The sequence below is a fragment of the Mytilus californianus genome, unplaced genomic scaffold (assembly GCF_021869535.1).
Source record: "Mytilus californianus isolate M0D057914Y unplaced genomic scaffold, xbMytCali1.0.p SCAF_15, whole genome shotgun sequence".
NCBI lineage: Eukaryota > Metazoa > Mollusca > Bivalvia > Mytilida > Mytilidae > Mytilus > Mytilus californianus.
In genome coordinates this window covers 17,561,754-17,633,842 of record NW_026262637.1, presented here as the reverse complement: position 1 = coordinate 17,633,842, position 72,089 = coordinate 17,561,754, and the positions used below count along the sequence as shown (strand labels likewise).

Below are 72,089 nucleotides of genomic sequence, written 5' to 3'. Positions count from 1 at the left end.
GTTGATAGTGCTATAGATGATGCTAGGGTGTTTTTTACTGCGTTATACGACTTAAAATACAAGTTCAATAAATCTCACAACAATTTAAATTTGCTTAGACAACAGTTGGCTATATATCTAGATAAAAGTGTAATAAAGCTTCCGCCATGTGAGTAAGTGTTTAAGCAACATGTACTACATTTGTACGTGTACTATGGTAAAGCAAAGTTTGGGTGTAGGCATATATTTCAACCCAAATAATGGCACGACATGTGAGTTTGGTTGGAAAATTTAGCAAAATGACAAGTAAGAGCCAGTTTTCTTTGAAGGATAAATGACATCAGACTCTCTACAAGACCTTGTTTGTTCATGTAAGGAGAAAAACATGTGCAGGCAGCATGCGTTAACAAGGAGCAGTGACTCATTTCTAAAACAATATTACGAGAAAAAATACTCGCAAGTCATGAACATTTCAGTAAAACTTACGATCAATTTTAGTCGTAAGATTTCTTGGTAAAAGAGTCAAAGGTGGCCTGTTGCAAGGCAGAACGTGTGTCCCTTTCTAATATACCCACATATTCCAGTGGCAGTCCAAATTTCCCCGACCTTCATACCAGACGTCCTCTGTTACAGGATCTACCTAATGTATTTATTGTTAATGTGTTCTCGTCCTGAAAGTGCATGAAATAATTGCCACTGGACGTTAAGCAATCAACAATCAATCAATCAATCTTTCTTGCACGAATTTGTGTCAAAATGTAGGTAATTGTAACAATGTCCAGGCCGTATCAGCCGACATAGCTGATGAAACAGATGACATATGATGAACATTATTTATTGGAAATATTTTATAACTAAATTGGGGTGTTCCTCGTTCATGTCGTATGTGAATTATATTAACTTTCTATTTTTCGACGTTTCAATTTGTATATGAAAATGGTCTTACTTTTTGAATTTGTCATAAAACCCGCTTGCATTCATTACAGTACCGTCGAATGAAAGTTAATTGTAGTTGTCAGTTCAATAACTCGTGCTTCTTGTATCATCTGAAAAATTGTCGTGTATTGGGACTAACAGTGGAAATTATTTTCAAGAAAACTCAGTGACATGTTGAATCCTGGAAAACTGACTGAGATGAAATCTAACTTGCAAATGTGGTTGGATATTATCAACAATGTATTTCGGATACTCCTTTAAGACATATTATTCTCTAATGTATGTATATCTTGTCCAGAAATGCTATTTATCGAGGTCGAAGATCAAGGTCATTCTGTTGCAATTATAATTTATTAGACTTTGAAATTTCCATCAAACGTGTTAACTTCGAAAAAGTTAAATAATACGTTATTCTGATGTCATGTGCAAATATGAAACACATCTTAGTCGGAACTTAAGCATTGATACATAATACTACTTGAATAATTTATTGAATGGATTATTGATTTTGAAAAAAATCTGCAGTTTGTTTCTCTAGATGAAAATAGGAATTTTTTAAGTGATGACCTTTGACCTTGATTTAAGGCATGATGGCACCAGCTTTCATATTTACGACACAAATTTTGAAAAAGTACACGATTTAAGCTTTCAAATGAATTATAAATGTAGGTAATTTAAATTTCTAAAATTGTCCTCTCCGCCGCTCCACTATATTGATTTAATGGAGTAGCCTGGGTAATACTTTGATATTTAGTATTGTTTGTCTTAAATTATAACGATATTGTTGTTAATTAATGCTGTACATTCATTATACTACATGTAACCACAGATTTTAATTTTGAAATACGCGTCATTACAAACGTAAGCAATGTTACGTGATCATGACTAAAAACAAATGTGACCACAATCTACTCTTTTTTCAAGTACAAACAAGATTTTCTCTTATAAATCACAATTTTTATATTTTATGTAAATAGCAAACACATGTAATTGGAAAAGAGAACATTATAAAACGCAACCTTTTGAATCCGATTATTTATGTAACGTTAAATTTAATGCTTTTACGAGGGTCTTGATGGGGGTCCTTTATTTCTGTAATCTTTCATGTTTCGGTAATGTTTCTCTATTCGTTGATTCGTTGTACTTTTTTGCCCTTTATTCTCTTTTCTTTATATATTAGAACCCCATTTTGACCCATATTTCTTTTATCTGAGCCCATTAATATTATTCTATAGTCATTGCTTCTGTAAAAATGTATATACATGCTCCCAGCGTACAACAATCAATTTCGAAAAAAACATCGTTCAGGTAGATGGGGGGTCTAAATAAAAACAATATTATAGAACTTTTCAACCTGTAGCTCTAAACTAGAGGCTCTAGAGAGCCTGTGTCACTCACCTAGGTAAATGTGCATCTTCAACAATGGACTTTCTCCAACATTGTGGACTAGAATAGAATTAATGACAAAAAAATCTTTTTTGTTTTTTGTGTATTGCTGATCATTTTTTCTGTTCAGTTTCTCTCTATCTTCTTAACTTTTTGCCCCCCCCCCCCCCAAAAAAAAAAAATCATCTAAGGGCATTCACTCTGATAAAGTGTCTACTAATTATTTCGGCAAAATTTGAGTTACTTGTAGATCTTGTCTTGCTGATCATCTTAAAGTGTCTAATATATATCTTTCAGATTTATCAAGATAATAGGCAAAAACGCAAAATATTGATAAAAATCGTCATTAAAGGTCTAAAACTCAAATAAGGATTTGTTTGACGATTTCAGCAGTGACTTAATTGTAGTTCTTGTCTTGCTGATCATTTTTGCTTATTTAAGTTTCTATCAATCTATTATAATTTTTAAGATATAAAACAAAATGCCAAAAATTGGTACAAATTGTTATGAAAGGGCAAAAACTCTGATAAGGATTCGTCATACGATTTCCTCCATATGACTTAATTGTAGATCCTGTCGTGCTGATTATTTTTTCTATTTTGAAGTTTCTCTCTATCTTTTATATTTGATAAGATATTAGCAAAATTGCCAAAAATCGGTAAAAATCGTCATTTAAGGGCAATAACTCCAGACCTATAAGAAGTCGTCTGACATTTTGATATGAATAGACAATAGGTAGATCTCAACATTTTGAACATTTTTGCTCGTGTCAGATTTTGTCTATCTATATCGGTTTTCAAGATAAAGGTCAAAACTTGTATTTTACCCCTATGTTCTATTTTTAGCCATGGCGGCCATGTTGGTTGGCAAGCGGGGTCATCGGACACATTTTTAAAACTAGATACCCAAATGATGATTGTTACCAGGTTTGGTTACATTTGGCCCAGAATTTTTAGAGGAGAAGATTTTTGTAAAAGTTAACGGACGACGACGACGGACAACAAGTGATGAGAAGAGCTCACTTGGTCCTTTGAGGCAGGTGAGCTAAATTGGGTCCGTGACCCATATTTTTTATTATACTTTTGAAAATAGATGATGATATCAACTACATTTGCAAAGTATGTTCTTAACTTCCCATTACACATTTACTTGTTGTTTTTGTTTACGTACTTCATCATACATACGTAAGCCATTTCTATTCAAATGCAACGAAATGAATTTTTTTTTTGTCAATAATGTATACATTGTGACATTTACAGCTGGAAATCATATTGATATTACTCCTGGTTCTGAGCTATTTGAACTTGTTACGGCCATATCAATTTAAGCAACTGGTGTGATATACCACAGCCTGTCATTTCAAAACCGTTTTAAAACGCTAAATGTATGAGAAACACGTGAAAACAGGAGGATACACATGTGTTAATTTCCTAAATAAAAAACAATAATAAGTTGGAAGATAATCGATGTAAATAAGCACGAAAATCGGCACACAAAAAAAAACCCACTTGTGAGACAGTCATTTCAACAGCCCGAAAAAAAAACTCACTTTAGTGATCGTCATTTCAGTTCCACTATATATCATGGCGTCAATGTCCCAAATGAGACATTCTTATGTTTTCGTAATTCCTAACGGAAGTGACTGTCATATGTGCCACAAGTTAAAAGAAAGGACGTCATATTTCCCTTTTTTTCCCTCTAGTATCACCAGAAGCTCATTTCCCCCCTTGTAGTAACGTCGTCACTTCGGCGACGTCAGTTGCAAAACAAATATCCATTAAAAAAGGATAGTAACCTTCTTAAAATTGGTTTAGCGTTACCACACCATCATATATTTATATATCATATATATATATATATATACAAGTCTAAATTGAAAACAACGTTCAAACCTATAATTGCGTTGGATAAAAACCGCAATTTTTATACGTGTGCATGCAAAACAAATTTCTTGGTATAGGGGTCTAAGTACAGCACAAACAACATTTTCCAAAAGACCAAAAAAGTGAACAAGTATATTTCAACAAAACGCATTTGACTAGCAGGTCGAACAACAGATGTTCTAAAACCCTGCAGACTGCCATTGGCGATTGCCAAATAAACGGATCACCAGATGTAACAAAATGGATCTTAATAATTAATTTAATACCAAACAGAAAACAATAAACTTGCGGAAAAGATGGTCTACCGCAAACAAAAGGTGCAAAAATTAGTACACCATATCCGGATTTCGACAATTAATGTCTCTTCAGTGATGTTAGGAATCGAAACGGTATTTGGAAGGCCATATAATTTACCTCAATTTAGGATAGACTCTTGAGTTTTGAAAAGTCGAAATAGGATGAACGGATTATATAAACCCGAAGGCAAATATAATACAAGCCCAAACGAAAAAATATAAACAAGTCTAAATTGAAAACAACGTTCAAACCTATGATTGCGTTGGATAAAAACCGCAATTTTTATACGTGTGCATGCAAAACAAATTTCTTGGTAGAGGGGTCTAAATACAGCACAAACAACATTTTCCAAAAGACCAAAAAAGTGAAAAAGTATATTTAAACAAAACGCATTTGACTAACAGGTCGAACAACGGATGTTCTTAAACCCTGCAGACTGCCATTGGCGATTGCCAAATAAACGGATCACAAGATGTAACAAAATGGATCTTTATGATTAATTTAATACCAAATAGAAAACAAAACAATAAACTTGCGGAAATTATGGTATTACGCAAACATGAGGTGCAAACATTTGTACACCATATCCGGATTTCGACAATTAATGTCTCTTCAGCGATGTTAGGAATCGAAACGGTATTTTAAAGGCCATATAATTTACCCCAATTTAGGATAGACTCTTGAATTTTGAAGAGTCGAAATAGGATGAACGGATCATATAAACCCGAAGGCAAATATAATACAAGACCAAACGAAAAAATATAAATAAGTCTAAATTGAAAACAACGTTCAAACTTATGATTGCGTTGGATAAAAACCGCAATTTTTATACGTGTGCATGCAAAACAAATTTCTTGGTAGAGGGGTCTAAATACAGCACAAACAACATTTTCCAAAAGACCAAAAAAGTGAAAAAGTATATTTCAACAAAACGCATTTGACTAACAGGTCGAACAACGGATGTTCTCAAACCCTGCTGACTGCCATTGGCGATTGCCAAATAAACGGATCACAAGATGTAACAAAATGGATATTTATTATTAATTTAATACCAAACAGAAAACAATAAACTTGCGGAAAAGATGGTATTACGCAAACATGAGGTGCAAACATTTGTACACCATATCCGGATTTCGACAATTAATGTCTCTTCAGCGATTTTAGGAATCGAAACGGTATTTGGAAGGCCATACAATTTACCTCAATTTAGGATAGACTCTTGAATTTTGAAGAGTCGAAATAGGACGAACGGATCATATAAACCCGAAGGCAAATATAATACAAGCCCAAACGAAAAAATATAAATAAGTCTAAATTGAAAACAACGTTCAAACCTATGATTGCGTTGGATAAAAACCGCAATTTTGTATGTGTTACGTGAAAGTTTTGTAGTAGGTAGGAAGGCCCAATGGTCAAGCCATTGTTCTAGTTGAAGCCAACACGAAGAAGGAATTTGGTCGGATGGTAACAGGTGTTGTAGGAATGTTTAAAACATATGATAGTTAACAACCTCTCTCTTGTTTATCAAATTTGATGACATCTTAGAAATATATTCAGGTCTACATGTTTAACTGTTTTTGCTTTTGAATAAATCATGACACACATTGTCCATTTTCTTATCTTCCAATGATAATCTCAGTATTTGCTCGAATAGTTATGTTTGTCTTCGAGCTCCACATTCCTAAATGGTATACAGCGAAACAACAACCCCTTTCAGGAACAATCGTCGTTAGCCTGGGAGGAAGGACATGAAATTCGACTATCAATGGAAAATGAAAACTTTGATATGAGCAGAAATGTTGCCTTGCAACTGGCCATACGGGTCCCTCAGAGAGTTGCAACGTGCAGATAGCGTGGTTCTTACTAAACACAAAGCATTGGATTTAACGCCTCCATTTTGACTAAACGAAGCTGCGTATGTATACACCCCACACAGCCAAACAAACGTCCTACTTTTGTACGGGTTATACTGCCAAACGAGAAAAGTCCAGGGATGACCATATTTCTATACACCAGTCAACCCTTGTGGTCTTTCTAAAGTCGAAAACATCAAACATTTGGACAAGACTTAAAGATAACAACGAAACAGTATTAAGTTCAGCAGAATAAGTTACACTCTTTGTTTTAATGCATGATTGATTGATGATTAATTCTTGCTGCTTAACGCCACTTTCAACACTATTGGCTGTATCAGTTTGTATTGGGGGAGGAAGCCGGAATACCTGGAGAGAATCACCGACCTTCGGTAGGAAAAACTGACAGTCCTGGTCAACCAAGATTGGACACGAATGCACCTGCCACGTGCGGGGTTCAAACTCACAACCTCAGTGTTGACATGGTAGCGATAAAGTAGATGTTCTACTTGGACAACTCGGCCAACGAAGCCCCTTGTTTAAATATAATAATGTTTTTTAGAGGAAGAGTATACAATTATTGTGCAGTTTTTATCATCACGAAAGAATATTTTTGTTGAAGACCTTTCATCATGAGAAAGTATATCTCAGATATATCTGTCTAATGGAAACACTTTTAATAAACTTCTGATACTAGAATTTCATCTTTTTTACTTACACAAGTAAAATTTATGAATTATCTAACCTTTTGATACATGCATTGCATCCTTAGATGACAGTCTATTTTTTTTCTAGATATTTAAGGTAGTCTATGGTAATTTTAGAATTGAGACTTACATAGTAATCAAAATACTATTATCTGTTTCACGATCAACGTTAATCATTCCACTGATCTATAACAGTAAAGGTAACTTATTTCTAGTCTTCAAAATTGCAAGTGAAATCATATTTTTATCATTTTCCTCATCATCATATCTCTATTTGTATAGCATTATTAATTACATAAGTGAGAATAATAAGCATAACTAGACAATAATTTGACCTCTAAAATAACTGTTTAACACTAACATGAAGTGACATTACCATAAAAGTTCATTGTTCATAAACCCACCTATCAAACGGCTAAATAATTATATACCATTCGAAACCCAATATCTGTACTATCGTTTTTGCCCGGTTGTCAAATATACTTACGTACGGTGACCTATAGTTGTTAATTTCTGTGTCATTTGGTCTCCTGTGGAGAGTTGTCTCATTGGCAATCGTACTACATCTTCTTATTTTTATATTTACGTTGCAATTTACGTCAAATCAAGATCAAAGGTCAAGGAATGAAAATTTCTTATTTTTCAAGTAGTCAGCATTTTTGCATATTATGTCTTCTGAATAATAAAATTATAATGTATGAAAACAAGGCAAACATTAAGAACAGGGATTAACAGTAACTTATTAAACGCACATTAAAATATTGATGACGTATTTTTGATAAAAAGCGTCTTTTTCTCGAAATTCCAGTGAACATGATAACAAAGAGTAAAAACCAGAACATTTCTTTGTGATTCTTTAATTTAATAATATTTAATTGCATTAATCAATCAATATGATTGGACACAAGTTATAACAACTTATATTAAGTCCTCTCCTTACATATACAATACACATATATGATGACAGCAAACACATACATAATATAGCGACAGTTATAGAAAATAAAGGAAGGAATCACACATTGGCATGGCAACAAAAAAGCAAATAGGACAGAAAGAAAAAAGAAAGCTGCTGACTTAGAACGTTAAAATCGTTTTGACTGTTTAATGAAATAACGAACTTTATCAAAAATTTTATGAGTTAGTTTCGTAATTATATTCATCTTTTCCAAACAATAGCGTTTCAATATCAATGTGTATGTTCATATTTGTAAGATCATTAATCAGAGATATTCTTTGGTTATAATATAATTGACATTCTAGAAAGTAATGAATGGTATCTTCAACAGGAGAACCACAGGAGCATTTAGAATCATTCACTACATTTATCTTATTTAAGTCTGCATGTAATGAACTGGACTGGTGCCTTAGTCTTGTATGCAGAATATTAAATTTTCTAGGCCCTTCACCATAATATGTTGGAGGTCTAAATAGTTCACTCTTTATTTTTCGTTTAAATTGTGGGATAGTTGGTGCGTTTCTTATTGTTGGATTTAAATTATTCCATACTCTGACAGTAGATGGAACGAATGACTTTTCAGTTATTCGTAGTCTACATCTAGGGGGTATATAATTATCATTACTTCTTAGGTTGTATCCACTGACATCAGATGTAACTGGAGGTAGACAGTAACTGTAGATTAAATATTGGGGACAAAATTAATTATGCATTTGATAGAAAATTGTTAATTTTCGTTGTCTACGCCTTTCTGCTAAAGTTTCCCAGCCCGTTTCAAAATATAAGGATTCTAAACTTGAAAATTGTGTAAGCCCTGTTACTATCCTTGCAGCTTCCAATTGTATTTTTTCTAGTTTATTAGATTCATATTCAAAACACCCATCCCATACTTCGCATCCATATTCCAATAGTGGTCTTATAAAAGTGACATAGATATTGGATAAGCGTTTTTTGGAAAGTGTAAATTTTAGTTTCCTTAGTACATTTACTTGTTTTAATGCAGACTTTGTAATATTATCTATATGGCTGGTCCAGTTTCCTTCTGATGAAAGTGTGACACCTAAATGCTTGTGACATTTAACAGTTTCAACGTTTTCACCATTAAATAAAATTACTGGTGGTTTAACATTTGCAATCACCAATGCTTTGGTTTTCTTTGGATTAAAATCTACCAACCATTTGTTGGCCCATTCATTTAAACTAAAAAGGTCTTTATTAATATCACTTTCAATTGTTTGAAAGTTGCTACCAGAATATGAGAGAGAGGTGTCGTCTGCAAATAAACTTGCTAGGTTATGGAGATTATCTGTAATGTCATTAATATATAAAAGAATAAATTCTTTAATGCACAACTAAACACCATTAATGTCAAATACTATACTAACTATAGATACAAAATCATACACCATTCTGTTTCTGCTATTATTTTATATTTTTTACAGCTGCCACTAACAGTAAGTGATTTCCGAAATTCTTCATAAGAAAATTGAATTGCATAAATTTTATCATATGAAAAAATGTGAAACATATCAATAAATTCAGAATGAGTCAGAAACAAAACAAAAATATATCTGAGTGAAATAAATGATAGGAAAATTGACCTTGCCTCGTTGAATTTCCGAATTCAAATTTATGAATTTCTTTTCTGTAAAAAATCGGGGCTTTCCTGATTATCCATTTTTGATATATAGAGGTATAAATTGGGACTATCAAGAACAATCACGAATTGGATAAATGATCGAATTACATGCAAGGCTGTGTAAGCAAAAATATGCCCACATGCAAATCAACCTTGATTTTGATTGTTTTGATATTAAAAAAATCAAGTTTTGTGTATGTAAATTCATTTAATCAGAAAGATACAAAATATATGTTTCACAATAATGTTATCAAGATATAATAATATAAAAATATGACAGAATACACAAGCAAAAAATCTAGAAACATAAATAAAGAAATAAATAAAACAGCAATCAATTATTTACAACTCACAATAATACACAACAGTGCACAAACGACAAAATTCAATCCATAATACATCTTAAAAATCTGAATGAAATGTAACAATATGCATATCACACACGACCATTTCAATAATAGTATTATATAGTACAAAAAGCACGTGTACAGTATACAACACACAATTTATTATAGTTCAATACACTTAATAGTTCTGTAATTTCCTTTATCTAGGTTATAAACAGATGTGAAAATTTAAAATATTGTGCTCAACTCTGATTCTTAAGTTTCAATTTTAACTGGTATATTTAAGTTTTACTCGAGCTTACAATCGACTGTTTTGTTTTTACTAATCTACTACCGACGAATTAGATTCATACCTGAATTTGGTATTTTGTCATAACATACATTGTAAGAAGTGCCATATCAAAATTGGGTTTCGTAAGTTGAGCGGTTGCTTGAAAACGTTTTCCGCATTTGTTCTGTAATCTGGTATGTATCGCAAGAAGTTGCAGATAAAGTTTGATTTTCGTTCCGATTTAGTGATTATCACAGAATTTGTGTCCCTCGGAAATAAAATGTTGCTTGAAAATGTTACTTTCTGCATCTTTTCTTTTTTAATGCTCAAATCAGTTGATTTAATATAGTCATATCCACTATTTTCTATAATCGATGTTTGTGGAAGTTGTTGCCTTATACCTTGAAAATTGCTATAAGTTTTCCATTTTTTCTTTAATGACTGAATAAATTGATTAGAAATGTTGTATATAGTCATATCTTGAGAAGTTACGGACCAAGAAAGAGTTTTGTTCCAATATACTGATTTTGGCGGACATAGACAGTTACTTAAACATGATTATTTTCTTAATACAGTACATTGACTGACTATATTTCCTCATCTTTTTCAGTAGATGTATAGTTGGAATGAAGATTTTCGATGAGATTTTCTATCATCCGGTGTGTTATTTGATCTCTTAGATGGTTGTTGTCCTTAGTTGTCCTTAGTTGGTGTCTCGGTCTTGGTTTAACTTTCGTAGCTAACTTATTTAGACCCCCAGAAGGGTAGCTACTGTGGATTGATATCATATATCTGTTGTGTAAGACAGCCATAGGATAAAACAAGTATTAAACCAAAACGGTTTTCATGTGTATTTAATGCCGGAAGAGTTATCACAATGATATAAATAAGTACAGTTTACGATAACTATTAAGATATGGAGAAGGGGTATGATTGGCAATGCGACAACTATCCACCAAAGACCAAAGCCAAGGATATAAATAACTTTAGTTCACCACGCGGCCTTCGACTAAGCAAGTAAGTAAATAGTTTATTCAAGTGTCACATATTGATTGACACAAAAATAAGCAACATTATATAAATATATACACATCAAACAATAATATCCAGCCATACAAACGACTTATGAGACACTATAAAACTTAGAATTCTATAAAAACTTCAAATGTATCACTTAAAAACATACAAGTCTCAAAATTGACCATTAAAAATTACCAATCAATATACCGGTATTCAAATTATTATTATTTATATATATCTAAAATTGTCTAAATCTTATTATATAGTAGGCTAAAAAGGACATTTTGATTACAAAATGTAAACATTTTAAAAGGAAAACCCCAAATCAGGATTGAAGCTAATAGTATTAAACGAAAACTATATTGCAGTTAGCAAGGTAAACCAATGTATAACAGGCACCTGGCTTAGGACACGCGTAAAAATATGATATGACGTGTCGAAACTCACGTGTCTCTGAGTACATTGAAAAAGGTAAGAATATATATTGAGTTCAAATGAGTGCATATTGGTATCTATTTACAACTGTAACCGGTCGTATTAGGCCTGAGTATCTCTTTGTTGTTAGGAACCTTGTAAAATGACGAAAAGTTTGTAAATGAAGCTTAATTGCCGTCTCGCACGCGAATATATGGGAGACCAAAGTCTTTACTCTGTTGTTTTATTTAAAAATTACTAGTAGTTAGAGTCTAATTTTCACAATTTAGTTAGAAATGTTTAGACAAATAGTTGTCTGTCTACATATTTGCGTATCATATGCATTTTTTTCATATTATACTATAATTGTTTTAAAAGGGAAACAAATTGTTTGAGATATTTACATGTATATTATGTTCGTTATTTTAATTTGCGACCTTATATTATTCACGAATAAGTATTCGTTGTCGAACAAGTCTTACATCATTCGTATCAAACATGTACAGAACTAAACGGTTGAAAGGTGCTTTTTTAACCTATGAAATAAATGATACAACTTGTCTTTGTCCTACCTCACTAGCAACATGTTTTCACAGTCTAAGATATTTAGATGACGTCAAAGTCGTACGCGTCTGATTTGTAATTTAACAGATTGCGTCCTAATCCCAATTGTGACATTTTGACGGAGTGTGGATTCGCAAGACGGGTGATGTATGCATAGCAGTAGACACTTACCCTCTTGAAGCATTTCAATAAATTAAAAACCACAACATTTTACCATATGTAGTATAAAAAGTCCAAGGTAAAGAAATAACAACAAAAACATTTAGCAGATGTAGTATATATTTGTATGTATGTCTCCCGCCAAAAAAAAAAAAAAAGGTTTTCCTTGCTTTTCTTTTATTCTACCCAATTTATAATAAGCGAATAAATGTCACAAAACGCTAAAACCTTCTAATTTCTCTTTAGCACGGTAACTTTGGGCGATAAAGTTTTCTGGTTTCGAGGACAACTGTAGAATTTGGCCCGATAGATTAGACTATAAATAGTTTACATTTACATCTAGCGGCAGACATTATTTCAAAGTGGTGTGAACTCTTTCCCAGAGGCGGTGTACGAAATCATACGAAATTCATAAGATCCTCCAAATTGTAACTTCCATCAAAATTATACTAAATAACTAATAGATCTGACAACCTATACATGTTCGTATAAGTCGTTTAATATACATGTATAAACATAAATGAAACAACAAGTGTCAACAGCACAGCCCTGTACCTATACATATAAATACTGATCAACAATATACAAGTTGTCAAACAAGGAAAAATGATTCTTGTACTTACGTTAGGCGTGTTTGTTTTAACTGCTACATCAATAGTTCAAGGTAAGCCTTCTTGAGATTATACGCTTAAAAAAGAATGTCATCCGTAGCTACAAAAACAATGTACCTTAGGAAGGGACACATCCTTCTGTGTAAAAAGCAGATTCATTTAGATCAGTGAAATTTAACATCACCGAAATGCTTGCGATTTTAAATTGCTAACATGTTTATAATATCTATATAAAAAGTTAAATTTCAGCTTGCTTATTAATGCTTTAACTCCTAAAATGACTGTATGTGAAACTTTTTAGGGGTAAATGTAGGTTTAATAAAAAGGGTGAATGACGGGAAACCTTTGTTTTGTAACAAAAGATGGACGGTAAAAATATGATAAATGCATTAATAAAAGAAAACAAATTTTTGTCTTTCAAAAAAGCGGGATTTCCATCTGCATCGCCTCAAAATATATTCTGTAATTGTCCTTAATTTCTTAGACCTTTCCGCTCCATATTCCGGATTTGCTGGCTTAAAAGTAATTAATGGTTGCCTAACCACTGAACACCTCTTTCTCACTTTTCTCTACGCGGATTTTCCCCGATAAATATTCTGACAAAACAAATGAAACAGGGTTAAAAGCGACGATATAGAGTAAAATGATATCCAAAAGATTTTTCCTTATGTTTATCCAACAATTCAAATGTAATTTATCGTCGGTAAAGTTGAAGAAGTCATTTTCACACTTGTTAAGCCATTTAATACGGAATATCTGCGTCACATCACAAACATGTTACGTTTGCAATTCTTTCATCCTCTCCTTCTCTACCAATGATTCATGATAATTTTTAATATCTGACGTTCTTTTATTTAAAAATTATTTCTCATTCAAGACATTGTTAATCTATGTAGTTCAGTGGTTGTCGTTGGTTGACGTCATATTTGTTTTTCGTAAATTGTTTTGTTATAAATTAGACCGTTAGTTTTCTCAATTGAATTATTTCATATTTTTCATGTCGGGTTTTTTTTATAGCCGACTATACGGTATGGATTTTTCTCATCGTTGAAGGCCGTACGGTTGCCTATAATTGCTTACATCCACTTTATTTGAACTTTGGTGGATAGTTGTCTCGTTGGCAATCATACCACATCTCCTTATTTTTATATTGTTAAAATAATCACTTTGAAAATATCTGTTGATACTGAACCCACAGGACGATTTTTTTCACGATTATCTAGCACAGTCTCGTTTCCTAATTTTTTGCGCGAACGATTTTGTATTTATATATTGTGTCCGTGCTATACAGTAAAAGTTGTAAACCCTTTCCATAATCTCTAGATAACATGTTTTAATGAGAGACACTTTTTTCTTCGCAGCCACGAACAAATGAAAACGACAATACCACACACATGTAAAGGTATCAACACCAAACAATTGTTCAGCGATACAGATAAAAATATATAAACAAAATAAAATGGAATCGTATTGACAAATATTTCGGCACGACAAAGAACCGTCATCAGTGTCAAGCGCTTTGTAATGCCGTTTGTTTTGCCGAAATAAATTAATTTCATTTTGCTCGTATATCTTATCTGTTATTGATATCGTTGCACAAATTGTAAATAATTAAAATTATATAAGTTGGACTCAGATCGACGTCCGGTCTGTAATCTGCATTTATTCCTCAAATCGACGTCTTATCTGACTACATCATTAAGTGAAATTCTAAAATCGACGGCCGATTCTATGCTCCTGTAATCGAAGTCTATTTTTAGTTCCAAATCGACGTCCAATTCTTGGCTGGGACCTTCCGACTTTAAAAAAAATGAATGTTTCTTTCGTTATTTCGAGAATTGACTGTTAATTGTAGATCTTGATTATTTTTGTTAAAGAGGAAGGGATCATTTGTCCTTTGTCCATGTATGTTTCAATCACGAAATAAAAATCGGAAAGTTGTTAAAAAAAACCGTACCAAATTTTTGATATTGCAGAGTCCGAATTATATAATTAAAATATTTACATTCGTAAAAGCAAAATAACACTAAACATTACTGTTGAAAGTCTTTTTAAAACAAAATTATTAATTTAACATTTTCTTTCTACATAATTAATCGTTAACCAACTTGCACGAATTTATTGTTTTTTTTTATTATTTTATAAAAACAGAATGCAATGCAGGTTAAGTTACGATAGAATTTGTTTCTTCTTCTTTTCTTTTTTGTTTTTGAAAAAAAATACTATATAATACATTTGTTAAAATCTATCTAAATTGCAGTTTCGAGTTATCTGTAGATGCTCATTTTGTGGGTAAAAGATCAGAAATATGCAGTTATGTTCTTACACATTTACATATAACGACTTTGAAAATGACCCTTATGTAAAATAAATTCGGTCCTCTTTCTTTTTTCACAGTAATTTCGATTTAGAGCTCGACATATTGTATAGACAGTTGTCTATTGTTGACCACACATAATGGGGAGAATCTACAGGAATATGCTAATACATATTTGAAATTTTCTGTTTTACTCTTTATGTTTGTTATGCATTGTCTGTAAAATTAACATCAATTTGTAGTATCTTTTTCAAATAAGAACAACCTCCTTGTTGTTGTTTTTTTTTTTTGACTTTTTTTTCTTTCTTACTAGAACTAGTGAAATACCAAGATCGAACATGAACATTCAAACAATATTAAAAAATATTCTTTTTCTGTCAACAGGACAAAGAGATACCAGAGCATACTGCCATTTGTATGACCCAACAAATCGAAACAGAGTCCATGGACGGCTAACCCTGCTTCAAAACGTATGAGAAAGATTAAGTAATATCTTGTGTTATTTAGACCAAGAGTAGTAAATGTTCTGACAACACGTGTTTTTAAAGCCACAAATGCTTTGCAAGTTAGTATTTCAAACGATCATTCCTCACATGCTGTCAATCAACCCAGTTTTATGAGATTTATATAAGCAAGAACTTCTACTGTACACTATTAACTTGTTTGTAACTACCGCGTACATAGACAAGATTATTGATAGTTAAATTATCAAAGTGTAAGGTCAACACTGACAAATAGTATGAATGATTATTACAAATAGGTTGGTTTGAGTTGGTTAAACAGAAAAATAAACAAATAAAAAAAAAAAAAAAACAAATTGTTACGCAAACGTACCTTAACTTAATAGTCATGTATATATATTATCTATACGTGTCTTTTTTTTTATAAACAACAGAAATTACTGCTGATTTATAATAAACAGTGTTATTATCATTGCTTATGTGATATGTCTAGTTGGCAATGACTTAATTATTTGAACAGGCAGGTAAGAAAACAAAGATGTAGTATGATTGACAATGAGACAACTATCCACCAGAGACCAAATGACGTAGAGGTAAACAAATATAGGTCACTGTACGATCTTAAACAAAGAGCAAAACACATATCTAATTGTAAGCTATAAAAATCTAAGAATTAACAACTCAAACGACAATAACCAACGGCCTAATTAATTTATAAAACAATAATCTTTAAAAAAATTATAGACAGCGACCTCCGACAACCATTGAATCAAAAATCGTGAATTGGGACGTACATATGCAGAATGTGGCGGGGTTAAACATAGAAACGAGCACTTAACCCTACCTCTTTACTGGGACATTGATGTAACAGCACTTAAGCCTACCTCTTTACTAGGACATTGATGTAACAGCACCTGAGAACGAACTATACAAACATCACTTGAAAAAGGCTTGACTTATCAGGTCACCAAAAACCACTAAAACAACTAACAAAAAGGCTAGACTTATCAGGTCAACAAAAACCACTAAAACAACTAACAAAAAGGCTGGACTTATCAGGTCAACAAAAACCACTATAACAACTAATAAAAAGATTAAAGATACAAAGATTCGATTTCCGTTACTGAAAGTTAGTTTAAAGCCAATTACAACAAACAAATAAATCATGTTTCCCAGACTTAATTCAAGAAATGTAAGAATTGACGCGTCTGCTTACCTTAGGTTAAGTGCATAATCGCACTGATGCTCTTGGATGGCTCTTTGCTGGCTATTAGCGTCTGCTTTAAGTATCCATTATTCCAAAGAGGGGGATTCTGGGTACTTCCGGTAGATCGTCTAAAGATGGTGTGACTAAATACCTACCGGGGTAATACACAGTACACATCCAATGAATTTAGTATTAAGACCTCATAAACAGTATTGAAAAAACCTGACCTTGCGAAATGTCAAATATAAAGTATCGACTGGATGTAGGACCGTAAATGCTTATAACTGTATAGGAAAAGATATTAAGTTATGTTAAGTAATTCAGCATCTTTTCCATTTTCACTTCAGAAGAAGGCTTTTTATAGGTTGCACCAGATAAATTTGCAAGTATCTAAAGTTTGTTTCTTATTATAGAAATGGCCGTATTAGTAACCCTTTGATTATGTCTAAATTACTTTTAAAATGTGATATTCGAACATCCACAATATTCCGTTGGTTGATATAGAGAAGCGTTTGATTTCGCCTGGTTTTATTGACTCCTCCTTTTTAAAATGACTAACTTCTTATCAATGTATTTTCCCATTTTTTAGTTAGTGAAATCAAGCTCGTAGTATTTGGTGGCTGTAAAAATATGCATTCTCACACTCCAATATCGACCTTTTTAAGAACATGTACTAATCAAAAGAAAGAAAAAACATCTATATGACCATTTGTAAATCTCTCATTACAAAAAAGAGTAAAATAACAAAAATACCGAACTCCAAGGAAAAGTCAAAACGGAAAGTCCCTTATCATCTGGCAAAATAAAAACCTCAAACACATCAAACGAATGGAAAACAACTGTCATATTCCTGACTTGGTACAGATATTTCCTTATGTAGAAAATGGTGGATTGAACCTGGTTTTAGAGCTAGCTAAACCTCTCACTTGTATGACAGTCGCATAGAATTCCAATATATTGACAACAATGTGTGAGCAAAACCAACAGACATAATAGGTAAAAATGTTAAAACTTGGGGTACAGCAGTCAACATTGGGTTATAATCTTACTCACTATAGAAACAAATAACTATTTCAACAAATAAAAACTAAATGGCATATACTAAGTAGACACTCTATAGACAAAGTACATTAATCAAAAATGAAAGACAAGAATACAAAAATCACCATAGCACAATAACACCATGGCGAGATGTATAAATAACAAGTATATACACCAAAAGTTTGTTACAAAAATTGGACTAAACAGTAAATGTCAAAAATATACAAATAAAAAAAATACGCTATAGAACGTAATTAAGATGATAAACAACGTCAGTACCTAGAATCTATAATTCAAGACCATCATGTATAATTTTTTTATTTTTGAAGTTGGTACGGAGTATTTACCAACAAGGTTTGGTATCTTCCGATGAACTTTTTTTTAGAAAATACGTTCTTAAACATAAGCCTGGTTCATCAACTTTATGCTCAGAAACTGGTGACGTTTTATAAAGTCTGAGTAGCAGCTGCAAGTTGATGAATAGCAAATGAGTAGGGAAATGTATGTCCCATTTGCAGGTGAAGTTGGTATTGTAGGTGAAAAAAAAAATTAAACTTTATAATATAATCTACATACAAATCGTACAGGTATTTATTAATGCAGGCTTCACACTGTCCAGAAATTGACACCAGATTGCCATACGAATATGGAATTTTCAATGTCACACGAAGATGACCCCGAACTTGGTCAGCAGTCAATCAACAGCCGAAGAAAGTATTATGCCTACAGAAGGTTACACGATGGCACCCGAACCACACACGAATTGACTAGATGCCCCCATATTGGCCTTACGAAGTGCAAAATGAATACACGAAAATAAACCTTCGCATGCCAAGGTCTTTTGGCAATTTTTTGGCATGCCAAAGATTTTTTAAACCACTCACAAAGTTGCTGCCGGAGCCTCAGAAACTGAGCCGGCGGTCATACGATGGCTTAAGATGCCCCCACGAATGGCCCGATGTTTTACGATCAGATCCGAATTTGAACATGAACTTTATCGTGTGTCCATCTGTTTTCTGGACATGTGACGCAGGAATTTTCATTGACTGTTGTTGCTTAACACCAAGTGGCAAATATCTGCATATACAGGAAGTGAATTAATTAAAAATCAATACAATAATTACGAGGGAACAAGTATTAAAAAAAGGCAAGAGCACAAACGGTAAAGGAGGCTGCCCACTTTTGTGTCTTTGTTAAGGATTACATAGTTCACATGAGACCAGTTCTTGTTTTTATTCCATTACCATGACTCTTACTGATCTTCAATGATGAACTCAACAGCTTACACTTTACCAAAACAACAAGATGGTCCCTAAAATTAAGGACAACGCTTTCATTTTTATGTGTAGAGTTTTTAATTTAATGCATATATCATTTCAGTACAATACCCCACTTGTTCAGATAAAAGGGCAAATATATGGTTTGAGACCTGGACTACACGGCTTCCATGTCCATGAACGAGGGACTTTTGGACGTAGTAAGTTAGCGTATTCAAAATAACCTTTGACAAAAGAGATATCACATTTCATAAATATTAAGATTATGTATCCTTAACTTTTGTTTGTGGTCTTGTCATTCTATTACGTTTCGATGTTTGATTAATATGCTACTCTCGGATTTTCAGTATTTGGTTTTGACCACAACTGACGATACATAAACCTTCAAATACGCAATTAGTGCTCTAAATTAGCAGCGGTTTCTTGTATCTTTGTATTAATAAGAATTTTTAAATTTACGCAATATGAAATTAAGTACGATGTATATGAATAAAATATATTGTTGCGATAAATCATCGTCTAAACATATACATTTTCAATGTATTAAGTAAATATATTTGTTTTTTTCCTTATTCTTGTATGCTTTTATTCATCTTAAATCTATAGATTGCAGTAATGCAGGACCACATTTTAATCCATTCAACCAAAATCATGCAGGACCAAGTGATGCACCACGTCGCCATGTCGGAGACCTTGGTAATATTTATGCAAACAACAGAGGAGTCGCGAATTTGGCTATTTACGACCATTTCATTAGAATGCAAGAAAAACCAGAGCTTTCAATCCTCGGCAGAGGTATAGTGGTAAGTTATCTGTAGAAGTTTCGTCACTAAAACAGTTTTTTTTTTCACACACTCCGAAAATCCACATTATGTGCACACAGAAAGTGATTAATATAACAAAGGCGCATGGCAAATCGACTTAAGCGTATACATAATAAAAACCACCCACACGACGATGAATTAGGCCAGCGACTAACAAATATCTATAAAAACTTAAAAGAAAAAGTTCACCAAGCTATTAAAAAAAAAGAACGTTTAGTTAAAATGAAACAATTCACATGCAAATGCATACATTCCAAAAATAAAATTAAAGGCTTTTGGGATTTTCCTGAAATAAAGCAAAATGGTAGTGTGCCATGCGAAATAATTGACGGAACCTGGTCAAATTAATAAAGCCTTATCTGACCATTTTAATTCAATAGGACCAATGCAAAATAGCAAAACCGAATTAGTTAACGATGTTAAATCTTTGATATACAAAATAGATCACAATTTGATTCAGTCGGATACATCTGTATTGCTTTCAATAGACAAGCAAGAAGTTTCGCAAATTCTTAAGAGAATCAAAAAGAGTAAAGCTAGTGGTTTCGACAACATACCCAATGAATTTCTTTAATACGGTGGTGATATACTGGTTCATTCCCTTGTTGAACTTTTCACTAAGATAACCGACCTTGAATGCATTCCAGTTGAATGGCATAAAGGTTAAAATAAAGTTAATTCACAAAGGAGGCTCGGTTTATGATTTGACCTTTGTGAATTAACTTTATTTTACCTTTATGCCATTCAACTGGAATGCATTCAAGGTCGGTTATCTTGGTGAAAAGTTCAACAAGGGAATGAACCAGTATATAAGGTTTATTGTAAAATTATTGAGGACAAAATTATGAATTATATTGAAGATAAGAACTTATTAGGTGAAACTCAAGACGCCTTTAGAAAAGACCGAAGAGTTGAAAATCATGTTTTCACCCTTCATGGGCTCTGTTCTTTAAGAAAAACAAAAAAGGAAAAAACTTTTCTAGCTTTCTTAGATCTATCCTCTGCTTTTGGTAAAGTCTGGAGGGATGGTCTTTTGTATCTTCTTTTGTAAAATGGTATTCAAGGAAAATGCTGGAAACTACTACGTTCTCTTTATAGAATTGTAAGTAACAAGTCATTTTTGGAAATTACGAATCAGACTGGTTTGACCAAGAATTTGGCCTAAAACAAGGATGTATTTTATCTCCTACATTATTTTCTATTCTAATGTCTAATGATAAAAGAAAAGAATCTCGGTATTAATGTAGCGACAGAAGTTATAAGTAGTCTATATATAGCTACTCGTCGCAGACGATATTGTTTTACTAGGGAAAACCGAAGAAGAATTACAAACCGTATTGAATGTTGCCAATGAATTTGTTTCAAAATGGAACCTAAAGTTTAATGCCAAAAAATCGAAAGTTCTAGTGGTAGGAAAAAGACTTAACGCAAATAAAAACTGGTTTCTAGGGGATGTTTTAATTGATGAAGTAAACGAATACAAATACTTGGGAGTTTATTTCTCAAGAACATTAAGATTTAATCATCATATCGAGATATACCTCAAGGAGAACTTTAAAAAGAAACTTAACTATATTATTCGCGTCGTAGGAGAACACGGTGATTTTAATCGGTTTAATTTTGGCTGTGCTTTGTGGATTTCGGTTATACGTCATTCCATTGCTCATGCTTGTGTCGTATGGTACCCCACGTCAAAATCCGGAAACGAAATGCTAGACAGTTGGCAGTACAAAGTCGCAAAAGTTATACATGTTATAATTAACTCTAAAATGAACTTTCCAAAATGCTCTGTTTTATCGGAGTTAGGATGGGAATCTTTAACAAGTTATATGGACCGCCAAAGGATCACATATTTTGCCAGGTTAAGACCTTTACCTGGTACAAGATATTGCAAAATGATTTTTAACGAACTTAAATGATCAAATAATGAATATTTCAATCATATTAACGGCATACCGTATTCCAGTCCACTGGACTAGACCATTATATACATGGAAACGTAAATACACAAACGTTTGATAAGCTTTTTTGGCATAGAAGCTTGTAATAAGCTTAAGTCCGATATCCTTGAAAAGCGAAGTCTCGATGATTACCGTTCATTTTACGTTACACAAGCACGACAATATTATTTATCAAAAGTAGACGATTTTTGGGCCTCTCGTCTGAAGTTTTTGGCTAGAACAAACTGTCTTCCAATGAATGCTGTGTTATTCCGCATGAAAACAACTCTTACGCTTATATTGATGATTACATGTATAATTAACCTAACTAATAAAAGATTGATAGACATAGCAACATATACCTGATTTAATAAAAGATCAATATGTCCTTGTCTCTTTATTTTAGGTTCACGCAGATCCTGATGATTTAGGAAGAGGAGGTAATGACGAGAGTCTGAAAACAGGAAACGCTGGCGCCCGACTTGCTTGTTGTCAGATCAGGACCTATTAGTTGAAAAAATAACTCTCATACAAACCATTTGATTAAATTTTGCTTATTACTCTTTATCTATATAATTTCTCGGTATTTATTTTCTTTGTTTGAAGGATAAAGAAATTTTTAACAAAAGTCAATGAGATCATACTACAACATCAAACACATCGCCCAAAGTCCAGAAAGGATTTGCATGAGTTCATCACAGAAAACCAAACTTTCGAAATCAACACAAATTTATAAATTGACAACAAAAACATTGAAAGAAACAGTGAAAACTGCAGACAAGAATAACACATTAACATTTGGGGTTGGTAAAACTCGTTTTAGGAGTACTAATTCCCTTTCCCTTCTATGTGGACATGGCTGCAAATTTATACGTTGGGCACAACCAAACGGATGCTCTACTCTGGCAAGAGGATTTTTATTGCCGGTCGGATGATTATCAACATGACCTTATTTCTATACCTCAGTTATACCTACAGGATGCGGCTACGTGAAGGATTGGTATCTGCTAAAGTAGTTGTTGTATCTTGAAGACATTCCAAGCCTTTCAGAAAAGGAAGAATTTCTAATTTACTATATCAATGTAATGCTATTGATACTTACATGTATCATACATTACAAAATGGAAACTAGAGGAGTATAATAGCCTGAATCGCTCTCCTGTCTAAAATATGCCAATTTTATATTCTATTTTCTTTTTTCAACGATTGCAATTTTTTTCTTGAAATTATTTATTTTCAAATAAATATCTTTTCGATTGCGTTTATGTAATATCAAGACCATTTATTTATTTTTCTTTTCATTGACAGAATCGCATTGCGATATTAACGTTAACATCAGGATAAAAACTATCTTAGCCCTCCTCCTTCCCTCAAATCAAATGGCTCACCACTAAGCAGACACCTTAAATATAAACGACCAATGAAATGATTTGTTGATCATGATTAACCTGTTCATCAATTTCTTTCTATCTATATGTGTTTTCAAGATGATTTTCCCAATACGCTAAAACCACATCAAAATCATATTTAAGGTCAATATCTCAAATGGATATACATGCAGTTAGTCAGTCGATCGTTACTTTTCGATCCGCTCAAATTTCTCAAATTACTAGAGTTTTGAAAGCATTTATTTGGATATTAATTCTGTGTTCATGTTTTCGTCATGGCAGCCACAATAGCTGATGCATCGGAATATATATTTACGCACTAGAATTCGGACAACCTGAAGATTGTTCTTTTAAAGTTGATTAATTTCGATACATTGTAAGTAGAAGTACTAGCAGGGAAGATCATAATAATGAATAAAATAGTGATTTTGACGTTTGAAAAAAGAACAGAAACTCTGTTCCTTTGCTTTTGGCTTTGTCAGATGTGTGTAGGTTTTTTTTAAATGAATTAATATTTATATGCATTCTTTTCAAATTAAGGGCAATAACTCTAATCTAAAGTCAAATCACCGTATTGGTCCTGTGTCTTAAAATTGTATATCTTGCCTATTTATAAATGTCAGCTTTTGAAAAAAAAAGCTTAGCTTACTTAAGCAACCTTTTGTTTATAAAGTCAAGTATTGCGATTCATCACACACCTTATTGCCCGAGAACACAGTTATTTCGTAGTGCATTTCTTTTAGACAATAAAGTCAAATTAAAAAAATCGCACCTGCTCTATCTCAAAAAGATTTTTACAGTGTAGTGTACTACTATTGGGACAAATAATATCAAAATTATAGAAAAGTCTACCAGCTCTAACTCAAAATATTGACAATTCTATGTTAAGGGGGTCTATAATTCAGTTTGACAGCTTCAGACATACTAGTTTTTGACCTTTTTTAACTGGACCAAATCACTACTTTACATAAAGATTCAGCACCAAAATTTTTTTAACATGTAATTTCATCCCCTTACTTAATATTTCATGCATAAAATATAAAGAAATGAATTTGGAAAGTGTATGAAAAAAATTTGCAAGTTATACACTGTCCACACTAGGGACTATATTCGTAGACAACGAAAATCTAAGGACGATAACTGTGTCCTCGGACCTTATCACCATCTTGTCAACTTTAAATAAAACTCAAAGAACTAATATGCATCATGCAATTCAAATTATGATAAATTAGTGTAATGTCAGATTCTTCCGTTTTCCAAATGAACTCTTCTGACACCGAAAGTCAACATTATATCGATTTTGATTAGTATTTCTCGTGTTGTGGACAAACTTCAATAACTTTCGTGGTTCTAGAACAGCAATTTGAAATTAGATGAGCGAAAATTAAAGGTGATATTTGTATCAAAACCTAAAAAAATTTGAAAAAATATCATTATGTATTGTAATTATTTCCTTAGTAATTGTCCATTGACGAGTGTAATGTATTGAACTAGGTCAAATGACAATTTGTATCAATCAAACAGTTGAAGAAATTGTTTAATTCGTTGTAACATTCTTTATAAACGATGAAAATAAAGATGTAAATCCTCGCAAAAAATTACTTTAAAGGCTATTCGAAAGATCACATGATTGAAAATCGAGTGAATTTGCATCAATTATTAATCTTTTTAAATTTTCAACCTGTTTATTATTATCTTCGAATGATTAAATAATTTATGGCGTTTTGTAAAAAAACATACGTAAGCAATACAAAATACTGCGAAAGTTTAACAGTCAGTTTGTTGAATAAAGTAGTCATCGCCATCGACCTAGTGCTGGAAAATAATGTAAATAAATGTACTATGCGTTAGAACCTCTTATCTGAATTTATCTTCGTCAAGAACGATAAAGCCCAGGTCAGGGATTTACAAATACTTGATGACATAGCAACATGCATATAATCGGGAGGTTTGGCTAGCCGTAAAACCAGGTTCAGCCTACCCTTTTTTTCTTAAAATTTCCTGTTCGAAGTCAGGAATATGGCAGTTGTTATCAAATAATTCGTTTCTATGTATGTTGGCGTTTGTTTTTGTTGCACTTCAGTGTTCCTGTTGTTCCTTTGTTTTCCTCTTATAGTTGATGTGTTTCCCTCGGTTTTAGTTTGTAACCCAGATTTGTTTTCTCTCAATCGATTTATGACTTTTGAACACCGGTATACTACTGCTGTCTTTATTTATATGATCACATAGGACCCAAAACAGAAAGCAAAAACTATCTCAGGTCAACTAAATCTGAGGTAGTTGGATTGATTGTTGGTTGCTTAACGTCAAGTGGCAAATATTTCATGCATGTTCAGGACGAGAGGGAGTTTGAACCGTAGTTTTTAAAATTCATCAACAGAAAATTTAAGAAATGCATGTTATAAATGATGTTAGTTGAAAAGCAATAAAGCACCAACTATCGAGCTCTAAATAAAAACAGACACTAAGTAAGAACAAACGAAACACCAACAGACCTACACAAATTATAAACAAACGATATCTAGTAATTGTTCCTAATATGGATTTCTAGAAAAGAAAAAGCACATAAAACGCAAGATTTAAACTTTGTATTTCAATTGGCAGTAAGAAAAGTTAGAACCCATTAAATATATAAAAGTTAAATGCATTTTGTGTTTCCGAAAGAGAAAAAACCCACTTTTTATTAATTTTGCTAAGCTTTTTATTTCGTTCTGCAGAAGGTGTAAAACATAAGCTGGGTACAATTGTTGAGATACCACCTCTCATGAAACAATCGTTTTGTATTGATCTACAAAACCATAGGTCATCAAATCAGTGTTAGTGATTGAATAGGACCAAATATATTATTCAAATGTTTGTATATTTTACCATCTTTTGCAGTGATGAATAAAAAGAATCTCAAAATCCTAAACAACAAAATGCATGTATTTAACTTTTATATATCAAGTAGACGATATGCATTACAACAGTTCCACCTGCCCAGAGAAATATAAAGAAGAGACCTACCGACTACCGACCGGAAAAATTTGGCATAAATCTGCTACCAACTTCTGGAACACATATTACAAGCCATGCTTTCATGAAACATGCAGATCTTCACCAAATTTTCCTTACGTTACGAAACGGTTTTCGTAGTAATAGATCGTGCCAAACTAAATTGATTGAATTGATAGATATCACAAACAACATAAACGCAGGTAATCAAACAGACATACTCATAATGGATTTTTCGACAGCTTTTGATAAGGTCAGAAACTAAACTCATCAAAGATACCAGGCTTAAAATTTTGCCCACCAGACGCGCGTTTCGTCTACAATAGACTCACTAGTGACGCTTGAATTATAAGAGTCCCGGAGCACCTGAGACTAGTATTGGTGGGGTTCGTGTTGCTCAGTCTTTGGTTTTCTATGTTGTGTTTTGTGTACTGTTGTTTGTCTCTTTGTCTTTTTCTTTTTTAGCCATGGCGTTGTCTATTTGTTTTCGACTTGTGAGTTTGAATGTCCCTTTGGTATCCTTCGCCTCTCTTTTAAAAAGACTGAATAAAGTACGAAGTTGAAAAACATAGAGGACCACCCCCCCCCCCCCAAAAAAAAAATAATAAAAAAAAAAAAAAAAACCAAACCAGCGTCCTCATATATAAACTGAATCACTATGGAATCCAAAGGAAAATCAATAGGTAGCTTTCTGTGTCATCGGACTCGAGCAGTAGTTTTGGACGGATAATGCTCGTACTTTGGCCTCCATTATTTTTGTTTTTACACTAACAACATGTCCGATGGGATTACATCCACTGTTCGATTATTTGCAACCGACACAACAGTATACCTCACAATATCATCAGAAAAAGATTCAAATGACTTACAAAAAGATATAAAAAATCTTTGTTATTTGGAAACGAAATGGAAAATGTCCTGGCATCCAGACAAACGTTACGTACTCACCATCAGCATGAACTCGACACAATTACAACATCTTACAACTTAAAAAGTTACACTCTTGAATCAGTATACATCATACCATCCATAGGCTGCATATTTACATCAGAACGAACCTATATCTCGAGTTGGTCAGTCTCTGTTTTAAAATATGGATCACATACTGGACTGGAGTATATTCTACATTTTGTCTTTCGAATGATTTGTAGGGATTCTTCTTTATTGTTGTTGATCCTATATTTTAATTTTGTTTTAAGAAAATAATTTTTCAAATTGCTAAATTACATATATTGTTCAGATGGTCATTCCATCTGAGTTCGTTCTGATGTAAATAACTATTATGTTTATTTCATTGAGGAACCATGTTTTTAAAAAATCTCATAAATTCAAATTGTTCAAAGCAAACTCGAGTTATTGTAGATTTCTAAGAGCGAAGACCAGTCATAGTGAATACTATAAGTCACTGCCATTCATTTAAGTGAAATTTTTAGTAAATGAATACAAAATAAAGTTTTCTATAATTTTATAATTAACGAAAACATGTGGTAAACAATTCAAAAACTTCAATAGAAAATTGACATCACTCTTAACAGAGAAACCACGCCCCACCGGTCATTAACATGTAAAAGTTCGTTAACGACCGGTTTTCTGGTCCGTTTATTTCTGTTAAAGACCGATGGATTTTTTTTACTAAAGAATAAAGAATGTCATGTGGTCCCTTGTTATCCAATAAGAGAAGCTAATTCTTAACCGATATGAAATAATAAAGGATACATGTACCGTCTGCTTCCTATCTTGACTTACATTATACATTGACAGTAAAGGTAGGTTAAGAACAAACCTATACGACAAAAGAGATGATTTCAGCTTTCCAGCAACATTCCAGCTGCGCCTGCATATGGTGTATATATATATATCAGTTGATACGATACCCCAGAGTTTGAATTTATTATCACGTTTATCTTGATAGAGGGCCGGGCTGATGCTTACAAGGATGTTTGATATGTTCCAATTATCAGAACCACAATCTCGTCCTCTTTTTCTCGAATGTTACAACACCGAATGAGACTTATCACTTAATTTGAAATTATATGTGCCACATGTGAAACAGGATCTGCTAACGCTTAAAGATCAGCTTACATCACCCCTGTATTTGATTCGATTTATGTTGCTCAATTTTTAGTTTCCGTGTTGTGTTTTGTAGTTTTGTAGACAGTTATTTGTCTTTTCCTCGTTTTTTTCTTTTTTTGCCATGGCTTTTTTAGTTTAAGATCAAGTGATAATATCATCTATTTTAGTTTTCAAGGTGATAGACAAAACGCTAACATCGGAAAAAATGTCAATCAAGGAAAATATCTCCTGGAATGCGGTGTCTGACAATTTTGTTAAAAAATAACAAGTGCTTTGCAGTGTAGGTAGAATTAGACAATTAGATCTGTTTTACAACTGTCAGATTTGTATCTCTTCTATGTTTTGTTTTGAACATGAGTCAACTACTAGTAGTTTAACCTCATGCTCTATTTTTGTTGTAATGGCGAACATGTTAGTTGATATCGGTGACCCCCAAATATAATTTATATATTTATTATCTGAGGTAAATTCTTACCAATATAAAAATAAGAAGATGTGGTATGATTGCCAAATTAGTTTTCAGAGGAGGAGTTTTCAAAATTTTACGACGGGAGACGGACGTCAAGTAAATCAAAATCTTACAAAGACCTATGGACAAAGTGAAGAAGTGTTTAAAATATACTCCGTTCCAAAAAAAATAGAGATAATTCATGGATAAGGGAACTAGGTACTGCAATGCCATAAGGTTGCAATGATAACATCAAAGGAGTAGAAAATGTGTCAAGTCTAGTCTACAGTGGTGTAAATCTAATAAGCTTATTTAATACTACCTTAAAAACCCAGCGTAGTCATGGGCAAAAACATTACCACCGGCTCAATGTAAAAAAGTTTTCCAAATTTAGATCGCCCTCTGGGAGCTTTGATGACCTCTTCATCATCCACTAGGGTTACATTAAATTAGAACTATTCTTTTTTCACTGCCTGTTAAATTTCTTAAATGTTTGAGAGATTATGCACTTGACAAGGGATGCATTTTCTCCATTGGTCAATATGATTTGTGATGTAGCTCTTTTCCGTCTTCTTTAAACCAGTAAGATCGGAACTTTTACATGACAAAAAAAGAGGAAATTCCTTCCTGTTCAGTTTACTAATAAAGGAATTGATGCTATCAACATCAGCAATGTATGTTATCACAAAGAGGTACATCTAATATTCCACTTTATTTTTAAAATAAATCTGTTCCTATTATATCCTAAAGTTACACAAAAAAATCATTGCACCTAAAGTATTTAACTATAAGCAGACATTGTAGGACCTTCATTTAGAAGAATACCTAAAATGAAACCTCTGACATATGACTGTTCCCACTCGCCTAATATTTACAGCCCCTCTGGCCATGCTATTATTGGGGATCTAAACAAAATTCAACATTAACATCTCCGAAAGGTGATATCGTATGGTCCTAAGTTCAGAGAACCCCAACACATCAATTAGAACCACAACTTCAAACTAATTATGGATTCCATTGAAGACTACGCCAAAGCATGGGCTAAACGAAAAGAGGTTGAACTGGACACTTTGTAGGAATGGGCCAAAACAATCAGGTCTCTGTTAAATAAAGGCAACAGTAGTATACCGCTGTTCAAAAGGCACGAGGATAAAAGCTTATGTGAAGGGTTACTGCCAGTCACCCAACGTCAAAACCGTTGCACTACGAAAAGTGTATACGCAAGTTAATGTAGTCCCAACCAAAAAGATAAATCTAAATATCTTAAGTGATGTGATCTGCAGGCACCTATGGTACAGATAAATTTTGGTCAGACTGTGTGAACTGCAGGCACATTTGATACAGATAAATTATTGTGTGACCTGCAGGCACATATAATATTGTATATGATAATACGCGTAGGTATATGCAGCACTACTTTTTTACCATAATACAAAATTGACCATAGCACAATAACACAATGCATGTTATGTATGTATAAGTAACAAGCGAAAGTATATTACCATACATGGACTTAGTAAGAACAGTAAACGTTAGAAATGTATAAGGACAAATAAAAAGACCACTAAAACATGTAATTAAGATGATAAACAACGGCAGTACCTAGAATCTATACTTCAAGACCATTATGTATTATTTGTGAAGTTGATACGGAATATTTATCAACAAGGTAATGGTATCTTCCAATGAATTGTTTTTAGAAAAAGGACGAGACGTTCTTTGATATAACTTGGCTCATCAACTTTCTGCTCAGATACTTGTGACGTTTCATAAAGTCTGAGTAGCAGCTGCAGGCTCTTGAATAACGAATGAGTTGGGAAATGTATATCCCATATGCAGGTAAAGTTGGTAAATTGCTGCTAAGGTGTGGGAAATTAATAATTTCGAAATTAAAATCGTCTCGTTTGTTATAGATTCTGGTACTAAGATGGCCGCTTATGTCAAATTCGAAGTATAAGCCTAAATATGAGGCAGAGGAAGCCGTTTCTGTTGTATCTTTAATTTCTAGTTCTGGGGAATAGGTTAAAGGAACCCAATCAGAAAAGTTTGGATTGTCAATGGAAAGAACATCATTAATATATCTGAATGTGTAATTAGATTTTTTTTAAACGAATTGAAATGTCAATTTTCAATACATTACTCACAAATCTCTTTTGAACTATTACAGATTTAATCGCATGTGAACTATGATTTATTTTACATGTGAAACATGTTACATATAACTTTATTTAGAATAATATTATAACAGTTTTCTTCTTTTTTTTTTTAAGTATATGCAGGTTACAAACACCAGTGTCAATGACATTAGTCTGGACAGTACTAAACTGTCTACACATAACAAAGCTGACGACAAAACCGCGTTTTTAATACAGTTACGGGATTGTTCAACCTTCTAAATTATTTGACTTGGCAAAAGAAACAAGTATCAAATAAGTAAAAAAAACCACATACATAATGTATAAATGACAGATACAATGTAGCTGCATTTGTATTTTATTCTAGAAGAACATTCTGATCAATACTTGTAAGATAATTATCTACATATTGCTTTTTGTCAACACTCCTAAATAATTATAAATAGCACAGGCGCTTAAGACACTTTTGTTTTTTTTTTGGATTACAGAGTACTGCGAAATCATCTTTTTAGATGGAATGGGATGATGATTTATAAACGTAGTCAGACTTATGTACGCATGTATCAACCTCCTCAGTTCTTCGTAAGTCCCATATCACAGCTTTGTGACGTTGATAATGTTCGCTTCTTGAAGAAGCTGACATCTTTCATCAACGCCACCAGAACCGCTCCTGTTCATCAGATATTGCATAAGAAATACATACTATACCCGGTACTAAATTCATCAATATAATTCGGCTTTAGGACTGCCTTTATTGTATCATTATTATCTTCAATGAGAAATTTTCCAACTTCATGGTTACCATCTTAAACCTGAAAATGTTTTGGTTTCGTTTGTTTACTATTTTAACATGTCTACAATCATTAGTATCTTTACAGCGGAAATGTACTTCTATACTAAACAACAAAAGAAACGCACCACCTCCATGACTATCTTTGGAGTAAACATTTCTCTTGCTTATAATTTTAAACAAAATTATTGAAATAGGTAAAACTATTGACACATATTTCTGAAGTCATCGAAATCAGATTCTGTTAAAATTAGAATATTCTTAATTTTAATTTTAACATTTAAAATTTTTTTTTTAATCAATGAAACAAAACATGTTACCGCATTTGTAAGAATTAAATTTGTGTGTATCTTTTCACCTGAAAAATTTGAAAATGACTGAATGTTACTTTTGTAATTGAAATGTCCATTGTCACCACTAAAAGGAACATTTCTCTGTAAACTCTGCATTTATTTCAAGGTTATGCTAATATATAATAGATTTCTAGACATTTTTTTTTAGCAAAAACCAGAAATTATAAACCCACTAAATATGATAAGATGGAATGCGTTATTTTTTATTTTAAGTATATTTGTACATACTTATAGCATAACAGTTTCTCTTTATCGTTACAAATTTACACTGTAAAATGATACGTTGCAACAGTCCGATCCTGTAAGTTTTTTATATAAATTATAAAATCGTGTAAAGTTTAAAGTTATACATGCAAAAGTTGTCCGACGATGAACATGATTTGTATATTTCTATTAAGTGTTGTTGCATTAAGTACTGCTTACCATGGTCAAGGTAAGCTTTTATGTTGTTTTGTTTTTAAATACAAGCAAGAATTGATAAAGCAAACATATATCAATTAATATATTCTACAATGATTTCATTATTTCTCGCTACATGATGTTTTGTTAGTTTACTACTTTTTTATAATGACTATGATCAGATTTTTTTACTGAAGAGTCACAGACATAAGTGTCTTTCATTGTTTTATATCTTTGAAAGATTTCCCATCCTCTTAGTGCAATTCTGTTTTTACAATTTCAGTTTCACATATAACTAAAATATCAGTGTTTGTATTGCTACACTCGTATATTTCGGAACAAAGATTAAGATGTTGAGCCTGTGACATTGATGTCGGGAAAGCGAGACATAGCGATCCTAGATTCCGTCGTCAGCGTCGGCGCAGTCGTCAGAGGCGGTAAAATTTAGGTTCAGTGTGTGGTTAAAGTCCTTTTTAGACATTAATAACTTTGTTAAACCTTCGTAAATTTTATGAAATTTGGACAGAAGCTTGTTTATGACCAAAAGTCAGTATCCAGAGCTAAATTTTGAAAATATCTATTTTCATTTTTCCGAATTTTGCTAATAAATGGACGCAGTTAACATTCAGATTAAGTATGAGGTTAACGTTTTTCATTCATCAACAACTTTGTCAAACCTTCATGAAATTTTATGGAATTTGGACAAAAGCTTGTTTATGGTAAAAAGACAATATCCAAAGTGAAATTTTGAAAATATTTTTATTTTCATTTTTTTGTATTTTACTGATAAATGAACTTAGTTTTGTTACAGTAAACACTCAAGCTCAGTCATAGGTCAAAGTTTTCCAGCCATCAATGACTTTGTCAAACCTTGATGGAATTTTATGAAATTTGGACAGACGCTTGTTTATGACCAAAAAAAAAAAAAAAAAAGAGGCATCCAGAGCAAAATTTTGAAAATATTTATTTTCATTTTTTTAGTATTTTAATGATAAAGGGATTTAGGTTTTTACAGTAGATAACAAGTAGATACAGTCTGGGGTTAAAGTTATTTTCACATCAATTGCTTTGTCAAACCAGCATAGAATTTTATTAACCTTAGGCAAAAGCTTTTTTCAGGATTAAGAGATGATGTCTGAAGCAAACTTTTGAAAAAAATGTTTTTTTTCATTTTCAGTATTTTTCTGAAAGATGGACTTAGTGTGTTTAAAGTTAACATTTGTTATGAAACTTTGTCTTTAGCAGCTTATCTTCAAGGCCCAAACATTTCATCTAAAGAAAAGTTTTTTTTTTTTATAAATTCTGTCTTTTACTGATAAAGTCAACATTACACTTTCACAGCAGCAATCGCAGGTGAGTCACAGGGTTCCGCGGAACCCCTTACGATTTTTTTTTTTTTTTGCCTTTTGTCTTTTCGTTCATGCTCATTTAAGTAATCATCAGCTCTTTTTATTCCAAAATATATACTATTCTTAAAATCAAATACATTAATAAGCAGAAATAAATGCATAAGATTACGAAGAAGTATGTTGACACTTCAACAATGGATCTGTTCGCAGGAAAGGACAAATGATTGACTAATTTCTTCCCTAGTATGATAAAGTTTTCGTCAAAAAAAAAATTTGAAAATCCTTTTTGTAGATAAGATTAATGTCCATTTTTAGATTTTTTTCACAAAATACTGTTGCTGGAGGCAGGTTTGCAAAATTAATGCTTTTAAAAGATGAAATTATATCTTTATGTGGATTGTTTGCAGCTGAATTTATGCTCATGCATCTTGAAGCTCCAAAAGTAAAATTGCATTTACTGAAATCGTCTCTTTTGTAAAACATTGTTTTGAATTTAAAAGTTTAAAATATTTCTTAGCTCCATACTTTAATCTGAGTATAACAAATACAAGATGTAAAAAATCCTAAATAATGCACATACAATACTCTTTTAAAGGACATTAAAACAGATGTAAACAATCCAAATTTACCAACTAGGCCATTTTTACCTAATAAAGAGTTCAATTTCTTTTGTTTGTTTTCAACTGGATATCAGCCTGACAGTTTCTTTATACATAAACTGAACACTATGGAAACCAAGGAAAAGCCAATAAGTTACTCGCTATCTTTCTGTTTCATCGGACTCCAGCAATAGTTGTGAATGGAGAAAACTCATCTGGTACTTTGGCCTCCATTATTTTTGTTCTTCATCAAAGACACATTCGATGGGACCAAGCCCATTGTCCTCTAAATTGTAGACGACACAATATTATACCTCACAATATCATCAGACAAATATTCAAATGAATAACAAAAAGATCCAATTTGGTACCTGGAAAACGAAATGGAAATGGCTAATACCACCGAAACAGCTGTCGTGGAAATATGCTGCCAGTTACCATCGTCGGCATCAAGTGATTACCACAAATATCCATTCTTCCCAAAAAACATCAGAGATTTGAATGCTCTTCCTCTTTGGATTGTATCAGTTCGACCAGTCGAGGTTTCAACGTTTCGGTGACAATGCTGAATAAATTCAAATTTTTAGGGTGAGAGGTGGGGAATGATGTCAGTATGCACACCCGATTCATGGCAGTATAATCAGGTTGTGGCTTGTGGGCATTATCTTACATTAACAGAAGGTTTGTCTTTAGTCAGAGTAAATTTAGAGGTGTAAACACAGCCATTTTTGTCCAATTGTTATATTGAATTTTTAAAGATAACGCTCCGCTTAATGCCGATATATTTACAACATTTTTGTCCCCCACGCCACGCGTTGAGGGGGATATAAAAATTCCGGGCGTCCGTCCGTCCTTGCGTCCTTCCGTTCGGTCTTCTTAGCACCCTCACCAGATTTTATAGAACTTATATCAAAAATTTATATAAGCAATGTCACGAACGAGTTTGAAAACCAGTAGAGATGAACTATTTTGAAAAGAGTTATGCCCCTTGGAAACATTGATTATATGGAAAATTGCATCGTTACCGCTCTCAATTTTACAACTCCTGCCAGACTTTTATGAAACTTATATTGTAGGTTTATATCAGCAATTTCTTGGACGAGCTCGGAAAACAGTACCGGTTAATTATTTTTAAGAGTTATGCCCCTTGGAAACATTAACTGTATGGAAAATTGCATTGTAAGCGCTCTCATTTGTATAATTCTTGCCAGATTTCTATGAAACTTATATTGTAGGTTTATATCAGCAATGCTTTGGACGAGTTCGAAAATCAGTGCCGATCAATTATCTTTAAAAGAGTTATGCCCCTTGGAAAAATTATTACATGGATCGTTAGCGCTCTCATGTGTACAATTCTTGCCAGATTTTTATGAAATTTTTATCATATGTTTATATCAGCAATGTCTTGGACAATTTCGAAAATTAGTGCCAATCATTTTTTTTTAAGAGTAATGCTCCTTTGAAATATTGCTTATATGGAAAATGACATTGTTAGCGCTTTCATGTGTACAATTCCTGCAAGATTTTTATGAAACTTATATCATAGGTTTATCTCAGCGATGTCTCCAACAATTTCGAAAATAAGTGCTTTAACGAAAAATGCCCCTTAGATATATTAATTATATCGGAAATTGGATTGAATTTGTTCTCAAGCCTTCATTTCTCTATGATATTTATAAAAAAAAATTAAAGAACCAAAAACAATTATTTTTTTTAATTATTGCCCTAAGACCTTGGACAGATAAAATATGTGCAACGCGGGGGACATATCATACAATGAATATTTGTTTCCCTTAAATAAATTGATATTTAAACCATGGAGAGCTGATAAAGAGTCGACAAATATAATCGCATTATTTGGTTTAAATTCTTCTACCCATATAAGGGACATAAATGTTGCCATAAGCTCACAAGTAAAAATTGACATAGTCTAAAGCAGTTTGAAACCTTTTTTATCCTCATTTCGGGAATAGCAAAAGCGCATGGGGTATTATTAGAATTGGGATCGTTAGATCCGTCCGTGTACATTCTTTTAAAACTGGCAATATTGCGTATCAATCATGAAGTTATTTTCACATCGAATTAGGTATGGATTGTCCTTTTTCGAGATGAGTATCGAGAGTTGTGAACATACACAGGGTTTAAAAAAATGCCAAAAGGGGCCGGGGTTGGGAATTGTTTGTATCTATATATTTGGTTAACGTCTTTATCATTTTGATGAATCATATCTTTTGCAATAGAGAAGAAAAGTTTTCTAGTCTGTTTTATTTCCATGGAGTAGCAAAGAAAGGTTGCTTTTTATGCTAAGATTTTCCTAGTTGCAGGATTATCATCATAAGATATATTCAAAAAGGATTTGGTAATTAAACACCACCTACGTTCTTGGGTCACCAATTTCTACCTGCAGTCCATTAATGGCTAAATTTTTATATGCACCTGTACAAATTCGAAGTGCTTGACTTTGCACCTGGTCCAGAATTTTCTTCATATAATATGAGGCGGAGTTGTATACTTCACATTTGTAGTCTATTTTGATCTTATTAGTGCAATATATATGTTTCTAAGAGAATGACTATTTGCTCCCGACTGAGTACCAGTAAGAAGTTTCATACAGTTTAAGACATTCCTGCATTTTGCCTCAATATATTGCATATGTTTTAACGAAGTTTTTGAGGGGGAAATATGAAATCCCCATTTATTACACCATGTTTTAATACATGTCTTGTCAAGATCTTTCTGTATTATCCTTTGAATATAACCAATATTTTTACCACACAACCATATAGCACTGTTGTCTGCAAATTGGAAAATAGAGCAATTATTAATGCATGTGTGGAGATCATTTACCATAATATTGATTAATGTCGGGCTGATACAACTTCCTTGAGGGGTACGATTTTGACCCGTATGGTTCTGTTAGTAAGAAAATAATTAATCCACCTTAGCATGTTTTTCTTTATCCCAATTTTAATCATTTTTTTAGTTCAAATTTCAATATCATATCAAATGCTTTCTGGAAGTCCTCCAACAAATATTCTTTTTTTCAAAAATAATTGTATTACGTTCTTTGACCACCCTTGTGTAATTTTCATTCCACCAGGGAACCTCTGGTTTATTATTTTCCCTCCTGTTCTTAGTAGGAATGTGATCACCAGCAATTTTAATGATAGTATTAGTGAGATGAGTAAATGATTCATTTATATCATCGATAACTATGCTCTCACTTATTTGTTTAAGACGATGGCGAACCCATCCCGATCTGCTTTTTTTGTAGTTCTAAATCAACTCTTTGATTCATTTTTAATTGTATAACAAAATGATCACTTCCATATAATGATTTATTGTCTACTATCCGTGTTATTTGGTGTGCTAGCTGTACACTAGACATTGATATATCAATACATAAAAGGGTACATCATCCGTTACATCATAAGCTCCAACTTAATACTCTAAGAAGTTCTACTACTACACGAAGTGCTTAACTACCATGACTACCAATGAGGGTATCGCACGGTTGATACATTCACCGGGCGATACACCCTCGGGTAGTCAAGGTCAGACGGGGTTTTTTGGTATTTATAGTTTCTCTTAATTTAAAATTATCATACCTTCCGCAAAAAAAAAAAGAAATGGATAAAAAATGTCAATATAGGGCAAACAATCCCATAAATAGACCAATAGATAAATATGGGTAATCCTCGTGGTTCAAGGAAAATTACTTATCGTAAAGTTGTTTACTAAAGCTGCATGTCTATAAATAAAGACGTCTAAACTGAATGAATTTGTATTGATGACTAAAGTACAAGATAACGTCATCAGTATACGACGTAAGATACAATAATACCGCGTTACGGTAACATATTTTATTTATGCGTGATTTCCAACATATCTCTTACAGGTATAAGCAATCGACTTACGATATCAAACATCTCTACAAATCTGTAGATCTTGCCCTGCTGATTATTTTTGCCTATTCAGTTTCTCATTTCTAGAATAGTTTCCATAAAACCACACAACCATGACTACATGCTATACCTTGAGTTGCGATTGTACTCTCCACTGCTAAAAAGTGTTCTTACAAACAACGTTATATTGCTGGGTCTGGCAAGTGCTCTACGAAATCTATTTCCAAAATATTAACATCACTTTTATGAGCTATCAAGGCTGGCCTTCAGAGCTATTATTAACCTATCTACTCAAGGGGTGGTGTGAATCAAATATGGATACTGTACTTCAAAATCCCAAAGATCTGTTAGAATACATACAATCTAAGTGTCTTTTATCGTGAATAGTATAAAACAGTGGTGTTTTTTACCTTTTACACAAGTATTTCCAGTGCAAAACTTAAAGACTCGAAAGAATCGTCCAACTTTGTTTCATAAAAAAATGGCCAACGTAGATACAAATATCTTATTCTACGAAGAAATAAATCATATTTTGTAAAACAAAACCACTCTGATTATCTGAAACTGATATTGACTATATGCTTGATTTCTTGATTGATAACATATTTGTTATCTTTGGAGGACTTGATTTTAAACAATTGCAAAAGAATCGGCATTCCAATGAGAACCAATGTATTGCCACTTCTTGCCGATTTGTTCCTTTATTCATGTGAGGCAGACTCCTTACAAAAGCTTGTTAGGAAGAAGGAAAACAGCTAGTATTATACTTTAATTTTATGTGGCGATATATACATGATTTTCACTCGCTAAATAATTCAAAGTTTGGTGACTGTTGAACGCATTTATCCCAATAAACTTGAAATAAAGAAAACCGCAGATACAGTTAAGTCTGCTTCATATCTTGACTTTATACATCTATACATTGACAATAAGGTTCAGGTCAGTTGATAACTTAACGACAAAAGAGATCATTTCATCTTTCCAGCAAGATTCCAGCAGCGCTTGGATGTGGAGTATATATCTCTCAGCTTGAATTTCATATGAATGTCTGTGAATGTTATGAAATATCTGTTTCACAGATGGCGATTGATATATTCCACAATCCCGTCCTCTTTTTCTTTGATGTTATCATTTATCAATACCTTACATGAGCAACACGACGCGTGCCATATGTGGAGCAGGATCTGCTTACCCTTCCGGAGCAAATGAAATCATTCCCGATTTTGATGGGGTTCATGCTGCTAGTTTTCCATGTTGTGTTTTGTAGACTTTTGCTTTATTTTTCGTCATTTTCGTTGTTTGCCATGGTGTTGTCAGTTTGTCTTCATCTTCTGAGTATAGAAATCCCTTTGATATTTCCCGGCTCCCTATTAACGTTTACTATGCTGAACTGATGAAGTTAAGGTAGTTACAAATATACACAGTACACTTATACTTTTCAACAGTCCGGTCCTGTACATGTCTTACAACAAATGTATATAAGTCACAAATCGCGTAAAGTAAACAAATATTCATAAAAAAGTTGTCCGAAAATAAACATTATTTGTTTATTTCTATTAAGTGTTGTTGTATTAAGTACTGCTTGTCTACCTCGAGGTAAGCTTTTATGTTGTTTTGTTTTTAAATAAAGTAAGATATGATAGAGCATAAGCATGAACATAGTCTACAGTAATATCATTATTACATACTTTATGATTTTTGTTTACTTGCTTTTTTTTTTATATTTCGCATATAGATAACGATATTGTTTGATTTGCCTTTTCTTTTTGGTGTTCATGTCTCAGTTAAGTATCATCAGCTCTTTTTTAAACCAAAATACATACTTTTTAAATACTAACATTTGTAGATTGATACAAGGAATAAATTGCATGTGAAGAATTATGTTTAAACTTAAAAAGCATCTGATCGCAACAAAAGACAAATGAAAGACTGTTTAATTTCTACCCTTTTATAACAATTTTCAATAAAAATGACAATACAGCGTGAAGTTACTGAACATGCCGTCCTGCACTATGGTGATGCCACAGCACCAGTTTGTTTGTTAAACAATTACTAATTCTGTATTTCCTGTACAGCCTGCGTCATCATTTTCACGGGGAAAGGGGGGGGGGGGGGGATGGGGTCAGGTCTCTTCCTTTATTAAGGTACAGATAGTCGTGCCGCTGGTATGGGTCACTTATATGGAATGTAAAATATATCACTTGGGTGCTATTTACGGAGGTAATAAACCAATTTATAGACATTTATATGTCAATGGGTCATTAATATTCATTTTCTTTTAACATGCTTAACCTTCTAAATGAGATGTCATGATAGCTGGGAAATATAATTGGGTTGTGATTTTCCTAAGAAATATTTGAATGAGTATAACTTTTTGCATTAATCAATAAATGAATGGCGGGAGGTGGGTTTCAAACAATCAATAACTCTGTCAAACCTTTGTTGAGTGCATTTTATGTTCAGAGGCACAGGCACTTACTTGCCACTGAAATTTGCTTTACTTTTTACCGATATACCTTGATATGTATAAATGAGAGTTTGTGAATAAAAAGATAGTACCTACAACAAAATATCGAAAACATTTTTGTTTGATTTACCCGTTTTTAACTGCTAAATGAATTTGTTTTGCAGTTAACATTGAAATACATTATAAGGTTACAGGTTTTCAGACATCAATAACTTTATCAAACCTTCTTGGAATTTCAAGAAACTTGAACATGAGCTTTTTAAGGCTAAAAGACAGTATCCACTGAGAGCATAATTCTGAAAAAATCACTTCCCCAATTTTTTCGTATTTCAATAATAAAAGGACTAGTTGTTTTGCCGTTACCGGGTATATTAAGACATTAATAACTTTGTCAAACCTTCATAGAATTTTATAAAATGTTGACAGAATTTTTTTCATATATTGCAGTGAACTTAAAGTAATGAAACAACCGAAACTAGAAGTACTGCTTTATATATTGATTCTTTTCCTCTATATTGACACTGATTTACGACTTCAAACTAAAATTTATAGCAAACGTAATGATTTTTACTTTCCAAATGTCAACTTCCGATTTCTCAACAGTAACATACCAACTGCTCCATCGCATGACGTTCACATCATCTCGATTAATACGTTACGATTTTGCTCCTTGCACGACACTGCTTCAACAGAGTCATTACAAAGAACGACTAAAAACTACACAACACATGATTTACGGTCACAAATTATACAAGATGGTCTTGAATATAGATTCTAGCGGCTGAAGTTGTGTTTTTTTTTTTATTTTAATTTAGTTTCCCCGTTATTTTGCTTATTTTGCTTCGTGCTATTATGTTTCTTTTGGTTGAATGACTTTTGAAGTGACTCGGTATTTATGCATCCCGCCATCGTGTTTTTTAACTTTAAACTTTGGGCATTGCTTGTGAAGGTGGGTCACAAAGGGTTTTGATACAGTGTTGTTTGAATTTTTTTACCATTGTATATTTATATTTACTATTTTTACTTTATCGAGAAAGTGTATACTATATACGATATGTACTATCAACGACAAAATTGTGTCAATATAACGGAAATATAAACAACTGTTTTACTAATGAGAGATTTAGCTAGCTATAAAACCACTGGCAGGTTTAACCAATTCAGGAATATGTTAGTTGTTTTCATTTGTTCCGTTGATTGGTGGCGTTTGGTTTTGTCAGTTTTTATTGACTTTCCCTTTTTGAGTTTTCCTTTTTGAGTTTTCCTTTTTGAGTTTTCCTTTGGGTTTCGGTATTTTTGTTATACTTTTTCACAATCACAAATTATTTGGTTTGTAATTTAATTGATTGTGTCCTAGTCCCGATTGAGACATTTTGACTGAGTAATGTGACTTTTCAGGGCGGATGATGTTATATGATCATGATGATGAATAGCAGGAGACGTTTACCGTATTGAATCACCCTGTCTTGCTTCTTTTGAACAACATGAAGTTCATGCGATTCCCTCAGTAAGTGTATGTTACATTGATTTGTATTCTTAATCGATTTATTTTCATTTGAAATCGTAAACTACTGTTCCCTATTTTTTTATGATTTAGGGATAATATCTAAAGCAATATTTTGAAAATGCATTTTTCTTCCATTTCCTTATTTCATATATAAATGGACTAATTTTCTTTTTGCAGTTAACATTCAGATTCAGTCTAGGGTTAACATTAACATTCAGATTCAGTCAAGGGTTAACATTCAGATTCAGTCTAGGGTTAACATTCAGAATCAGTCGAGGATTAACATTCAGATTCAGTCTAGCCAATGGGTTAACATTCAGATTCAGTCTAGGGTTAACATTAACATTCAGATTCAGTCTAGGATTAACATTCAGATTCAGTCTAGGGTTAACATTCAGATTCCGTCTAGGGTTAACATTCAGATTCAGTCTAGGGTTAACATTCAGATTCAGTCTAGGGTTAACATTCAGATTCAATCTGGGGTTAACATTCAGATTCAGTCTGGGGTTAACATTCAGATTCAGTCTGGGGTTAACATTCAGATTAAGTCTAGGGTTAACATTCAGATTCAGTCTAGGGTTAACATTTCATACATCAATAACTGAGTCAAACCTCCTCAGAACTTTGTAACACTTTGGAAAAACTGTATTTATGATAAATAAAAAAAATGTCTGAAGCAAAATATTTAATATAGACTCATCATAGATAACAGGCTTACAATTTTCTAGTACAAAAGTTTACAAAAACCAAATAAAGTACGAAGTTGAAGAGCATTGAACCAAAATTCCGAAAGGTTTTGCCAAATACAGCTAAGGTAATCTATTCCTGGATTAGAATATCCTTAGTATAATGTATAATAGTACAATATATATCTTTTGTTCAGTATTTCACAGATACATGGAATTAACTGTTTGCAGTTAATATTTACAGTTTGGGATTCAATCTTTTAGACATCAATAACGTTGTAAAACCTTCATGGAATGTTATAAAACTTGAACAGAATCTTCTTCAAGATTATGAAATAGCGTCATCAGAAAAAAAATTGAATTTGTTCTTTTTTCTTCATTCTACTAATAAATGGATTAGTTTTTAGCAGTCGATATTACAGCCTTGCAATGACAGTAACAACAGCAGGCGAGATAAGGGGTTTCGTGGAACCCTTCACAAATATTTAGTCAAAATTTAAATTATCAAGTAAGATAAAAGTTCATTTTGTTGAAAGTCCTTACGTTGTTGTTTTGTAAACCTTGTCATCAAGGTGTGGCGCACACATTATAATTTGTCATAATTTCAGAACAACATAAATGCAAATATTTTGTGAACAAAAACATGGATATCGTTCTGAAATTTTACATGCAAGAGTTGTCATGACATGTTTGGATCAGTGGTCGAAATACTATATTTTTGTTTTATTCTTAGTATAAATGTTTATTTATGGGATCGACATGGTAACCTAAGATTAAATTTAAGACACATAAATTTATCAGTAGATCAAATAATTAGATCGTGCAGAGTTTGTCGAAAGGAACGAAGGGATTAAAAATTGGCCATCTCAGAAACAGAGGATAATAATGTCGGTCGTGGCCAAATTTTGTCTTGTTTTGAATGTAGCATTCTCCTGACACTTGGCATTGGAATTAACGTCCAAAATCGGAATTTCAACAGAATATTACCTCATATTTATGTATGTATTACAACTAAAAGGGATATGTAAAATGAGAAGACATGTCTTAATGTCTTAATGTCGGAAGAGACCAGTTCAAGGAACGATAATCTGTTATCAAATTTAAAACAGTATTTCTAGAGATTAAATTTAGTCACAATTTCATCCAAAACGACCATGATAAATAACATAAATTTTCATAATGTCTTAATGACAAATTAACATTGATTTACTACAGTAACCTTGTAATGGTCTGTATGGTTGGGTAAACAAAAATGTTTTTGTCATTTCTTAAGTCTGATTTATGCAAACTGTATATGTAAGGTGACCCATTCTTAATGCACATCTGAAGGTAGGTATTTTTGATGTCAGTCATTCCTCAATATACTAAATTGAATATTTTAAGATAAGAATGAAAGCAGTTGTACATACAGCAACCAACCGATACAAACAACCAAAAGTCATTTAGTGGGAAACATACAGTTTACAACAATAGACAGGTGTCTTTGCTCTAGATTTAGTAGAAATATATCTTTCATTCTTAAATAATATAATTTTGGATGTAACGCGTCTTCTGATTAGCTGACGTTGTTTTTTTTATCAGCTCATAGACATAATTTTGTCATGTGACCGTGACGTTTTTTTCATGGTTTACTCCGGTTTAAAATGGAATTTACAATTAAATTATAAAAAAATGACTGTAATATTTTTTATGTTATTTCTTCATAGACAGAAAAAATATTACAGTCATTCGTTAAATGAATAACTATTGAATTACCTATTTATGATTATACCGAAAAATAGTATGAATCGCTGTTTTTTCTCTTCTCAAAAATAGATACCAAAAATCATAACTTTTTAAACTTTCGGCTGTGACTGTTAATTTACAGAAAACAGGTGACATTGCAAGAGTTCTTTAACCATAATGTTTGAGAGATAATTTTGGTGGCTGGATACTATCACAAAACACGATTTATTTAATTTTGTACTCTTAACACAAAGGCCGAATTTCCAGACTTACAGAACAAACAAATAGCATATTGTAAATTACAATAAATATCATTGGTATCTTCATTTTTTGGAAATTTAATGTTATTAAATTTTGAATTATTCAAAGGTTTTTATATCCCTAGAAATAAATTACTTATTGGTAGTTGGCACAACGTTTTGGAAATTTTGGTTCAAAATGATTTTAAACTTCGTATTTGATTTGCGTCTTGCGTACACAATCATAAGCCTGGTATCTTTGATGAGTTTTTACATATCAACTTTCGAGCTTCAAGTGTTTGAGGTGAGCCCTAATGCTTTTTGACAGCAACACAGGTTTGCTGCCACTTTTTTATAAGAATATTTTGAAGAAAAAAACAACACAAAAAAACTGTCTTATACCGATCTTCGTGCGAACAATATAATTGATTATTATTGAATAGCCTTCGTCAGGTTCGCTCTGTAACAAAACATTTGAAAGCCAAGAAAACAAATCGTACAAGATGATACAAAATACACAACAACCAAGCTGGTCTGAGGTCAACATTGCCTGAGAGAATTTTAGTGCTACTACATCTTGTACATGCAGTTCTCTGAACAGTGACGAATTCAGGAGGGGGCGTAGAGGGCGTACGTCCACATTTGATTGGAAAATTTATGATTTCTTAGCACAAAATTGTCCAAAACTTTTTTCAACTCGCTCCACTCGGCGCTATGTATACTGTTTTGGGGGTTTCCGACTCCACTTTAAAAAACATCCTGGATCCGCCCTTGTGACATATATAGTTCGAGGCTTGATACAATTTTCAACTCTTGTCAATAAAATTGAGAATGGAAATGGGGAATGTGTCAAAGAGACAACGACCCGACCATAGAGCAGACAACATCCGAAGGCCACCAATGGGTCTTCAATGCAGCGAGAAACTCCCGCACCCGGAGGCGTCCTTCAGCTGGCCCCTAAACAAATATGTATACTAGTTCAGTGATAATGGACGTCATACTAAACTCCAAATTATACACAGGAAACTAAAATTAAATTAATAACTATATTACTTCAGAAAATCCCATACCGCTAAAGTATATTCTTCTTTCTCATAATTTTGCACCTAAAATTAGAAAAAAATATCTCAAACAGTTCATTCATGTAATGTATAATCTATGTTTTAAATTCTTATGATAAATGCCTTTGAAAATTTCATTAAATACTAAATAGTGTCAACATTCACTTTTGTCCATTCTTGTACCTGAAGGGCATATTTATATATATGTATATTGTACATGTTTTTGTCTAATGTTTACAAATACTTGTCACCAAAGTACACCAGATTTTTAACTATTAGATGTAAATTATCAGCTTTCTATTGTTATTGTGGTATATAACGGAACACGACTGACAGCATTACATTATTCTAGGTCAACACGGAATTAGTTTGATTTATAATTTCACGTTTCGTCCTATGTCATTAAAGATTTAACAATATTACGGAATGCATGACAAAACGAAACGAGCAATATAATGTTGATTTGATACAGTTGTGCATAGAACTACATATAACGCTGAATTAATTAATTTTTTTTTTGTATGTCAGCACAAGATTTGACGGTAATCCACCTTATATAAATTTGGCTGTAATGCACAATTCATTCAGGATTTTATAGCTGATTAATGTTTGAAATGTATCCTTCAATATTTGAATAATATAAACCTTTGTACGTTTTTTAACATACTTGTGACACGTGCGATGAACATCAAGAACGTTTGTTGTGTAATCATGATTCATCATTCCGTTAATATTGCTATAGGTTATACATGTACAGTGCAGAAAAAGGAACATGTAATTTACGTTTTTGATTTAGAATCCATTAAAGTAAACCAAACCAACAGCTGAAACAGTATCGGTATAAAGCGGCATATAGGTAACCTACACATGGATTCCTCTTTACCAAGATAACATAAGTGTCCTGACAAAAACAATGTTATAATGCTGGGTCTGACAATTGCTCTACGATACTTCTTTCAAAGCTGTTAACATCAATTACATTAGCAAGCCAAGCCGAGCATTAGAGTTAAAGTGAAACTACCTAATCAGATGTGAATATTAAAAAAACATAAAAAGATCTATTAGTCTAAGAGTACATAAATATAAATATCTGTCCTCTTGCAACGGTTTAAAAACATTTTACTTCTCTACTATTTACACTAGTATTCCCTATTCTAAACTAAGACAGATTGAAAAATACCTTTTTCATCAAAAAGAATGGTCAAAGTAGATGCAGATATATTGTTAAAGTAAGGGATAAATCATAATTTATGACAAATAATTCTCTGAATCTGACATCATCAAGATGCTTGATTGTTTTTTTATTGACAACATGTTTGTTTCGTTTGGAGGACATGTTTGCCAACAAACAGTCGACATTCCTTTTGGAACCAACTGTTCTACTCTTTCTTGTCGACTTGTTACCTGTTTATATTAGATAGACTTCATACATAAGCTTCTCAGGAAGAATAAAATGAATTTAGCATTATGCTTTAGCTTCACGTTCCGCTATATAGGTTATGTTATCTCGTCCTATCACTAAATGATTCAAAGTTAGGTGATTATTGTAGAACCTGTCTCATCGAATTAGCTTTAGATAAAAGGATACCACAGATACAATAATTATATCTTATATCTTGACTTAGATCTAGAAATTGACAATGGGGATCGGTTGAGAACGAAATATTTAATCTCTACAGAAAGGATGATTTCAATTTTCCAATTGTGAACTTTACATTTCTATATGGCAACATTCAAGCAGCGCCTGCATATGGGTATATCTCCTAGTTGATACGAGATTCCTTTATTTGCGTTTCCTATCTGGATTTTCTTGTTAGAGGGTTGCTGCTTACAAGCAAGCTATTGAACCAAAGGTTCTATATAGTAAAGTTGAAGTTTCATGGACGTCATCACGAGTTGGTTGATCGTTATTGGCTATCTGTATCACATATAACAACGAATATGTTCCAATTTTCGTATCCTCACTCCCGTCCTCTTTACCTCGACTGTGACAAAAAACAGCAACACAAGAATAGATTAAATACGACAAACATCAACTCTGGACAGGGACACGAACATGTGGGATTTCAACTATAGTTGTTTTGAGATCTCAAACTTTCCCCTTTTTATCTTGTCCAGTGGACAAACAAACGGTACATAAACGAATAACAATAAAAAACTTAACTCTTGTTTAACGGCCCAAAAGAATGCAAAAACATAAGATGTCTATATTGTATGCTATACTCGAAGTTTACAAAAGTTGTTAAAAATCTTGCAAAAAATAAAGTTCTATATAATTAAAGATCATGTTTAATCAACAACAAAATTTACGAAACCAAACAAGATTAAGATATAAAAAAAGAGAAACACAATGAGGCTTATGGGTTGGAGAGGCACATAAGAATGGGCCCTGGTTAAAGTTATCTTGTCGTAATTGCTGTTAATATTTTGAGTTGAAAGTATGATTTTATTTAAGAAACTTAGTATTATTTCTTATATTATACTGCATTCGAATTCTGATGTTTCAAATGTTTATTTAAACAAATAATAATACGAACAAGTTTTTACGTCAAACAGAAAAATAAAGGCAAATGACAAATCACATTTTATGCATTTCGTACGTTCAAAACGCTTTTCTGGATTGACCTAAACATTTGAAAGCCAATGATGTATAAATACCTGAATATGACAAAAAGGTACACAAAAGAATAGCCAAATTCATCTAACTTAAAGGTCAACTTTGCCTGATGTAGTTTATTTTGCATAATTATTTCTTGATTCATCAACGAAGAATTAAATAAAGGTATGTTATAAATCATGCCAGTACCGAAGCACTGACTACTGAGCTGATGATACCATTGGGGACTAATAGTCCACGAACAGTGGTATCGACCTGGTGCTGGTAAAGGAAAGTAACACTTTATAGTTAATTTATTAGCTTTGATTTTGTACTTGAAATTAAAAATGATATTAGGTCACAAAATGTCGATATATATTATAAGACGAAGAGTCTTTTAATTATGAAAAAATGACATATTTAGCAGTATGTATCTAAATGAAGCTTAATCGTCTTATTCAAGAGCAATACAAAACACATATGTTATCCAACTGATGTCATAATTAGATTCCTTCAAATGCAAAATTTGTGGACGATCTATGGAGACAATCATCAATAGACTTCAAGAAACATTGGTATTACAATGGTATTTATCAGTGGTATACTAATATGCCTTATATATAGAGAGAGGGAATATCATATGGCTTTTTCAATATATGAAAAGAGAGAAAAATATTAAATGATTGCTAGTTGTTTGCTTAACGTACAGTAGCAAATATTTCATGCAAATAGAGGACAAGACCAAATATCCGATAAATACAATATGTAGTTTCTGCAAAGTCGGCTTATATAAAAGGAAGGAAATATTAACTGCTACTGTTCAAAGAAGGTATGCAAGATAGGGAAATGATTTCTTCCTTGAAACAGACCATCTACTAACCACCCAAGAGTTGTTGCAATCTTTCGTTACATGCAGAGGGCATGGTACCCTCCCTTCACGGGGCATTGAATTTAACACCCCCATTCCGACCAAAAGTGACTGGCAATGTGTATTTACACACCCGCATAGCCAAACAGACGCATCTCTTTAGCATGGCTTTTACTTCCAGATAGGAACAATCATACAGATAAATTAAATTCATATATTGTGTTGAACCAAGCAAGTACTACATTTGTCAATTACAAAGGTTTTAGGAATAGTGCATTTTTTAAAAAATGTTTGCAGTTTAAGATTTAAAACCTAATACATAGTTTGTCAACAAAAATTAATTCCAGTCAGCTATTATACATAATTCGTCGAAGACTTTTGATACAATGTCATTTATTTGAACAGAAAAAAATATATTACTTCACCTAAAGTTTGTTAAGTAGTCAGTTAAAAGTTCATTTATATGTATGAATTAAAGTTTATTTTTTTAGCACTTTCAAAACGAAATTCATTCCAGTCTTTCTGACTTTTAATAATCATTTTTTCCTGGTTTTTATTCTAGAGTAGACAAATAGGATTTTTATAAAATATGACAATCGTTTTATATGTAAATTAATGATTCAAATGTTTATATTATGATGTACGTCTCCCGCACCAAACACATTTGTTTGATACATTCTGTATATACCAAATTACATGTACTATATTTGGTAAAAAGTAAAGTATGCATGAAAAATAGGAATATTGTTACTAAAATGTTAACGTCCTACAGAATAAATAACTTTTTTTGATAAAAAATATACTAAATTGCCACAATCTTAAATTATTGATATAGTTTATTATTCGTATCTGTAGAATTCGTAGTGATCTTATATATATATATATATCCACGTCATTTGAGCTCTGGTGGATTATTGTTTTTTTGGCAATCGTACCACATCTACTTTGTTTTTTATAAAACTGCAAGCCATATTTTTACGCTTACGCTTTAGCTATGTAAAAGAAGATAAAGCTAAGACTAGAAAATATTCATCATTGTACAAAAGTATTTTTTTAACATTTTCATTTATGAATTTTACTGAGAATACAAGTTAATTGCATCAATGTTCTTTTCCTGAATAGATCATGGTTATATGACAGCTTCCTGTAATTTATACGACCCGACTAGCAAGAACAGTGTATATGGTCAGCTAAACCTGTACCAGAAAGTAAGAAGAAAATACATATGTATATAGTGTTATATCATGACGTACTCTAAAAGTGCTAGGAATTATTAGAAAAATAACATAATGAAAAATAATGTTGCGTGTAACAAAACGCAAGTCTTTTGGACAACGATCGTCTAGACATCAGTGATTTTCTTTGATGTTAACCTTCGCAAAGCGTTTACATAAAACGATATAAAAAGGCTATCATTTTATCTTTTATTTTGCCATTGTGTTTATGCATCGATCAGTTGTATTATTTTTCAGAGGAGAACAATATGTATGACCGTTTTAATATAAGTTGGTTAACTGTAAGTGAAATTTTTGTCTAAGAGCATCCGATAAGAACATTTGACAAAAAAAGAAAATTGATAACAGCAAAATAAAGCGTTTTATTATGTTATCGAACATATTTGCCAGATGGAACCGTTACGGTGTTTGTCTCTTCTAATAATTATTCATGGAAGTTAAACTTGAAAAAATAATGAAATTTCATTAGTTTGAATGTGTTTTGCGCAGCGACACCTTTTTTTAAAGAATGGTACACGTACATGGGTTGTTCATTTTATCAACACGTATCATATACAAACCAATGTAAAATATATGGAAGTAAAAATAAAAATACAAAAATAAAACGTCACAAATTGTCATGCAGTTGATGAGAAACATTGAACATGTGTTGCGAATCATTATCTCTCTATTCCAAAATCTTTCTGGGCCTAAAAGTACAATCTTCATACCCGAAAAGTGTACCGACCAAGGCGAAGGATATATCGAAACTGTTTTTGAGAGATCACTGAACGGTCCATATACTTCCTATTGGACTAAAGAGATATAGTTCTTTGTTATATTCAAACTAAACAACGAGGTTTCCTTTCACTGTGAATGAGAAATTTCTGTTAATGATATTTATGTTTCAGTATTTTTGCTAACAAAACGCTTCAAAAGATTTAAATGTATTTTTTTCAATGTCTTGAAAACTTTTTTTTTATAATTTGTAACCATTCAGTCTAAAACAAAAATCGTATTCAAGAAAATCTACGGTCCGCTTGATATGCAAAATATAAATGAGCGCGTTAAAAGATACTATAGGGATATTCAAATTCATAAGTCGAAAACAACTGACAATGTCATGGCAAAAAAGAAAAACGACAAAAACACACACAACAGTGCACAAAACACAACATAGAAAACTGACGACTAAGCAATATGAACCACACCAAAACTGGGGGGTATTCTGTACTGTAAGTTACTAAGCATATTACATATAGAATAATGGCATTTTTGTTTTTGATACTGACCTTATCAGCCGCGAGAATATCAAGCGGGCACGCTAGTGCGAGCTGCTATTCGAGTGATGAAGTCAGTATAAAAAAATTAAATGCCATTATTCTTTTTATCGGCAATTTGTCTTAACTGTATGTTTTTTTTTTGGTTGAGAATATGAAGAAAAATGAAAAAGTTTGTAAAACTACTTTTACGCGTACAAAACGTTGGGACAGTTGGTCGGTTGATGAATGAAGTCGCGTGCATTTCATTGATAAAATGACGCTGATGGACTTGAGCACGTGACATTCCTGCACTGATACATGACGTCATTGCCTAATATTTTCGAATATCAAGTCTGGGTTGCGTTCAATATCGTAGCGGCTACGTAGTGCTACGTAGATTTTTGTCTACTGAACGAGTAGCTAGCCTAGCTGCTATCAATATCTATGTAGCAGCTAGGCTAGCTACACGTTCAATAGTCATAAATCTACGTAGCCCTATGTAACCGCTACGATATTGAACGCAACCCTGTTCATGATCTTAAAAATATTAGGCAGAAAGATCAAAGGGAAAATGTACAAATTGCCGATAATGATTAATATTAGCAAATTGAACGAATAATGAACTCGGCAAATGATTTGAAAGGTTCATGCTGAATTTAACCTTGTTTATCTGAAATGTTTAGTATGGAAGCCAAAAAGTGTGGATAAGGGGAAGGATTTATGAGCTAAGTCCAGGATTACATGGTTTTCATGTCCATGCAAAGGGAAATGTTAGACAAAGTAAGTATCACAAGCTTTTTTTCTCTCGAAGAAAAACAGACAAAATCAGTTTTATCTCAAATGTTCTGAATAAAGGAGATTGAATGAAACATCAATTAAACAACACAATACAACAAAGACACCTTACGGGGCCTTTCATAGCTTACTATACGATATGGGTTTTGCTCAATGTTGGAGGCCTTGCGGTGACATATAAATGTTAGGTTCTACGTTATTTGGTCTCTGGTGGAGATATGTCTCATTGGCAATCATACCACATCATATTATTTTTATATAGCACATTATCAATAAAAAGTTGTATAAACAACATGTGAAGCTACCAAAAAGGCATAAAGAGACCTTTGAACTTCATTAATCGACGATAGAGACCGACAATACTACTGCAAACATAAAACCCCGAAACACAACGAGAGATAAACAACAGTCTAAAAAACACTGCATAGAAAACTGAGCAACACGAACCCCACCACCGAGGTAATCGCAGGTGTTTCGAAAGTCTGTATAGTACGGCGGCTTCGTGAAAAATTGTTCACATCTTGCTACAAGCATGAAACTTGACATTATGCTTCCTCTAGTATTACTCGTTGATTTCAGATAGGGAGACAATCTGAAAAAATGCACCACTTCCAGTAAAATCCAATATGGCGGACATTATACTTAAATCAGCCCAATATCGAAGGCTGGTACGGGAAAGGGTGTTATTATCATGCTACTATCCTTATATTCCGCACAAACCTTTGTTCTGTGCTACTTTTGAATACATCATAGAGATTATATGACTTTAAAAACCCTACTTGCGGTAAAATCCAATATTGCGGACATTGTACTAAAAAGCGTATTTTTTAGGGAGGGTAATTGAAATGTGTTTTAATATATTGCTACTATCATTATATTGTGCAGAAACCGTTTCTTTTGTGCTTCTCATGAATACTTTATAGGATATATGTCTTCAAAACCCCTACTTCCGGTAATATTCAATATAGCGGACATAGAAATATCAATGTTTAATTTTATTAATCATTTTTTTTTCAAAATTAATAAAAAAGTGTCTTTTGTGCCAGTCATTAAAGTTTTATTAAGTTCTCCTCAAACCACTAATTCACTATTATGTTTTAAATGTTTGAATACAAAGTTAACACTTCCGGTAAAAACAATATGGCGTAAATTTCAAAGATGAGTACTACTCAATCTGTATTCTCGATGTAGAGTTTTGGATAGATTGATTAAAAAAAATAAAAAAGTCGCTAAAGACCTAAAACATCTTTAGAATTACTAATACATTGCCGCAAATACATGTCTTTTCACGATCATAACCACAAGCACATAAACCAGTGCACGGGAGACCCGATTTTAAACATCTACAACGACCGCGGCATCCTTTCTTACATCCATAATGTACAAGCTCCTGACAAGATGACGAGGCATCAGAAAGAGCTATCAAAGAGGGTTCCCATTGATCATCTTTGTCTCTTCGCCATCCATAAGCGCCTAGACTAGGTGGCATAGGAACCAATTCCAAGCTCGTTCCCCATACACACCCGCCTTAGTATATTGCACGTTTTACATGATGGAAAAGACTAGACTGAGTCGGGGGAATAGCCTCAATTAGTCTTCTCAATTGCGCTACATGTAACAGTTGTTTTCTTGCTTCGTTAACCCCATCTAATGAGTTTGATTGATCGTGCATCATAACCACGTATTTCAATGACATTATCAAATCCATATCTGGTGATGTAGGCTGATCAATCATCATTCTGAATGTTAAAGTCACATCTACAAATGCCATCCATGTCTCCCACGCAATCTTTGAATTGGTTCCTATGCTACCTAGTCCATGTACTTACAGATGGCGAAGGGACAAAGATGATCAATGGGAAACCTTTTAGACAGCTTTTTCTGAGGCCTCATCATCTTGTAAGGAGCTTGTACATTAAGGATGTAAGAAAGGATGCTACGGTCGTTGTAAACGTGGAAAGTCGGGTCTCCCTTGCACTGCTTTAAGTGCTTGTTATGGTTATTGTGAATAGACATGTATTTGCGGCTATATATTAGTAATTTAAAAAAATGTTCTAATACTTTAGTGACTTTATTTTTTTTAATCAATCTACACCAGAAACACCTTGCACACAGAACAACAGATGCACGCCTTGTCATCTTCTATAAAATCTCATATCATTTCATCGCAATCACAAAAACAGACACACTAATTAAACCGTTCAAACAGTTCCGGAACATGTACACACTCTCATATCAAATTCCATCCTGCAGAACACAAATACGCCAACAATCATTTTTCCTAAACAATTAAAAACTGGAACAGCCTTCCTCTGAGTACTGTAAGGAGCGACTCTATAGAGTCGTTCAAAGCATCTATCTCAACGTATATCTACAGTCAGTAAATTCATCAAGTGTAAATAGTTTTATCTTAATATTAAAAGTCAACAAAATAAAAATATGCACTACCACTACATGCACTATGTAAAATTGTTATCATCAATTTTGTTAAAATTATAAAATTGCTAGATTTTCACTGTACAATTGACATAACTTCAACGTGTTGAAGGTGGTCACTACAAAGTAGAAGTAGAAGTATACAAAACTCTACATCAAGGATACAGATTGAGTACTCATGTTTGAAATTTACGCCATATTGTTTTTTACCAGAAGTGTTAACTTTGTATAAAAACATTTTAAACATAAAAATTAATTAGTGGTTTGAGGATAACTTAAAGCCAAAAGTTTAATGACCGGCACAAAAAACACTTTTTTACATTTTGAAAAAAGTTGAATATTAAAATTAGACATTGATATTTCTATGTCCACCATATTGGATATTACCGGAAGTATGGGTTTGACAGACATATTTCCTATATATTGTATTCATGAGAAGCACTAAAGAAAGGTTCCTGCACAATATAATGATAGTAACAATCCATTAAAACACATTTCAATTACCCTCCCTAAAACATACGCTTATTTAAGTACAATTTCCGCCATATTGGATTTTACCAGAAGTAGGATTTCTAAAGATATATAATCTTTATAATGTATTCAAAAGTAGCACATAACAAAGGTTTGTGCCGAATATAATGATAGTTGCATGATTATAACACCTTTTCACATACCAGCCTTCGATATTGGGCTGGTTTAAGTATAACGTCCGCCATTTTGGATTTTACCGAAAGTGAGACATTTTTTTTCAATTGCCTTTATATCTGAATTAAAAGAGTAATGCTTGAGGAAGGATTATGCCAAATTTCATGCTTGTAGCAGGATGTGCACAATTCTTCTGAAATATGCTTGTAGCCGCTGCACTAGCAACTTCGCAAACGGGTTTCCTCTTCGCTAATACTACTAGATGTGTCGAGCATGTCATGTAACATAACAGGTGATAAGTCGTATTTAGTGAAAATTCATATACACAAACAACCCTCTATTCAAGAAATTCGTAAATGAAAAAAAAAAGATTTTGTACATAAATATACATCAAATGCAGGTGCAACAAACAAATGAAAAATGCATAATTGGAAAATCACTTTCGTCGAAAATCATCAAGGGAAAATGCACATACGCCCATTTGTCGTACGAAACTGTTGGATTCTTTTAAGTAGAAAATGTGCAACACGAATCCAACCACAGAGGTAATGTCGAGGAATGGACTTGCGACTTCCTGTTTGCGGAGTTTCAGATTAATTACATTGGATCCTTCGTATCTCATTAAACAAATCATTATCAATTTCTATATACCAATTCTAAATGTGTCATGACGTCGGGTCCTAGTTAAAGCTTAATTTGTTAATGATCATTTAAATGAGAAAAAAAATCTTATATAGAAACAAAAGATGGTCGATGATGTTCATAGTGATCTAGACTTTATTTTTCTTCTCCCAATGTAAACATTTGGAATCGACTTTAGAATTAGCAACCAAGCGATATTCGTCTTGGTCAATCTTTAGTTCTGTGTCAAGTGTTTGGTTGAATTTAATTGGTTTTGTCGTATTTTTGCCAAATTGTCTTTCTTTCGTTCTTTCTTCGCTTAATGATTTGTCAGTGCCCCTTCGTATCTTCTGATATTTATGTTTAATAATCATTCTTATGATGTGTCAAGTGTTTTAAATTTCTGGTTCAAATTTCCATATCTGTGTTTGCTTATTTTATGATCTATCAGTCTATTTTAAACAATATTCACAGGATTTATGTAATTTGTAGATTGTACCAGTGCAGGGGGTCATTTTAACCCATTTAATAATAATCATGGAGCACCGTACGATGCTATCCGTCATGTTGGAGATCTTGGAAATGTCGAGGCCAACATGTTTGGAGTAGCTGATATTAATATTGTTGATTACTGGATAAGTTTAGAAGGAACATCAGACAGGTCAATTCTGAACAGAGCTATAGTGGTAAGAATTATTTTTTTATCATTTACATTTGAAACAGTTACTTTAACCATTTTGTTCATCCAGCCTTAAGAGTCACGTGAACCATTGCCTATTACCATCAGTTAGTCTGTCGTCGTCGTCCGTCGTCTTTTCACATTTTTATCTTATTTTATGACAACATATGTCTTATTTAAATTAACTTTGCAGGAATGATGTATGAATTGTTATTTACAAACGACCCCCTTTTGTTTTCGATATGATGAAAAAAATTTCCGCCAGAGGCAATCTTTTGATTCTGATGTGTCAATTTTCAAAAACTGCTCCTTTGAAACTTCAAGGCGAAATACGTAGCGGCGTTGTTGGTACATATTTTCCATTTAAAACCTATGGAAATAATCTTCTTGTCTGAATCTTCTTGGCCAACTGTAACTGATATATGGAGTGTGGCCCACTAATTTGGTCTATATTAAACTAAAATCATGGCCAAAATGAGCAATCTTTGATTCTGCTTGGCCAATTTTAAAACAATCTCCGAAATATTTTATAAACATATTAAGAAGATGTGGTATGGTTTCGAATGAGACAACTATCCACAAGAGACCAAATACCACAGAAATTAACATGTATAGGTCACCGTACGGCCTTCAACAATGAGTACAATCCATATCGCATGTTTTAGGCAAAGATGAATTAAAGACCCTCTAAAATATATCCACATTTACTGTTGATCGTGGGGCAAGACAATCCAAATTGAAGAGCCGAAAATGTTTTTTTTTTCTTGATTTGGATATTTCTGTTTCACAAAGGAAACTCAATACTAAGAATATAATTTTCCGTTCCCAAATTTTTAGTTTTCCTTTTTTTAAAACTGTGATGTCCATTTGGTCCCAACTTACGGTGCATGTGTATATTAACCAGCTCATTTGTTATGAATTGGATTTCAATGAACGTAATCTTTTATAACTGATAAATTATGAAGTGAGGGATTTCATTACTTAAAATCTTTACCTAATTCTTTAATAAATGTAAACATTTGGTTTTAAAGTTTGAATGTACCTGTAGAAATCTAATTGCGAACGGGATTTCACTTTCTGAATTTTACGGTGTAGATGTTTTTTTTATGAGTATTTCTATATGAAATTGCAGAGAACTTTAAGGAACCAGTAAATCTTTCAAAAATTCAATATATCACAGTTTCATATGAATATTTTTATGTTATAACAACATGATTACTTATTTGTAATGAAATTGCAACAAGTAAGATACATGAAGCTCAAACCAGTAGTTTTCATTTAGATATTTTTTGGTTCCCAAAAAAGTATTAAAAAGACTTTCTTTACAAAAACTGGGATATTATAATCATATTTACATATAAATATCAGATACAAATACATGCATTTTGATTTAATGTGTCTTTTGATGCGAAATTTCCAAATAAATCAGGTATAATTTTTGCAAAACTGCATCATATGATTATTCAAATGATGTATTTTATTGTATTGGTCTTTTTTTCATTTGTGATTGTTGTAACAACTATGAAGTTGATACATGTATTATATAAAAAAAAGTAGATGTTGTATGATTTCTTGAATAGATATAAGAAGATGTGGTATGAGTGCCAATGAGACAACTCTCCATCCAAGTCACAATTTATAAAAGTAAACCATTATAGGTCAAAGTACGGCCTTCAACACGGAGCCTTGGCTCACACCGAACAGCAAGCTATAAAAGGCCCCAAAAATGATTAGTGTAAAACCATTCAAACAGGAAAACCAACGGTCTAATCTATATAAAAGACGAGAAACGAGAAACAGTTATGAACCATATCACCAAACGACAACCACTGACATCAGGTTCCTGACTTAGGATAGGTGCAAACAAATGCAGCGGGTTTAAACGTTTTAACAGGCGCCAACCTTCACCCTACCCGAAACAACAGTGTAACATCACAACATAGAAAGACACACTATGAAATATCATTTGAAATGGCTTAACTCAATGAAACCCATTTCATGGTGTAATAAGTATGAAAAGTTGAAAAATAATGAACAGATATATCATGTTATGGAGGGGTATTTGCGAAAAATACCAGTCAAGGGACTGTGAAATTTCCCGAGCCGCTAGGTGAGGTAAATTTGGTCCCAAGACTGGTATTTTTCGCAAATACCCCTCCATAACATGATATATCTGTTTAATTACACCGAATAGATTTTGATTGAAACTTTATGTACAGGTGAAAGGACATTTTTTTTACTAGTAAGCTGTAAACATGTTGATGCATAATTTTGAGAATAAGTAGAGACTATCATAGTACCGCGGGAATTAAACACGTACATATACGCGTTATCGCTGTCTTTATGTAACGTCATGGTATCTATGTGTAAACGTCATTGTCATTCCATCATTAAATCGTTCATTTGTATAGACGTCTTTTTCCACTTTATATACACAACGCATTCTTCAATACTAGTATACGATCACGAGATTGGTGCCGTGCAGTCGTGTTGTCTGGCATTTTTGCAAACTCCATTCCCGTTATCGTTCGGGTCATACTTCCCTTTCTCTTTAAAGAAGCGTAGCCAGATGTCACCACTGTTTCGGAGTTTGGCAGTTTTGTTTACAGGTTTCGGATTACCTCTATCAATCAATATTGCTTAATCATGTTGTCTTGTAGACTGGTTCCCGGTCGCAATATTCAGTATGTTACACATATACCTCGTGACAGCGTATGGCTTTTAGCTAATACCTGGAACGTAGTACCGGGAACCAGGATAGTTGTCTTGATAATCGGGATAACTGCGGGAAAGGTTCCGAATAATTTTGGCGGGAAGAGGCCCGCGAGGGTAAAAAAGGAATATCCAAAATGGCAAATACCACGGCATAGAGGGGAATTTTAGGCATATTCACCGGTAGTGGTGAAAAACAGGCAAATTCGTTTGAAATGAGGAAAAAAGGTTAGAATATACGAAAAGCACACTTGCTACCAACCAATCAAAATCCGGCATTCTTATATAAGGTGTAATTATACATAAAATACAACACAGCCAAACGTACAATTCTTGTATGATTAATACAAATCTTTCGGAGAAATTGGCTCCTATTTCTATACCACGTATTGAATTACCTCGGGATGTGGCGGACAAAACGAAATCAAATCAAAGTGTGTATCAGATATGAATTGTGCTTAATGCAAAGAAAAAACTATTTGCATAATATATGTTGATAGGTTGCTGATTTTCTTTGTTGTAATATCTAAAGTATAAATTTGTAGATTCATGCTGGTGTTGATGATTTAGGAAGAGGGGGAGATGCAGGAAGTTTGAAAACTGGAAATGCAGGTGGAAGACTTGGTTGTTGTCAGATAAAAGCAGCATGAATATGTACGTCCTATCTGCTTGTTTTTGATTAAAGACGTATCAGAAACTTTTTGAATTAAATAACTGACAATTCTAATATTGATATAGAAATTGTGTATGGAGTAATGTTTTTATTGACTTTTATCCGTCGATACCTTTACTATGAAATGGTTTTCACCACTTTTATGTGAAATATTTTTTTTAATCAGAATGTTACTCCTGATGGAAAAAGGATAATTAAAAGATGATGACAATGAGGAGCTTTGTGTTCAAATGCGCCAATTTCGTTCAAAACGTGAGATCTTTAAACAAAATTAGAGATGTTATGACTCGCATGAATTAGAACCCCAAAAGCAAGAACGTCAAAGGTTAACTATACCTAGTTTCTTGCTATTCAAATGAAAGTAAGCCGTGTAATTGACGACATACTGATTACAGGAGAAATACTAAAACAAGGATAACGTCAATATGGTCGCCTGCTGGAGTATTGAACTGAAGGTAGTTAAAGTAAAAAAATACTGTTGTATTGTTGATATGAGATTTTTTTTCTTCAGATCTTAAAATTGTTCTTGTGCAGTTTTCATTGGTATTCAACGTAAAATAATTGTCTACTCTACCTAGGACGATCTAATTTCATAAACTATATCTTGTTCTATTAACTAAAACAAAATTACTAATCAGACCAGCCATTTCAAACTCAAGGAGTCCATAAAGGGATAGAGAAGGACAAACACGCCAAGTAAAATACCACAATTTACAATTTCAACGATATAACCAGGAAGAATTAAAGTTCTGTTTTTTTTTCTGGATGACGTAGAACTTTTAAATAATAGGTTTGTCCAACTATATAGTTTAGTCAAGGCAACATTATCAAAATTGGTTACGTTTAGGTGAAAAGCATGTATTCTTCAGTCATTAATAACAAGATTGAAAATCTAACATGAATAGTTCATCAAAGTTGATCGTTATTAGCCTTCGAAGGGGTTTGTTTAACATTTTACATAGAATGCTCGAAAGTTTGTGAAAGCATAAAAAAAAAAAATTAAAACAAACAAACCCGAGCAAATACCACGGAGACAATAAAAACAATCATAAAAGTACTAAGTGAAAGAAAAACAGACAATAATCTTGAATATATGTTTTTTTATTAGTTGTTATTGACTTGGAACTAGCTTTCAGTAACTGCAAGTACTCTCAAATCGGTACTATGTGTGTTAATTCTATTGTTGTCTGTCGTGTTTTAGTGTGGTTTGTGTCGATCTAATGAGTAAAGCCTTTTCAAATGATTTTTGTATGCTGTGTTGTAACACCACTGTCCCCGGAAAGAGGAGTGTTTTGCGCCTGCAAACATGTTTAACCCCGCTTGCCTATACCTAGTGTTTCTTTTAAAGTGTTTTGTACATACATCAGGGCTTTAGTTTCTTCGTTTGAATTGTTTTACATTTGTCAAGTCGGGGCTTTAATAGTGGGTCAAATAAAACTATCTTGTAAGATAATGTCTGTTCTCTCAAAAATGTATGTTGATTTTTGTTGATTGACCATTATTCTGTGGTTGAATTAATTTTTAATCAACTACTTTCAGCCTATAGGATCTGGATTGTTTTAAAAAGTTCATCGCTATGCCAAACAAGTTTGTCCTTTTTGTTGTTGTGTTTTTCTTCTTGTTCTATGATCTATGACTGAGTTTGCTTGTTAGCAACTGTTATTAATTGAACACTTTTCACTTTCACTAAGTTTGAATTCAAGTTTAGAAATTTTGTCTAAATGTTCATGAATAGTTCTTGGATGTTGAATTGAGTCTTCAAATTGCTTTCACGCTCGAACTCTGTTAGTTGATCCTGCAATTTTGTAATATCCTTTCTGTGTGTGATTCTACATTCATGGATTTGACTTTTCAAAAACTTAAGTTCGGAACGATGTATAACAGAAACGTCCAAGCAATTTTGGAACGATATGGATCTCATGCCAGGAAATGGCAACTTGCGTAACGCAATGTTTTCTAATGAATAGTCTTTGAACATTTTTACCTATTATGTCTGTTTGTTCACACATTGTTGTCAATATAATAGAATTTATGCGACTGTCATACAAGTGAGAGGTTTAGCTAGCTATAACACCATGTTTAATCCGCCATTTTCTACATAAGGAAATGCCTGTACCAAGTCAGGTTTTCCATTTGTTTGATGTATTTGAGCTTTTGATTTTGCCATTTGTTAAGGGACTTTCCGTTTTAAATTTTTCTTGGAGTTCGGTATTTTTGTAATTTTACTTTTTGTAAATTAACTATTTTACTCCAACAATATTGCCTATAAGATGGGGTCCTGTATCTTTTTTCTCAACCACTTTCTAAGGGACAAAATCACAAAGACCGCTTTATAAAACAGTTGGCACTACCACAAAAATATAGGAATAATCTGCTTGTTTCATACGACAATCTAGGTCATTTTGAGTTTGACAGGATTTATTTTGCAATGCAACAACAGTATTACTTTCCTGGTATGTATCAAGCTGTTGCTGACTATATCAGAGGCTGTGATCTATGCCAAAGAGCGAAAAAAAAACCAAAAAAAAATACAGCACTTGCTAGAAGAGTTTCACTCACAATCATGCTAAATACAAGACACCTTCTCCAGATAGCACATGGATATGATAGTGTCATGTCAGGCAAATACAAAAGAATATTACCATGTTATCCTTATCATAGTTGATTCTTTTAGTAAATGGACAAGCTTTTTCAGTGCGAACTGTGAGTGCAGAAGAAAATCTAAAAAATTACACAGAGAAATTTTTTCAAGATTTGGAAGTTGCATATATAAATAAGAAGATGTGGTATGAGTGCCAATGAGACAACTCTCCATCCAAGTCACAATGTATAAGAAGTAAACAATTATAGGTCAAAGTACGGCCTTCAACACGGAGCCTTAGCTCACACCGAGCAGCAAGCTATAAAGGGCCCCAAAATGACTAGTGTACAACAATTCAAACAGGAAAACCAACGGTCTATATAAATAAGAAGATGTGGTATGAGTGCCAATGGGACAACTCTCAATCCAAGTCACAATGTGTAAAAAGTAAACAATTATAAGTCAAAGTACGGCCTTCAACACGGAGCCTTGACTCACACCGAACATCAAGCTATAAAGGGCCCCAAATGACTAGTGTAAAACAATTCAAACAGGAAAACCAACGGTCTAATCTATATAAAAACGAGAAACGAGAAACACTTATGAACCACATCAACATACGACAACCACTGAACAACAGGCTCCTGACTTAGGACAGGTGCATACAAATGCAGCGGGTTTACACGTTTTAACAGGCGCCAATTGCAATCTTCTCACTAACCCGAAACAGTTGTATAACATTACAACATAAATAATCTGTATACAAAACGAGAAACGAGAAACACTTATGAACCACACCAACAAACGACAACCACTGAACAACAGGCTCCTGACTTAAAATAGATGCATACAAATGCAGCGGGTTTAAACGTTTTACGGTTACAGACCAAAGTCTGGGTTTTGCCAGTTGACTTAAGCTTACTTACTTTACTAGTTGCTGCAATCAACAAAATATATTTTTTCCAAACACTCTTTAGTAGTAGCTACAATCCACAAACTAATTCTGTTGCAGAACGCAATTATAAAACTATAATTCAGTGCATGCGCATTCTTGTGGATGAAAATTCCGCTCAACTGGCCCAAACCTCTTCCAGGCATTCGTATGGCTTGTAAGATTACTCCCTCAGCTTCTTCCGAGTTCAGTCCTTTCTATCTAGGTTTTGGCAAGGCGATGAATATTCCACTTGATACAAGTCTCATTCGCAAACCTACTATCAGTTAAAATCAAGTACATCATATAAAAATTAGTTAGACAACCTTAGCCTTAGCTTTTGTTTTGCTAGTAACAAGTAAAACGTCAAACTGAATAGCTGTTGTTTGTTATGTTAGTGTTAGATAATTAGAAATCGTCCCCACAATGATAGCCAGCACCATACAACTGGGAACCATAAACATGCACATGAATATAAAAATTGCATTATGACAAAAATATTGAAATGCCTACCTTTGAATTGCAATATCAAGTCTTACTATATACCCAAAAGGTTCCTATAGGATTGTCCTCCAAGCTAAATAGGAAATTTGATGGTGCTTTTTAAAATGCAAATAAAGGCCCACATCGCACATACAAACTCAGAAGATGAAGTAACAAAGAGGGCAAATGCATGATAAATGCTAAAAGACTTAAACTATATCATCCTCCTGACCATAGACCAGACCTTGGTGCACCATATGATGATGTTCCTCGTCTAGATCCAATACACATGATGCCACCTAACATTTTACAACCTCGATAATATCAACAAGAAGAACAACAAGTAAACATTCCAGACGAAGTGACAGATACTGATGCTTCTGATAATGCATTGCAAGAGACAATGTTCAAAACAATACGTATGAGATCTGTGGCATCCCCAAAAAAATAGGATGGTTATACAGAGAAAATATGGGAACCAGCGGAATATATTCTCACTGAACTCATCAGACATTTTACTGAACTCATCACACATTTTTATGCAACCAGGACATAAAAGGGCACATGACGTAAACGTCCTGTCAAACATGCATTCTTTTAATAGTCATACAACTTGTTCATTAAGTATACATTCTTTATAACCATTCATTTTTAAAATCTTTATTTCAAAACTCAATGAAATCATGCTAAGACATATTCTGAATTAAGTTGAATTGTTTTTTTGTTGTTGTTGTTGTTCTTGCAATCAATCTGTATCATTTCTTATTAACCTTTTTATTCAAAGCTTAGTCTTAATTGTACTGTCTTAGAATATAAAGTATATAACATGTATAAATAATCAGTACATATCGACCAGTCATAGGTAATTTTCATGTCTATCGAACATAAGCTACAGTCATTTCGTGTTCGGTCTACTAAATTTTCGATAATTTTAAATATATACCGAACCGGTATATATGGACAAGTCATGGGCCATGGTTATTTTGACTAATCTCAGGTATTGGTTATTTCGACCAGCCTTGTGTCATCTTCATTTGGACTAGTAATTGGCTATTCTCAATTGGATCAGTCATAGGTCAATGTTTATTTTTCTCACAACAAATCAAGGTAACTATCATTTCGACCAGTCGGTGGTCATCTAAATTTTGACCAATCAAGGGTCATTGTCTTTTCGACCAGTCATAGGTCATTGTCAATTTGACCAGCACAAGGTCATAATTTGACATGTCAGATCTCAAAAAGTAGGTCAAAGGTTGTTATATTTTTACAACACGTCATTATCGATCCTTTAAATAAACTAATTCTAAAAGGTTACCATTTCAACAATGTACTTAGATCTTTGAATATTGTTTTTATGTGTAAATATTGATTTTTTTATTAGTAAATTAAAACATACTAAACATTGATGTTATACATATATGCACATTCACGGTTCTGCAGTCTGTCGATACCTATATTTTGGCATTGCATAAGGTCATGTTTTTCTCTGACTGTTAATGACGTCTTTACAATAAATCCAGTGGGTGTTGGATGTGTACTGATTGATATTTTAGTCTTAGATGCATGAATTTTTTATTAGTTGTTAATGGCTTTGAACTAGCTGTCAGTAACTGCGAGTACTCTCAGATCTGTACTTTGTTTGTTTTTTGTTGAGGGAATGTATAAATTCCCTGCTACGTCTGCTCTTTGTGTTTGTTAGTTATTTTTCTGTTTTGTATCGATCTAATGAGTTAAGCCCTTTTCAACTGATTTTTATAGTTTATTCTTATGTTGTACAGTTACACTTCTGTCCCAGGTTATGAGGAGGGTTTGGCGCCAGCAAACATGTTTAACCCCGCCACATTCATTATGTGCCCGTCTCAAGTCAGGAGCCTGTACTTCAGTTGTTGTTGTTGGTTCATGTCTGTCATAATTGTCTTTTGTAAATTGTTTGGTTATAGATTATGCCGTTAGTTTTCTCTATTGAATTGCTTTACGGTTTTCATGTCGGGGCCTTTTATAACCGACTATATGGTATGGGTTTTTCTCATTGTTGAATGTCGTACGGTTGCCTAGCCTATAATTGCTTACATCCACTTCATTTGAACTTTGGTGAATAGTTGCAATCATACCACATCTCCTTATTTTTAAATAATTAATTATTTATATGTACATGTATATATATATATATATATATATATATATATGTTATATGAATTAACTCCAACACACTCCATAGCTCTTGAATGTGATGTAATATATATATATATATATATATATATATATATATATATATATATATAGTGTTTTCCATTGTTATGGCATACCTTAGATCATGTATAGTTCTATCGCTTTGTTTTCCTCTACAATATGCAATGGTGTCAAAATTATGAGTTTCATATGTCTAAAGTGCTATAAAAGACTAGCTGTCCCCATCTCGACATGTGCACATTATCTTGTACATTCTTACTTTGTTTTTATTTATGTGCTTTAAGGTATGCCACATTCATCTGAATATTGTTGTTCTGCTTTCACAAAGCCAACGAGAGAAATTGTGCAGCGCATAAATTATGGAGTGGTCCAATATTATTTTTGGACAAGAATTTTGGCACCACTCATTCCAAGTTCCGATTCCCACGAAAGAAGGAAGTGAACCATACACTTCATGTGATATTGTACATTAACATTGTTATATTCTAAATCAAATGATATCCCAACTATCTACTGTAAGGGCACATATATCACCATATATAAACAAAACTGTTGATATCATTCACAAACTTGTTTCTAAAGAAAATCTACATATTGAATCAAAGATACAAAGTAAAAGTAAAAGGGGTCTGTTTGATTTTATTGGTTCCATGTCTCATCATGATGAATTGTTTTCTTCTTTTATGTCCAAGACAGATCAACGGTTTGTCCTGTACCAAGTCAGGAATATGGCAGTTGTTATTTAATTGTTCGTTTCTATGAATGTTGCATTGTTGTTTGTTTTTTGTTACACTTCTGTGTTCTGTTATTTCGTTGTTTTCCTCTTATAGTTGTTGTGCTTCCCTCGGTTTTAGTTTGTAACCCGGATTTGTTTTCTCTCAATCGATTTATGACGTTTGAACAGCGGTATACTACTGTTGCCTTTATTGGAAGATTGTTTCAGCAAAAAAAAAAAATCATGAATTTATACAATTTGTCACTCAAGAAACAACCACTCATTTTGAAAATTTTAGTACACAACTATCATTCCTTTTAATTAAACAAATGAATGATATTTCAAAAATAAACAAATATTTAAAAGAAATAACAATAGGAGTTCATGAGGTTTTGAAAGGCACACTGTCAACTTTCCCTATTCCACCACATGTTCCGAAACATACCATTTCTCAGATACAAACTATACTTAATGATTTTTTCAAAGGTTTTTATCTCACTCATACTGATATATCTCACTATTGTTCAAGTGCAAATATGTTGTATAAACGCCAGCATTCCAATTTATATATATGTTAAATGTTTCCTTTTTTCTGTACCATTGTCTTTGTATGAAACGTTTTAACATCCAGCGTCAATAAATAGTACCAGTACTCATGCTACTGAGATTTTAGATTTAGCAAAATACGTAGATGTATCTGATGATAACCAATATTATGGATTCTTTTTTGCTTGAAAGACCACGATCATGCACAGGAACTAGTATATTTATTGTTCAGAAAGTCTGCCTCCAACATCATCTGCATCACCTGATTGTATACCATCCTTGTTATTTAATTCAAAAGAGAATGTTCATAAATGTTGTGAACTTATATTTCGATTACATATAGTTAAACCCTATATTCAACCTATTTTCAATAAATAATGCTGTTTTGGTATATAGAACAAACACTTAAGCATTTGATTGCCAAAATTTTGATAACATTTTAAAATATTGCAACTTTCGACTTTAGAATACTCATCAGTTTCAACAGATATGTTATTTTTACCCAAGAAAGTAGATCAGTGTCGGAATAATTCATATAGTCTTACCATACTTCATCCTGTTAATTTAGCTTTCATTCAAAATTTTCTCTCATCAGAAATCTATAATTAAATAATGGGTGATACAACGTTTACAAACTCATCTGTTCTGAATATCCTAAATCTAAAATATTATTATCATTCATTTTCACAATTTATTGCCCAGGATCAACAGTTACATTTCAGTTTGAAAATACTGGCACAGGCTACTAAAAATGATAAAGTTATTTTCAATTCATTGTTCGAATCCATATTTGATGGACAAAATCAGCAGTTGAACATGTCCAGATATCAATGGCATCAATTCCCTTACTTCTTTGGAATTATTAATCGTTATGACAGTAGCATGTGTTCTTCATTTCAATAAGGTGAGTATCGTAGAGTGGTTGTATCGGACACAAATTAAGTAAGAAAGACGTCTGATTGCAATGATTCTTGTTTTGGAACTCTGAAATAGGTAACGTCACAACAGCAGTACAACAGCAGTGACGTCGTTTACATAAAGAACGGTAGCGACAACATCTCATACTAGTACGTGAATCCGGAACAGTGAGAGCATTAACTACTGCGTTAATTCTATTACAAACATCACCATCAACTTCAGCATTTGTTACTCTAACAACTCCACCCTCGTTAAATTTTGTTCAAAATGTACAATCTGCAACACCAGAAATTTATAACATAGAATTCATTTCACAGTTATATCAATGACCATCAATGTTTTGCACTTTTGTCTAATTAATTAAAGATTCTGTTTTATTAATAATGTTTAATATTTATGGTAAACTAATGTGGAAAACAAATGATTGATTGTGTTATCGTTGATGATTATCACTATTATACAACGGATCTTATTCGTAAAGCGTGGACAAACTACTTTAGTGAATTATCAACCCAAACGGAAAAATAAACAAACGAGCAATATCGCACAGAAGTAGGGCTAGATCATATTCTGTTCCAGGAGACATCTGATAATTAAGAGGAAAATTGCATTGAATTTGACATTAATACCATTTGAAACTGTATATAAAAAATTAAAACTTGGAAAGCAATTTAAAATTTCTGCAGAGCAGATATGGAGGCGATAAAACCGCTGACAATGCTAACTTATCTGTTAAATGAGACATTTAAATTTAAACGTGTTCAACAGTGTTTTAAGGAAGGCATTGCTTCACTAAGTGCTGTTCAAGGAACATGGTAAACCTTTACACTTACCAAAATCTTATAGAATAATTACGGGTTCCCCCATCATGGTAAATTTGATGGAGTCAGTGCATCTCAATCTAGAAGAACACAAATTGCTGGAGGTACAAAGTAGCCTACAACGTGGCTTTACAGCCGGAGTGCACGTGACTCTTAGCTTTGCAGCACTCCCACTTACTAAGTCGATCATAGAAGCCAAAGAACTAGGAAATTTGTTATATACAACCTTTGTCGATGCCTCATCAGCTTCTCATGTTGTCAGTTAAAACGAATATTTCAAAGTGGAATATCTGGTCAAAGCTGGCTGATTCGGAATGATTAATACACGAATATGATGTTGACAGTCCGTTGGGAATGCAAACTATCGCAGAACTCCAAAGCGTCCGGCAAGAGCGCGTTTGGTCACCAATGTTTACAAAGACTTCGTTAATCCACTTATTAAGATTCTTGAAAATGAGAGCCTAGGTTTTAGAATTGGAAATGTGTATGTTGGAACGCCTATGTGTGCAACACGATCTGCTTCTAATATCCGATAAACCTTAAGAGCTTCGAATACAGACTATGATAAATTATACAACACATAATGCATAGACAGAAGAATATAATATTAGCAAGGAAAAAACTAAAATTATTGTTTTTAACTCGTGTTCAAATTGTGAAAACTGGATTCAATGGACAAATTTCATATTGTCACAGAGGCTTTTTAAAGTGTTGAAAATTGTACACATATAGGAATAGATAAAGACTCTCTTGAATTAGAGGCAAATAGGACTATTGTTGGACATCGTCTTAGAACTGCGAGACAGACTTCTTATGTCTTGATTGGCACAGGTCTACATGATTTAAATGGACTTAACCCAGAGGTTTCATGGAAACTATGGTCACATGAGTTTTCAGATCTGCTATTTGAAATTGAAATCGTGAATCGAAATTCTAAAGTCATTCATAATCTGAATTGTTTTACAATAACTCTTTAAAGCAAATGCAGAACCTTCCTGCTAGGGCGTCTAATGCTGGAGCATATCTTATTCTTGGTGAGTTGCCAATTACAGCTCTTTTACACAAAAAGATTCTAACAACTTTTGGTACTATAGCTAGAAGTGATTCTGTTGAGAACGATCTCGCCAAACGTCAATTATCTACAAAGGGCAACAATTCAATAAAAGGTGGTATATAAAAACTGAAAAGATTCTAAGACAATATAAACTACCGTGTGTCTCAGAGGTTTTGCTTAAACCAGTGTCAAAATATCAATGGAAAACGAAAATTATGAAGTCAGTCTGGCTCAGCAAGATGTCGACCGAAGCGAAATCGAAATTCGTTCCTGCGGTTCCTACATGTTGAAGTTGTAAGGTTGGTGTAATTAACTCTATATGGAAAAAGGCTGGAACTGAAAATATGTGTATATGCAAAGCCTCTTATAAAGCCAAAAATGCTTTTGGATACGTACATTTTGCAGAAAAACTTTATGAAATTGTGGTATCAAGGATTGGTACGGTTGCTTGGTCTGATACCTGTATTAGCAGCTTTTAAATGTCGCAATTTATTTTTGGACTGCAGTGACTTTGAATGGCATTCATGGTTACAGTAAGCCGGAATTTGTTCAGTAGACTATAACCAGAAGCTTGTGTTATTCTCTACATGAGAAGGGAAACGCTCTGCTAGATATATCCTAGGATAAATCTTAGTATCGATGCGCTATTGCAATGTATTGTAATGGGTATAAGTCGGGTCAAATATAGAGTTATCTCCTTCATAAAAACAGCATTTTTAAAATATCATCAAAATCAAGGTCAAAATGGGATTCCATGTGATAATGTACTACTTCAAAGACCCAGTAGGTAAATCGTAAGTTAGAGTATGCCTATACATGTAAACAATGTTCCGTAAATGTTGAAAGGTGAACTAGCTCCTCAACGAGGATGTTTTTAAAGTCTCGGTACATAAAATTGCAACGGGCCCGTGTTTTTGTATAAATAACACATTTTGTGTAGGAATTGTACAGTTTCATATCGTCTTTCAGTTTTATGGTTATAAGTCACAATTCCTATTTCCATCTTAAAGCTCAAAAAGCAAGTTTCACACTATCAGTATCTAAATACAGTCAGTCTAGCTTGAGCATTGAAACTTTATAATTAAAATTCATCTTTGTTGGTACATGAGCTTACATATATTGATATATGTATTATTTGGT

General features: G+C 32.9%; 2 protein-coding genes across 2 annotated transcripts; both read left to right on the top strand.

The window, feature by feature from the left end:
- The first annotated feature begins 12,994 nt into the window (after positions 1 to 12,994).
- LOC127725564 (superoxide dismutase [Cu-Zn]-like) lies at positions 12,995 to 22,658 on the top strand. The gene is made up of 5 exons (XM_052232624.1): positions 12,995 to 13,077; positions 15,726 to 15,811; positions 19,431 to 19,527; positions 19,934 to 20,130; positions 22,498 to 22,658. The coding sequence occupies exons 1-5, from the start codon at positions 13,020 to 13,022 to the stop codon at positions 22,600 to 22,602; spliced, it is 543 nt and encodes a 180-aa protein (XP_052088584.1). The 5' UTR covers positions 12,995 to 13,019; the 3' UTR covers positions 22,603 to 22,658.
- Positions 22,659 to 32,611: 9,953 nt separating this feature from the next.
- On the top strand, positions 32,612 to 60,922 carry LOC127725563 (superoxide dismutase [Cu-Zn]-like). Its single transcript, XM_052232623.1, has 5 exons — positions 32,612 to 32,705; positions 50,796 to 50,881; positions 52,833 to 52,929; positions 57,139 to 57,332; positions 60,583 to 60,922. The coding sequence occupies exons 1-5, from the start codon at positions 32,642 to 32,644 to the stop codon at positions 60,685 to 60,687; spliced, it is 546 nt and encodes a 181-aa protein (XP_052088583.1). The 5' UTR covers positions 32,612 to 32,641; the 3' UTR covers positions 60,688 to 60,922.
- The last annotated feature ends 11,167 nt before the right edge of the window (positions 60,923 to 72,089 follow it).

Excerpts from the sequence above, each read along its gene's own strand:
- LOC127725564 (XM_052232624.1), top strand. The coding sequence starts at position 13,020 with ATGATTCTTGTACTTACGTTAGGCGTGTTTGTTTTAACTGCTACATCA. Across the intron at positions 13,078-15,725 it reads TGCTACATCAATAGTTCAAG|GACAAAGAGATACCAGAGCA; the intron begins GTAAGCCTTCTT and ends TTCTGTCAACAG. Across the intron at positions 15,812-19,430 it reads GGCTAACCCTGCTTCAAAAC|TACAATACCCCACTTGTTCA; the intron begins GTATGAGAAAGA and ends ATATCATTTCAG.
- LOC127725563 (XM_052232623.1), top strand. The coding sequence starts at position 32,642 with ATGAACATGATTTGTATATTTCTATTAAGTGTTGTTGCATTAAGTACT. Across the intron at positions 50,882-52,832 it reads AGCTAAACCTGTACCAGAAA|TATGGAAGCCAAAAAGTGTG; the intron begins GTAAGAAGAAAA and ends TGAAATGTTTAG. Across the intron at positions 52,930-57,138 it reads AAAGGGAAATGTTAGACAAA|ATTGTACCAGTGCAGGGGGT; the intron begins GTAAGTATCACA and ends TGTAATTTGTAG.